The sequence below is a fragment of the Oncorhynchus gorbuscha genome, linkage group LG10 (assembly GCF_021184085.1).
Source record: "Oncorhynchus gorbuscha isolate QuinsamMale2020 ecotype Even-year linkage group LG10, OgorEven_v1.0, whole genome shotgun sequence".
Lineage (NCBI taxonomy): Eukaryota > Metazoa > Chordata > Actinopteri > Salmoniformes > Salmonidae > Oncorhynchus > Oncorhynchus gorbuscha.
The window spans coordinates 63,647,285-63,719,373 of NC_060182.1; the positions used below are offsets into that span (position 1 = coordinate 63,647,285).

The 72,089-nt window shown below is 43.2% G+C and overlaps 2 protein-coding genes across 2 annotated transcripts in view; both read left to right on the plus strand.

Moving 5' to 3' along the window:
- The first annotated feature begins 1,393 nt into the window (after positions 1–1,393).
- On the plus strand, positions 1,394–33,267 carry LOC124046339 (filamin-A-interacting protein 1-like). The gene is made up of 6 exons (XM_046366612.1): positions 1,394–1,659; positions 17,380–17,670; positions 18,066–18,236; positions 18,572–18,750; positions 29,187–32,043; positions 32,519–33,267. Exons 2-6 carry the CDS (start codon positions 17,383–17,385, stop codon positions 32,714–32,716), a joined length of 3,693 nt encoding a protein of 1,230 aa, XP_046222568.1. The 5' UTR covers positions 1,394–1,659; positions 17,380–17,382; the 3' UTR covers positions 32,717–33,267.
- Positions 33,268–63,887: 30,620 nt separating this feature from the next.
- The window catches only part of LOC124046341 (cell cycle control protein 50A-like), a 15,327-nt gene continuing 7,125 nt past the window's right edge, over positions 63,888–72,089 (plus strand). Inside the window, exons 1-2 of the mRNA XM_046366613.1 lie at positions 63,888–64,379; positions 64,544–64,663. Coding sequence (XP_046222569.1) covers positions 64,131–64,379; positions 64,544–64,663 — 369 coding nt within the window. The 5' untranslated portion in view covers positions 63,888–64,130. The remainder of the gene's footprint in view (positions 64,380–64,543; positions 64,664–72,089) is intronic.

The window sequence follows — 72,089 nt, forward strand, 5'->3', positions numbered from 1 at the left end:
CGGCTATGGAACCCTGACCTGTTCACCGGACGTGCTACCTGTCCCAGATCTGCTGTTTTCAACTCTCTAGAGTTGGAGCGGTAGAGATACTGCTAATGATCGGCTATGAAAAGTCAACTGACATTTACTCCTGAGGTGCTGACTTGCTGCACCCTCGACAACTACTGGGATTATTATTATTTGACCATGCTGGTCATTTATGAACATTTGAACATCTTGGCCATGTTCTGTTATAATCTCCACCCGGCACAGCCAGAACAGGACTGGTCACCCCTCATAGCCTGGTTCCTCTCTAGGTTTCTTCCAAGGTTTTGGCCTTTCCAGGGAGTTTTTCCTAGCAACCGTGCTTCTACACCTGCATTGCTTGCTGTTTGGGGTTTTAGGCTGGGTTTCTGTACAGCACTTTGAGATATCAGCTGATGTAAGAAGGGCTATATAAATACATTTGATTTGATGCGTCTTGCCTAAGAACAGCCCTTAGCCGTGGTATATTGGCCATATACCACACCACCCCGTGCCTTATTTCTATTTAGTCTACACATTCTCGTTCTGAACTTCTCACAAAAGTGAGACGGGTGTGACTTTGTGACAATGACCACACAAGCAGCCTATCTGATTTCACAGCTCTACCTCAGACACCACCAAAGCACCAGCTATGCGGGTGTCGGCTATCGCTGGTTAACGTGTGATCTGATCTAGGCCTTTTCTGTGCTTTTAAATGGTTGATGACAACTAAACCAAAAATCATATTTTTTTTGTTGGGATTTGTTTGTGCTTTTAGTTGTAACACATTAGGAATTGAACAAACTTCTGGCTGTCTTTTTGAGCGGGTGAATAAAAGTTGAAATGTCACTGATCAACGTCTCAACCAAATATTACCCACATTTCCATGTTGAAATGACGTGGTGTGCCCAGTGGGATAGCTCAGCTGTCAAGAGTGGAGAGGGGAGCCAGGGGGCCAGCTAACCCGGCAGCGAGCCTCCAAACAAACGGCTTCAACTGCTAACAACTCCTAGTGACTGCAGCAGAGTAGTTAAATATGCACCCATGCTTTAGCCTCCGTCTACACACTGAAAGACTGGGGACAAACGAAGAGTAGATGAAATGACCTGGACATGTGACAAAGGACATCATACTGCTGCTTCTCTATCTCCCTGCTGAGCAATGGCTCCTTTCAGACTTCCTCACCATTACTCCCTTCCATTCTCTCTCTGTCACAAGCACTCCCTCACTGACTCCTCAAAGAGTGTATTTCCTTGGCTGACTTACAGAGAAAGAGGGAGGAGAGAGAGAGAGAGAGAGAGAGAGAGAGAGAGAGAGAGAGAGAGAGAGAGAGAGAGAGAGAGAGAGGGGGAGTGTAAAGAGAATGTGTATATGAGAGAGGGGAGTAGGGAGTAGAGCGAGAGAGAGAGACCCAGATCTCTTTGCTGTAGCATTTTCTTCTTGACCTGGAATCCTAGAGGAGGAGAAATGAGAGAGCAGAGCTGGTCCGTGTGATGGTATTCACTCTGTAACAAGGCAGATGAACATGAGTAGTAGTGAGAAGAGGAATAGGAAGAGGTCGTCAGAGGACATCGACATACAGAAGGACAGACTGAGTCTCCTGTAGGATTGACTTCAGCCCCACTCCAACCTAACCCTGGGGACCAGGAAGAACAGGTAAGAAAGTACAGGTCTTCTACATAGTGCGGATTAAGTAGTGAAAGCATGCGCCTCTCCTCTCTAAACAGTTAAACCATTTGCCAGTGCCGTGGCAGGAGCTAAGCTGATCAGCTGAAATGCTCTAGTATTATGAGTTTGAAATGCAGAGAGGACTACTACTGTTGCTGGACTTTGCCAGTGCTGTTCTGATCTGATATACTGTAGGTTAGGGAGTAATGTGTGTCGGAATACCATCTATTTCAGTGGACTGTGGCTGCCTGCTTTGTGCAGTATGAATGGGTTAAAATCCATGATGTCCACGTGTATTAAAACACTTTGAGTTGATGACATGTTTTTTAAGAGAGTAAAGGTGTTTTGACTGTTCTCAGGAGGTAGAATGGTCATTAGCAAGGAGCTAGACACAAGCACTGTGACAGCACACACCGGAAAGAGAGAGTCATTAATCTAGCATTTCCTATAAGCCACTACTTGTTCTACATTTACATTTACATTTAAGTAATTTAGCAGACGCTCTTATCCAGAGCGACTTACAAATTGGTGCATTCACCTTATGACATCCAGTGGAACAGTCACTTTACAATAGTGCATCTAAATCTTAAAGGAGGGGGGGTGAGAGGGATTACTTATCCTATCCTAGGTATTCCTTAAAGAGGTGGGGTTTCAGGTGTCTCCGGAAGGTGGTGATTGACTCCGCTGTCCTGGCGTCGTGAGGGAGTTTGTTCCACCATTGGGGGGCCAGAGCAGCGAACAGTTTTGACTGGGCTGAGCGGGAGCTGTACTTCCTCAGTGGTAGGGAGGCGAGCAGGCCAGAGGTGGATGAACGCAGTGCCCTTGTTTGGGTGTAGGGCCTGATCAGAGCCTGGAGGTACTGAGGTGCCGTTCCCCTCACAGCTCCGTAGGCAAGCACCATGGTCTTGTAGCTTCAACTGGAAGCCAGTGGAGAGAACGGAGGAGCGGGGTGACGTGAGAGAACTTGGGAAGGTTGAACACCAGACGGGCTGCGGTGTTCTTCTGTCATTGTTATGTAAAAGCAGTGTGAGAAGCCCTTCTAGCGTTTAACTAGGGAGAAGACCTTTCTGAGCACAAATGATGTTCTCCTGAGATATTTAGGCTGGAAGATAAGGAACCGCTAATCCAGATTCCTCTGTTTAGACCTCTTCCCTGGACCTTGTCTAGAGGGGCTCAACTTTCTACCTGGTCATTAATTCATTTGAGTGATGTTCAATTATTTCATTTATCACCATGCCATAAATCACAGAGCATCCATGTACATTTGGTTCTCACGAACTGTAATCCATTTGTCAAGGCATACATCACACTGTCTAGCTGAGCCAAAACGAAATGTGCAACATATCTATCTTTTTAAGGGTTAAAGGGAGTGCAGTACAGGCATACTTTAGGTTAACTGTCATTCATCTCCTCAGCACCTATCTGTCTTTGTCGTGCTCCTAATCCAGACCAGCTCCGGGAGAGAGAGAGGAGAGATACTTGAGCTTTTCCCACTCTAGCTGATGTGGTCCTCCAGCGCTTAATGACATCATGGGAGATACATGGAGGAGGGGAGAGAGAGAGATATCCGCCATTAACATTTTTGGCACTTTGTCCAGGTCAGGGATAAGGAGATCCTTTCCAAATGTTTGTGTCAGTAGTTTACTCTACACACGTGAGCGTTTTGCTTCCAGGGGTTACCACAGTTCATTCACATACCTGTGTGAATCAGACACAGTATTAAAACTGGCCCGGTGTGTTACAATGTTTGAAGAGTTATTAAGTCAGACAGACCAAGCTATATCATATAAGTGCCACAGTTGCAGAGAGGGCACTTGCTTACTCAAACTGCTTCCCTTTCCACTGAGTATGCCGTTGTCACAGAGCATCTCACGTCACTACATAATTATGATATTACATCACATTCTTCTGATCATTGAGATGACAAAGGACATGGCTAAGCTGTGAGGTAATGTAGCTGTGAGGTAATGTAGCTCTATCAGCAGTGGAAGACATCACAGCACAATAGTGAATGTACATCCAGTACTGATACTGCAGGGTACATCATGCACTAGGCTTTGGAATGTGTAGATTGTTGGATAGAACGTATCCAATATTCTACTTATAGAGAGTGCATAAGAGGTGATTATATCCCCTGGGCATGTGTCCTCTGTCCAGTGCACTGCCATCAGCAAGTTACCTGGGATAACTACAGTTTTAACTACGCTTTGGGGAAAGTAACTATTCCAGGCGAATAAATAGTTACTTTGGAGGTGACTACAACTATTTGAATTCAGATCCCAAAAAGTACTACTTTTTAAAATGATTCGAATACAGATCTCAGAAAATGACTACTTTTCAAAACTATTTTAATGCAGATCTGAGAAAGCAACTAATTAAAAGCCATTTTTGAATACAGATCTCAGGAAGTGGATAATTTTCTGAAACTATAGGATTGGCCGCTTTCAACTAATGACAGGGCTGTATCTGGAACTGCATGTTGCAGATAGAAATAGAATGAATAGAGCACACACAATCTCCTGCACTATTCCAATCTATCTCACAGTCATATTTGAAGAGTTTTGTTCCAAAACGCTATATACCCTCTGTGACTTCTAGGAAGATTTTAACCCACTCATCCCCACAAATTCTCCAAGTTTACACCATCATTGTGAAGTTTGTTGCTTGATTGTTATTTCTGAAGATAATTATTTATTTCAGGTGATTAGTGATTCATTTACAGGTCAACCCTGTTATATGAACTGAACTCTCGTTTTAATGTGGTGCAACTATTCCTTAAAAAAATAAATCCAATACATCTCTGGAATGTATTTTAAGGCTTTACATGCATTTGAGCAAAGCTGCAAATGTACAGTATCTATATGTATTTGAAATAGATTTTTTGCCATTGACATTGAAAAAATATATAAATGCAACATGCAACAATTTCAAGGTTTTACTGAGTTAAAGTTCATATAAGGAAATCAGCCAATTGAAATTAATTAATTTGGCTCTGATCTATGGATTTCACATGACTGGGAAAACAGATATGCATCTGTGTATCAGAAAACCAGTCAGAATCTGGTGTTACCACCGTTTGCCTCATGCAGCGTCACACATCTCCTTCGCGTAGAGTTGATCAGGCTGTTGATGGTGAACTGTGGAATATTGTCCTACTCTTCTTCAATGGCATCAGTAAACCGTTCGCCCACACGACGCCATACACGCTGTCTGCCCGGTACAGTTGAAACCGGGATTAATCTGTGAAGAGCACACTTCTCCAGCGTACCAGTGGCCATCGAAGGTGAACATTTGACCACTGAAGTCAGTTACAACGCCGAACTGCAGTTAGGTCAAGACCCTGGTGTGGAAGAGTAGCACGCAGATGTACTTCCCTGAGATGGTTTCTGACAGTTTCTGCAGACAGTTTTTGGTTGTGCAAACCCACAGTTTCATCAGTTGTCCGGGTGGCTGGTTTCAGGTGTTCCCGCAGGTGAATAAGCCGGATGTGGAAGACCTGGGCTGGCGTGGTTATATGGCGTCTGCGGATGTGAAGCCAATTGGACGTACTGCCAAATTCTCTAAAACGATGTTGGCGGCGGCTTATGGTAGAGAAATTAACATTACATTCTCTGGCAACAGCTCTGGTGGATATTCCTGCAATCAGCATGCCACTCCGTCAAAACTTGAGACATGTGTAGCATTGTTGTGATTTTTTATTGTCCCCAGCACAAGGTGCACCTTGTTCATGCTGTTTAATCAGCTTCTTGATATGCCACACCTGTCAGATGAATAGATTATCTTGGCAAAGGAGAAATGCTCACTAACAAGGATGTAACCACATTTTGCACAACATTTGACAGAAATAAGCTTTTTGTGCATACAGAACATTTCTGGGATATTTTATTTCAGCTCATGAAACATTGGAACAACACTTTACATGTTGCATTAATATTTTTGTCCAGTGTATATTGAAATGTATTTTTTTCCTCATATGGATGGAAACAGAGGTCTGCTTCACGTGGCTAACTCAATGATCCAACTCATCACTCCTGTGACATTTAGAAGGCATGTTTCTGCCTATAGTGTGTTGTGGGTGTGGGCCAGAGGAAGAAGGGGAGGACCATCCTCCTCAGAGAATTTCATAAAAATGTCAATTTTAAAACATTTAAAAAGCAATTATTTTAGATAAAACTATACTAAATATAATCACGTCACCAAATATTTGATTAAAACACACTATTTTGCAAAGAAGGTCTACAGTAGCCTCAACAGCACTATGTAGGGTAGCACCATGGTGTAGCCGGATGACAGCTAGCTTCTGTCCTCCTCTGGGTATATTGACTTCAGTACAAAACCTAGGAGGCTCACAGATCTCACTACCCATCCATAGACTTAAACAGTGACTATGACAACTTCCGGAGGATGTCCTTCAGCCCATCAGAGCTCTTGCAGCATAAACTGACATGTTGTGCACCCAATCAAAGTATCAGAGAATTACTGAAAGCATAAGCTACAGATAGCTAGCACTGCAGTTTATAAAATGTGGCGAGTAGTTGACTCAAAGAGAGAGAAAGACAATAGTTGAACAGTTTTAAATAAATTAATTTCTTCCAAAATGAAGGAGAAGCAAGAGCGAAATAGAGAGAGAGTTTGTATTTTTTTAAACTTTCAGTTTCACTTACTTAGCTAACAAATGCAGCTAGCTAGTTTAGCCTACATAAACACTGCTCCAACAGAGGGATGCTTACTGATAGTACACTGTAACGTTACTGCATGATTGTAGCGGGTTTACTAACGCGTTAGTTCTATTAGCTTTGCTGACTATGACGTTACTTTAGCTAATATGGTGACAACGATGTAGGCTGTGTGTATAGGTTTGGCTTGGAAAGGCTTTTTCGCATGGTCACATAGAGCTGATTTGCTGTGCGTTGAAGTCCACAAGCGAAGTGAGGAAAAGGAATACAATGTGGCTGTTTTGAAAGTGAACTCTGTTCACGCATGATCAGGGTGTATTAATTTAGCCGATTCTGTTGAGAAACATTTCTTAAACAGAAGCAAACAGAACAAAACGGGGATAAACATACCTGAAATTGTCCAATAGAAATTCTCGTTTGCAACTCCATTGTGTCCTCCTCCCAGAGCGCTAAGAACCTTGGCGTGATCCTGGACCACACCCTGTCGTTCTCAACTAACATCAAGGCGGTGGCCCGTTCCTGTAGGTTCATGCTCTACAACATCCGCAGAGTACGACCCTGCCTCACACAGGAAGCGGCGCAGGTCCTAATCCAGGCACTTGTCATCTCCCGTCTGGATTACTGCAACTCGCTGTTGGCTGGGCTCCCTGCCTGTGCCATTAAACCCCTACAACTCATCCAGAACGCCGCAGCCCGTCTGGTGTTCAACCTTCCCAAGTTCTCTCACGTCACCCCGCTCCTCCGCTCTCTCCACTGGCTTCCAGTTGAAGCTCGCATCCGCTACAAGACCATGGTGCTTGCCTACGGAGCTGTGAGGGGAACGGCACCTCAGTACCTCCAGGCTCTGATCAGGCCCTACACCCAAACAAGGGCACTGCGTTCATCCACCTCTGGCCTGCTCGCCTCCCTACCACTGAGGAAGTACAGTTCCCGCTCAGCCCAGTCTAAACTGTTCGCTGCTCTGGCCCCCCAATGGTGGAACAAACTCCCTCACGACGCCAGGACAGCGGAGTCAATCACCACCTTCCGGAGACACCTGAAACCCCACCTCTTTAAGAAATACCTAGGATAGGATAAGTAATCCTTCTCAACCCCCCCTTTAAGATTTAGATGCACTATTGTAAAGTGACTGTTCCACTGGATGTCATAAGGTGAATGCACCAATTTGTAAGTCGCTCTGGATAAGAGCGTCTGCTAAATGACTTAAATGTAAATGTAAATGCAACTGTTGGACTAATGTCACCTGAAATTTGTCTCTCGACCTGTGTGCACCTAAGTTGTCAATTTTCATTTATAGGCAAGGTTGTAGCAACCTCATGATGGGTATAGGGAAAATTAGAGAATCATGTAGTACCTTAAACTTATCACGGTTACATTGAACTGGGTGAATGGATTATGAATGAGAGTCATCCAATATGCTGTAAAGGAAATAAGGCCATGCTCATAAAAAAAAGGTCCTCCCTCATCTTAAACTGCACTGACCGCCACTGGGCCAGACTGCCTATAGTGTGTATATAATATGCCTATAGTGTGTTGTGGGAGTGGCACTTTTATTTAACTAAACAAGTCAGATAACTTCGACAGGATCGGTGGGTCCCCCACAGGACTGTTGAGTTAACGTAGACTAATGTGATTAGCATGAGGTTGTAAGTAACAAGAACATTTACTAAGACATAGACGAATCTGATATTGGCAGAAAGGCTAAATTCTTATCAATCTAACTGCACTGTCCAATTTACAGTAGCTATTACAGTGAAATAATACCATGCTATTGTTTGAGGAGAGCACACTGTTATGAACTTGAAAATGTATTAATAAACCAATTAGGCACATTTTCCCAGTGTTGATACAACATTTTGAACAGAAATACAATGGTTCATTGGCTCAGTCTAAAATGTTGCACATACACTGATGTCATCTGCTGGCCAAATTCACCATCTCTTCTAGCTAGAAATAGTAGTCATGCATAGAAACTGGCTGCTGAACCTTTGAAAGGTTCATGTATTGAGACTTCGAATTCCCCTGAAGAGAGACTTACTGTAGTAATCAGTGATCTCAACCAGGCTGCTCCTCTCTTCCTCCCTCATTCAGGTTGAGGGAGTGACATCATGATGGACTTCTGGAGAGTTCCGTTTGTTTTCTGATGTCATCGATTTGGACAGTTTTGCACATTGTTGACTGCACCATGATTCTGAGGTAGAGCTGCCTTATCATTGTGGTTTCTGAGTTATCGGTGTCTGCACTGGCTGACTGCCGGAGCTCTTGAGTTGGACAGAGTCAAGTTAGACTAAATGTGTACCGCTTTCTTCCAGCAGTGTGAAACGCTCATGTAATGTCATGTAATATTATGTCATGTTATACATGGACAGATCAGTGCAGACCATTTGAACTGTATGGAATTTCATGCAGAGACCACCTGACTGGGTCTGTGGAATTCCGGAGTGGTTCAGTGGAATTCTAATTTTAGACTTCAGAGAAATAACTGACTTCATGATTTAGTGTGTAAGTCTACTGTATCTGAGTGTGCTTCACCCATGTCTAATTTGCAGACTCTATGGCCTTAAGTGCAACATCCTGAACATGACCCATGATCCACGCCTCTCAGAATCTCCTTTTAAACGTTATATCCAATCATGTCACGTTACTCAAGGAATTTGGTTCTTGATTGGTTGGTGTTCATTTACAGCTTCTGTAAACCTACTCCATGTTGCTCCCTAAATAGATCATATGAATTGGGTTGCTACCCAGCACAGTAGAGTTGTGAAGATCACATCTGCTGTGAGATGCAACACATGCAAACCTCAAATCAATCAAATCACACGTGCCAAATACAACAGGTGAAGACCTTACTGTGAAGTGCTTACTTACAAGCCCTTAACCAACAGTACAGTTCTTTGTTCAGAACATATGGAGATACTTATATGTGCACATTTAGGCCTATGTGAATTGCACATGATTTGATAGGCCTACTGCGTACAGTAATAGGGCATACTAGCTGACACATCTTCATCTACTGAAGGTCCTTCCCTGTACAACTTCTGTCACTCATGTATCCATACAGTGCATGCCTTCTTTTTGTCTTCAGACCACTTGACTTTTTCCACATTTTGTTACGTTACAGCCTTATTCTAGAATTGATTAAATTCAAATTTTCCCTCATCAATTTACACACAAGAACCTATAATGACGGTGCATGTCAGAGAAAAAACCAAGGCATGATGTCGAAGGAATTGTCCGACAGGATTTTGTCGAAGCACAGATCTGGGGAAGGGTACCAAAAAATGTCTGCAGCATTTAAGGTCCCCAAAAATACAGTGGCCTCCATTATTCTTCAATGGAAGAAGTTTGGAACCAAGACTCCTCATAGAGCTGGCTGCTCGGCCAAACTGAGAAGTCGGTGGAGAAAGGCCTTGATCAAGGAGGTGACCAAGAATCCGATGGTCACTCTGACAGAGCTCCAGAGTTCCTTTGTGGAGATGGGAGAACCTTCCATAAGGACAACCATCACTGCAGCACTCCACCAGGTCTTTGTGGTAGAGTGTCCAGACAGAAGCCACTCCTCAGTAAAAGGCACATGACAGCCCGCTTGGAGTTTGTCAAAAGGCACTTAAAGACTCTGAGACCATAAGTTAAAAGATTCTCTGGTCTGATGAAACCAAGATTGAACTTTTTGGCCTGAACGCCAATGTCGGGTCTGGAAGAAACCTGGCACCATCCCTACAGTGAAGCATGGGGGTGGCAGCATCATGCTGTGGGGTTACTTTCAGCAGCAGGGACTGGGAGACTAGTCAGGATCGAGGAAAAGATTAATGGAGCAGAGAGATCCTTGATGAAAACAGAAAGATTAGACAGAACGATCTACAGAACGATTAGACCTCAGACTGGGGCGAACGTACACCTTCCAACAGGCCAATGACCCTAAGCACACTCATGTAAATGTGATTTTCCCAGGGTTTTTAATTAAACAGGTTCTGCTTTGTCATTATAGGGTATTGTGTGTAGATTTATGAAGGGGATAAAAAATATTTAATCCATTTTAGAATAAGGCTGTAACTTAACAAAATGTGGGAGAAATCAAGGGGTCTGTATTCTTGCCAAAGGCACTGCAAATGGCACTGTCGAGACACTGTGGTCCTCATGTTGAAGAGACCGTGTTTGCTAATGGTGGAACCTCTACATTTAACCAATGCAATCAGAAGACTGTGATGAAGAAGGGGATACTATGAGTTGGAACCTGGTCGGGAAATTACATTGCTCTGGCAGGATGACATATCAGGTGTAAGAAATATTGATGCAGAGTATAAACAGAAGTAGATCACTAGATGTACCATTTCAAAATGTATGTAAAGTAGCCAACAAGACAGGGACGATGACTACAATGAACTCTATTACATGTTACATCATGTAACTCAAGCGAGCAGTCAAATCTGATTTAAAAAACATAAAACTACATGTTATGGAACAACGCGGACTGTGAAGAGACACACACACACACACACAGACACCACACACACACAGGCACACACACATACGCACACACGCTCACACACGCACTCTACACAAACATACATTGTAATGTTGCAATATTGCTGTATTGTGGTATTATACATGTTGTATTGTCGACATGTAGTGGTATAGTAGTGGTGAAATAATGCGTTCTATTATATACACATTTTTCTTGTTAATCTCCATTGGACCCCAGGAAGAGTGGCCTTGGCAGCAGCTAAGGGGGATCCTTAATAAATACAACTACAAAATGTCAGCAGGCACCATCATCTCGGAACGTTTAAGAAATTCCAAGTGAAATAAACAGAATTTCCACGTGTAATGTAATGCTATAATACATCAATCAACGAGGAATGTGTGTAATGTAAGTGTGATCGGCTGTCTCAACCGACGACAGACGTCATCGCTCTTCGGTTTAACTACATTTGTCTCTGGAATACGTCTGTTAGGACCTCAAAGGTCATTGTTTGTCTGCAAAGGAATGTGTCTGCAGAAAGCCGAGACAGACCAATTTGTACCACTACATGGGAAATAGGGAGTGGGACTTGTAAAAACTGCAACACTAATATTTGATTCTAGACCATTTCTTCCACATTCACGAGTCAAGTTTGATTGAAATATCCGTTCATTGAAATTCTGGTATTTTCTGGCGAGGTCATGTTTTCCTTGTTAAGATGGAAGAGCCTTGGGATCTCATTTTATAAGTGTCTGCAGGCGTGGCACATTGCCAAACTCCTTCGTGCTGAGGCACAGTTCCCAGCCCATATTTAGTCACGTTGGATTCATAGCGTGGATATATCAAACTCCCCAAATCAAACTATTGATTTTTCCAAAGACTTTGGAGGGTCCCTGGAATCCCAGCAGCTGTTGGCACTAGTGTCTCAGGGAGTAGGAGCTATCTATTTACCATTGCTGACATTACAGGCCTAATAAGGACCATTCGGCTATGCAGTCTGCGAAGAACCCCTGGAGGAGCGCTGGCCCTGGCACTGGCAGAGTGGCAGTATCCACGCCATGAAGACAGGCCTCACACAAACAACACCAAATGCTAGAGAGGTCTGGGAAAGAGATCATATCCACTGGCTCAATCAGGTTCTCCAACTCAGTTTATATTTCATGGCATGTCCACACACGTTGTGGTCAAAATTTGGATTGTATGTACAGTATGTGGTGGAGCTGTAGCTAAACTTTGTTACTTTTTTAATGATCATTTGACCAGTATGTTGTGTCCCAACCTAAAGTGGTGGGACTCCGCCTAAGTCTGCTGCACGCACCGCAGATAAAACACAAGTGTTAATTTGCTGATCACGGCTATAGTGATGGGGATCATTTTTGCAACATGCAGGAATGGAATGTGAGGCTTTGAGGCCAGGTGGCTTTAGAATCACTATTTGCCCGCTAAGAATCTACTTTAATCACAACAGTTGCAAACCATTGCACTGACATTTAGGGTCATCCTGTAAGAATCTGATAGAAATGTTTATAGAAAACACACTGTTGGAGGAAGTTAAGGGTATAGAGAAGGTCTTGTTATCATTACGCCTTGGTGAGGTTGGAGTAATAGATCAATATCCTGATCCTGGTCTGTTTCAATCAACAGTGTCCAGCCTGTTATCTATCTAACCTCAGTTCCTTGTGAATGTTGGGCTTTTCACGGCTCAATCAGCTCATTACTACTGAATCAAAGTAATGCATGTCCCAGCTGACAGTATTACACAATACCCACGGAAATGTGGGAATAAGAAACGGTTTAATTAAACTGTGCTGGAGGAAAAATAATAGTGTTCTTGGAGTTTGGAATCATAGGTGGAAGCCAAAGGAGCCAGAAGTTGGAGCTGAAGTGTTTATCCAAAGTTAAATGGAAGATGAACGCCAGAGAGCTAGGGAGAAGTGATACTTTACTCTAAAAAGCTGTTGCATAGTTACGTAACTGGAAGTATGCATGTACTTCAATAACAAATGCAAGTGACACATTGAATGCCCTCAAGTTCATGTCCTGAGCAAGAGTTCAAAACATTATCCAGCGTTATGTTTTGAAATTTATGGTAGAAGTATGAGCACTCAAGATATGGTCAGCATTGATTGTGTCTGATTCCCCTCTGACCTTTTACATCCTCTCTTAACTCTATTTTGTAGGCCAACTACTGGTAGCCAACTACATTTACATTTACATTTAAGTCATTTAGCAGACGCTCTTATCCAGAGCGACTTACAAATTGGTGCATTCACCTTATGACATCCAGTGGGACAGTCACTTAACAATAGTGCATCTAAAACTTAGGGGGGGTGGGGTGAGAGGGATTACTTAACCTATCCTAGGTATTCCTTAAAGAGGTGGGGTTTCAGGTGTCTCCGGAAGGTGGTGATTGACTCCGCTGTCCTGGCGTCGTGAGGGAGTTTGTTCCACCATTGGGGGGCCAGGGCAGCGAACAGTTTTGACTGGGCTGAGCGGGAGCTGTACTTCCTCAGTGGTAGGGAGGCGAGCAGGCCAGAGGTGGATGAACGCAGTGCCCTTGTTTGGGTGTAGGGCCTGATCAGAGCCTGGAGGTACTGAGGTGCCGTTCCCCTCACAGCTCCGTAGGCAAGCACCATGGTCTTGTAGCGGATGCGAGCTTCAACTGGAAGCCAGTGGAGAGAACGGAGGAGCGGGGTGACGTGAGAGAACTTGGGAAGGTTGAACACCAGACGGGCTGCGGCGTTCTGGATGAGTTGAAGGGGTTTAATGGCACAGGCAGGGAGCCCAGCCAACAGCGAGTTGCAGTAATCCAGACGGGAGATGACAAGTGCCTGGATTAGGACCTGCGCCGCTTCCTGTGTGAGGCAGGGTCGTACTCTGCGGATGTTGTAGAGCATGAACCTACAGGAACGGGCCACCGCCTTGATGTTAGTTGAGAACGACAGGGTGTTGTCCAGGATCACGCCAAGGTTCTTGGCGCTCTGGGAGGAGGACACAATGGAGTTGTCAACCGTGATGGCGAGATCATGGAACGGGCAGTCCTTCCCCGGGAGGAAGAGCAGCTCCAAGAGCAGTAGTCCAACTACTGTAGTCCAACTTCATTTTCCACTACCACTCATGTTCGCACGGCAACGCTGATCACTATTTGTGTGTGTTAGAAGTGTTGGTCAGATGCTGTGTGACTCAACAAGGCAGGGCATCTCACCCCAGTGTTTGGATAGAGAGGCTTTACTTTACAAATGATAGTCCCACTAAGACCAAACCAGATGGGATGGCGTATAGCTGCAAAATGCTGTGGTAGCCATGCTGCTTAAGTGTGCCTTGAATTCTAAATAAATCACTGACAGTGTCACCAGCAAAGCACCATCACACCATCACACCTCCTCCTTCTTTATTAGTGGTTTCTTTGCAGCAATTTGACCATGAAGGCCTGATTCACGCAGTCTCCTCTGAACAGTTGATGTTGAGATGTGTCTGTTACTTGAACTCTGTGAAGCATTTATTTGGCCTGTAATTTCTGAGGCTTGTAACTCTAATGAACTTATCCTTTGCAGCAGAGTCTTCCTTTCCTGTGGCGGTCCTCATAAGAGACAGTCCTCATCATAGCGCTTGATGGTTTTTGTGACTGCACTTGAAGAAACTTTCAAAGTTCTTGAAATGTTCCGTATTGACTGACCTTCATGTCTTAAAGTAATCATGGACAGTTGTTTCTCTTTTCTTATTCGAGATGTTCTTGCCATAATTGTCACACCCTGATCTGTTTCACCTGTCTTTGTGCTTGTCTCCACCCACCCCCCAGGCATCTCCCATCTTCCCCCATTACTCCCTGTGTATTTATACCTGTGTCTTCTGTTTCTCTGTTGCCAGTATGCCTTGTCCCGTCAAGTCCTACCAGCTTGTTCCCGTGTTTTCTGGCTCTAGTTTTTGTGTTGCCTAGTCTTCCCAGTTCTGACCTTTCTGCTTGTCCTGACCCTAATCCTGCCTGCCGTCCTGTACCTGTCTGACTCTGATTTGGATTACGACTCTTTGCCTGCTTTGACTTACCTTTTGCCTGCACCTTGTACTATAATGAACTCTGAGACTCATACTATCCACCTCCTGTGTCTGCATCTGGGTCTTAGCCTGAGCCTTGATAATGATATGGACTTGGTCTTTTACCAAATAGGGCTATCTTCTGTATACCACCCCTACCTTGTCACAACACAACTGATTGGCTCAAACGCATTAAGAAGGAAAGAAATTCCACAAATTAACTTTTAACAAGGCACACCTTTTAATTTAAATGCATTCCAGGTGACTACTTCATGAAGCTGGTTGAGAGAATACAGAGAGTGTGCAAAGCTGTCATCAAGGCAAAGGGTGGCTACTTTGAAGAATCTCAAATATAACATATATTTTGATTTAACACTTTTTTTGTCACATGGGATGACGCTGGAGAGACGAAGCGGGTACGGGGAGTCAAACATTTAATATAGAACGGACATGGACCGAGACAGGAGCAGTATCAGCAAACGAGTAACACAAACAAAATAATTATAATACAGCAGTGGGGAACAGAGCAGGGGAACTGACAAATATAGGAGAGGAAATAAACAGGTGATGAGTGAGTCCAGGTGAGTCCAATATCGCTGATGCGCGTGAAGAGGGAAGGCAGGTGTGCGTAATGGACGATAGGAGTGTGTGATGCAGGACAGCCTGGCACCCTCAAGCGCCAGGGGAGGGAAGAGCGGGAGCAGACGTGACATTTTTGGTGTCTACTTGATTCCATATGTGTTATTTCATAGTTTTGATGTCTTCACTATTCTTCTACAATGTAGAAGATAGTAAAAATAAAGAAAAACCCTTGAATGAGTAGGTGTGTCCAAACTTTTGACTGGTACTGTACAGACAGTCATTGGTGCAGGCCTGGTTTGCTCCCAGTCTCATAACTTTCCTATCGAACATCTTGTTTTCATCGAGGTTACAATGAGTTAGACTGTTCTTTCTTGATGTTCACAGTCCCACTGTTGTGCTGTTCTGGTGCCGGGTTGTGTTGTTTTAAAGGTCCCAGGGAAGTAGTTAAGGTCTGCAGTCTGAAGATGTAAGCTGGTCGCACATCTAATGGAACCTCTAACTGATCTCAGAGCAGAGACCGCAGTGGAGCGGGTGAGGGAAGAGAGAATGAGTGTCAGTTCTGTGATCTCACTCAGCTCAGGAGGGCTCAGAGCATGAGTCATGGGTCAGGGGTCGTATGACATCACCTGGGAGGTACAGGGGATTTGTTCCTTATCTGTAAATAATTAAAAGTACTGATGTCATACTGTACCAGAACTTGATTACAGAAAGAACACTATCTCAATATCAGGGGCCTGTAGTTGATCCATTAATCACAACTCCTTCAGGGGCGAGGAGAGAAGCTCTATGAAGTTTTAGGAAGTTTTAACACACACAAGTTTTAACGCACACGCATACATACACATGCACTGATTACCTATATTGTGTGCAGTGCACTTGACCCCAGTGGACACAGAGATGACTCAACAGAACATGAATGCAATGTAAATCTAAAGATGACCCTACTGGTCTTACTGCATAATATGATGCATATGCCAACATAGTTTATAGGCCTGTATTTCTTTTTGAGTTGGGATCCCAGATTTTGTTCTGATTTGCATGACAGAACAGGCCAAACACCCAGGGGTGTTGCATATTTTCCAGTGTCCTCCCATCCAAAGTGTCACCACCCAGCATGAGATACGGCCTCTGTGAAAGAACAGGGCTTGTCAGAAACACACACACCCTGTTGAGTGATTTTGCATGTTGAATATTTGTCTGAGCTCGTCTAGATTAGAGGAATGACAGATGAAGGACATGCTGCCTTGGAGTATTGTTTTGGTTGACTTTACACCTGACAATCTCATGTACAGACTACATAAACATAAATGATACCATAGATCTGTCTTTATACTATCTGCACTGATAGCTGAAGAGCAGCAATAGTTCCGGCACTTGGGTTTTTCGTCACTGGTTATATGAATAAATCCCGATTTCGCAGGTGTATAGATTTTGAAGAATTTCGGAAGGGGAGAGGACCTTCGGCCTATAGACTTTACCCATAACTTGTAAAGAGTGAGGGTGGAGTGCCTCGTTCCGGTTCCGCTCCTGGTTGCAGCATCTCTTCATCTCAGCTGCTGACCAATTAGATGAGACTTTAGCTCTGGGTTAACCGAGATATTACACCTGATAATACTGTACACTTCCTCATGTAGCTCTAATTCAGCCTGTGTGCCTCCTGTCATTGAATAGAAGTGAGGGGGAAAGGTAGAGGAAGGGGAGGAGGGGTATGAAGATGAGTTTTCAAGGCCACGGCCCTTAAACTAAAGTGATGTGGTAAGTGATGTGTCAACAATCGGAGTAGAATGTAGTCCAGGATCTCTCTCTCTCTCTCTAAGTTTGCACTGATTCTGTTGACATTAAGTTCATTGATTATTTAGTTGACATTTTCCTTCATTTGTATTCCTTGCTGCACAGGTAGAGCAAAGCGCAGGATTAAAATATGATTTCCTCTGTTATTTTTCTCTGCACGGGTAGAGGATGAGATCCAAGAGCAGTGGGGTGGAAAGCCCAGCCAATGGAGTACTGAGGGTTCCACAGGCAATGCATGACATAAACCAAGAAGAGGAAGTAAATCTGCATGCACCTATAAAGAGCCTAAAGGTCAAAGTTCAACCAAACAATGAGGAAGTGGAGGGGTTGGTGGTCTCTGACATAGAGACGTCAACTGAGGACAGCTCAGGGACTAGTGACCAAAGACTGGGAATCATCAACTTTACTAAAGAGGACCTTCTGAGGCTGCTAGGTGTCATGGAATGTGAGGTTCAGGTGAGTCTCACTCATTTTGATAAACTACCATACGCTCATATTGTACATAGATTTATAGCTACATGTGGGTTGGACCACAAATCTTGTCAGCTGGGATGTTGTTTACTTGTATTATCCACTAGGTGGAACGTATTGCCATGATTTTATTGTAAACCCTCACAATACTATAGTCCAAAATTACAATTTATTTACAATTTCACTACACTACAGCTCTCTCTAGTGGCTGATGTTGGTACTAACACAGAGAAAACCTGTCTAAATGCTGTTTTATAACATGCAATTAAGGACTTGGAAGAGTTGTCCTTTGGTGGGCTAAAGGAGTTCCTCATAAACAATTGCACATTTTTTTCCAGAGTACTAACATTGTTCGTTTTTTATTTGTGTGCAACCCCCAGGCGATGGAGGATGTTATCTGTGTGCTGAAGACTGAGAAGACACAGAAGACTCTGGAGTCCCACTATGGTTCTGCAGTTCCTACCACAGCCCTCCAGGCCTTACAGAGAGACAGCCTTCTCACCACCATCCGGACACACAATGACAATGTCTACCCGAGGCCAATGGCTGAAGTTAGTCACCTACTGACAGATACTTATTAACCTTAGGAAGTGCTTATAACATTTATTGACTGTAGTATTGTTTTTTTCTTTCTTCATACAGACAAATCTGGTTGAAGATTATTATTTATTTCATATTTTTTTGCATTATTCTAACAATTTCTTAGTTTTAAAGTTAGGATGCATAGGTCAGCAAGACTTAAGTGCAGTGGCTGACTCTCAGAGTAACAGTCTCTCAGAGTAATAGTCTCTCAGAGTAACAGTCTCGCAGAGTAACAGTCTCTCAGAGTAACAGTCTCTCAGAGTAACAGTCTCATAAGATTGTGTGTTGTGTGTGTGTGTCTCAGCTGGATCATCTACAGGAGAAACACAAGGACACGTACCGGCGCATGCTGGAACAGCTTCTATTGGTTGAGAAGTGTCACCGGCGCACCGTGCACGAGCTGGACAATGAGAAACGCAAACACACTGACTACATGAGCAAGAGTGACAACTCCACTAACCTACTGGAGCAGGAGAGAGAGAGGTGAGAGGATGAGAAAAGGGGATGGGCTCTGTAGACAGGATATTGGCTTCAATTCCCGCACCACCCGTAAGTCAAATGTATGCACGCATGATTGTAATTCGCTCTGGATAAAAGCGTCAGCCAAATGGCCTATATTATTATATATAAGTAAATTTTTGGGGGGACCCAAAACTGAAAGAATGGATGTAAGAAAAGGTTTTAGGCATAAGTGGCAGCAGGTAGCCTAGTGGTTAGAGTGTTGGCCTAGTAACCGAAAGGTTGCAAGATCGAATCCCTGAGCTGACAAGGTACTAATCTGTCGTTATGCCCCTGAATAAGGCAGTTAGCCTGCTGATCCCTAGGCTGTCATTGAAAATAAGAATTTATTCTTATCTGACTTGCCTTGTTAAATAAAGGTAAAAAACGGAGTTAGTGATGAGGCAACATTGCCCATCACCAAGGGATCAATCATGCATGATGAGAGAGAGAGCAGGCCCCATCCCTGTGAGACCTGCTAGCTGATTAAACTACTCACACAGAGGGATGAGTGAGGTCATCTGACCAGTGTGTGCTAGGCAGTACCTCACCATGACCCAACTCTGTGACTCCCATTGACACTGATCATCATGGTCTATACTGTATGACACCTATCATATGGCCAGGACCTGTAAAGACAGAGGGCCAGCTCACTTTAGCAGACTTGTTGCTTCCCAGTGCAGCTACTTGCTCAATGGACGCATGGAAAACCTCTATGCCCATAAATCCACGCAGTTCCTTTGGCTCCAGCAGCAGTATAAAGGGCCCTTGCACAGTGTTAACTGTTCTCTTGTGCTAAGGGTTACTGTGCAGTACCAGCCGCCTCTGGACACGGACCATTTACTGAGGTTTATAGATGATGTGCTAGAACTAAGCTGTGTTTTTGCGTGAGTGTGTGTGTGTGTGCAAGTGTGTACTGTATACAGTCAACCTGTGTGCGTGCACCAGTGTGTGTATATGTTCCCCACACCAAGTCATCTGCAGGCCACAGGCCAGAGTGGAGCCCCAGCTGCGTTTCATAAGCTATAAAACATCAAACAGCATCTCCCAGACCACTGTACTCTCACTGCTCCACAGCCCCTTTCACAGCCCTGTCTCCTTCGCTTCTATTGGACAACTCAGGAGACATACCGTGAAGGCTACATCACTGTCAGAAGAGCCGCCATCAGACAGTGGAAGAAGCCTCAGAGAAGGAGGGAGAAAGAGGAGAAAAGGAGATGGCGATGAAGTACTGTACATTGATTGTGTTCATTACAACGGACTTGAACCTGACATTTGCCCATGTTGTGTTTGATTGACACCTGACTGAGGTTGACCCTAAGCATGCATAACCCCAGACAACAGGTTCCATTCTCAGTTGGAGAGAGATAACAACCCCAGGATCTCCCTTTAATGAACTTTCAGACGGTCTGATGAAAGCCTTACTGTAAGGCCCTTACACATTACCCACCCTTAGGGAAGCAGATAAAGTCAGCGTGGGGGGGCTTCATCGGGTACTAGCTAGGTGCAGTTTGCACAGTATGAGTGAACAGTGACTTTCATTCTAAAAGCATGGAAGACGTATATGAACTATAACGGTTGAATGCAAACCTGAGATGGTTGTTGGAGTTCACAGGTTTACAGGTTTCACTGGGTAGGTCTACTGTACCTCCAGTTGATCTTACTGTAGGTGTTAGTGGTGGCCTCCTCTGCCTGGTTGTTTCGCTGTCCTGGTTGGCCAGTGTTCAGCCTGCCCTCCACAACCTCCTCTTAGTGCCAACAGCTGTGTGTTTTAACTCTCCTATCAGCACTGGCTGAGCCCACATTCCCCTGGCCTTGAGTCGCACACACTCCCATGCCAGGTAGAGGGTCATCACTGTTTTGATGTTTCTGTCTGTCAGTGTGAGGTGGGAGGGAATGTCCATCCATCTCACACCTGTTCATTCAGATATCTCACTAAATTGTGTGAGTGTGAAAGGAGAAAAAAGGAAAACACCTATCGGGTCATACACCAGACTACTGAAGGAATTTGGAGAGAAGGGGTTACGAACTATACTCACGACTTATAGCCAACAGCCCTAATCACTTACTCAGAGGGGAAGAGAAAATCTTTATTTGGCATAGAAAAGTATGTGCATGATTAAAGGAAGAAATATCTCCGATTCTCGAGTGTTATCTTTATATAAAACCACAGATTTTCAGTGATACAGTGCACTATATTTACACTCACTCTATTACACATATAGTATGTTGTGAATGAAGAAATAGAAGCCAGTTGCTGTGGTTGACACAAGTATTCATAAGATAGGCATTTAATACCACTAGCCGCCATTGTGATCAAAACGACACCGCCTTGTGTTCCACACATTGGGTGCTCTAAAATTAAAGTAGCTCAACCTTGCTTAGCCTCACTCCTAGTGCCCTTCGGTTAACACAATGCCAATGAGAAGTATGCCCAATCCCAAATCAATCCCTAGACCCTACGTCATATTCACCTGTGGATATCTAAGAGGTTTGATAGGTGTAAGCAATTTGCTAAGACCCATCAAGTCCTCTCCGATATCCACAAGTGCATAGGGCCTAGGGTCTAGGGGTTGATTTGGGATTGGGCCATACTGTATAGATCCTGCTGAGCACTTACTGCAATGCTTTTCCCCCTCAAGAGCAGGGATTACAGTCGAAGGCTTTGTTTTGACAGGCAGCGTCAGCTTCAATCCACAGGCCCCTGACACATACAGGCTGTTGTGCCTCCAACTACATTCCTCAGGGAAACACGGGATGATTGAAATGTTGTTCCACCGTGAAAATCTGTTTTCTTAGGGACCCACTGCTGATTGCTCCTGAAGAAGTGGTCAAGCGAGTACAGGAGTTTCTCCTGTTTAGGTTGTGAGGACAAATGCTATAGTTTAAATACACCAATTTTTCACATTTGTGTTTTTCATCAGAAATGATTGCTTATGGGTACCTTCATGTCCGAGGCTTTATATCCATTGTTTAGCTGGAATTGAATGTTCGTATCTAGCAGTTTATTTAACTGTGATATGTGGTTGTCTCTCCTACTGTAGCTATCTTTCGATGAATGCACTTACTGTCAGTCACTCTGGATAAGAGCATCTGCTAAATGACTAAAATGTCAACTGTAAATGTGTTAAATACAGATCTCATTATTTTTTGTCAATAATTTATGAACATGTTAATACAGTATGTATGAAGATCAAGTGGAGGCTGGGTGATCCTCTGTACAGTAACCAGCCATGGTGCTAATCTGACTTTGCAGCGGGTTTTGAGGGGAACAGATGCTCATAAACTCACAGCATAAACTAAGGATCTTCACTACTGTAATCTTGAATTCAACACATCCTCTGTATTGAGGTCAACTATGATCCGCTGTTTAAGGGATAGTGAATTACATTGCCCTTAATTGTGTTTCTTGTGGTGAAGATAGACGTTTGTTTGTCTGTAAGGTTTAGAGTACTAGGCCTACTGTCTATATCCCAGGGATCATCAACTAGATGCAGCCACGTTTTTTTCTTGAGCAGATGATCGGGGACCAGAACATAATTACAAATAATTTTTAGCCTGCAAATTGACCGCAAGAAGCCTAAACAGATATAATATTTGACAAAAACAATAATTTCCAACCTGGCTACATTTGCATACAATTTTTATACGATCACGTTTCTCTTTATTATGCGTGGGAATATTTGGCAACAGATTTAGAAAATTAAAATCGCTTGGGCCTGATTTCCTGGTGTTTTTACAGTATTTTATGTGCACCCCCCCAACAATCCCCAAAATAAATACAATTGCTCAGAAAATTTGGCGGCTGGAACAAAACCGCCCGTGGGCCAAATTCAGTTGGGGAACCATGCTCTGTACTGATCCACTTGGTCACCATATCGTTCAGCACCTCAGAAAAGCATTTTCAGGGTTCCTGTCTGTCTGTACTTCTGACTCGTTACAGAGTCTCCTCCAGGGAGCGGAACTGGCTCATCCCTATCTGTTTTCCCCATTATACGTCAGTTTACACCGAGCAGACCACTGATCCACTTCTCCCAAGGTGACACTACAGCAGACAGACTCACCGTCCTCTCTCCTATACCACTGAGTTTATAGCTTCCTGTCTGACCAGATCCTTTCCTGTCTATAGGGAGGGGTATTAGGAGATTGACCACAGGCTACCCACATAAAAATATTAAATACTAGAGTACTTACTCTAGATTTCTATAGAATTCTGTAGTAAACTGTAATATACTGTAGAATCCTGTATTCCACACTGTAGTATCGTTTGATCGTTTAGTGCTTACTATAGACTTTTGTAGTATACTGTAGAATTCTATACTATACACTGCAGTATCCCTCGATTGATTAGAGCTTACTAAAGAATTTTGTGGAAATACTGGAGTAAACTAGGGCCTCCCGAGTTGCACAGCAGTCTATGGCGCTACATTGCAGTGCTTGAGGTGTCACTCTAGTTTTATTATAATAATAACACTGGAGAATTCTATACTAGATACTGTAATATCCCTCGATCGTGTAGTGCTTACTATAAAATGTTGAAGTATACCGGAGAATTCTATACTAGACACTGTAATATCCCTCGATCGTGTAGTGCTTACTATAGAATGTTGTAGTATACTGGAGAATTCTATACTAGAGACTGTAATATCCCTCGACCGTGTAGTGCTTACTATAGAATGTTGAAGTATACTGGATAATTTTATACTACACACTGTAATATCCCTAGATCTTGTAATAATTACTATAATATTTTGTGCTGTAGAATACTATACACTAGTATCCTTGACCATGTAGTGCTTACATTAAAATGTTCTAGTGTACTGTGTAGAATACTATACTACAGAATTGGGTGGTCTGTGTAAACGCAGTTATGTTTGAAACAGGACCACAATGGAAATACACTGAACAAAAATATGAACACAACATGTAAAGTGTTGGTCCCATCAACATGTAAAGTGTTGGTTTCATGAGCTGAAATAAAAGATCCCAGAAATGTTCCATATGCACAAAAAGATTATTTCACAAATTGTGTTTAGATCCTTGTTAGTGAGCATTTCTCCTTTGGTGTGGTGTGACAGGTGTGACATATCAAGAAGCTGATAAAAAAAACATGATCATTACACAGGTTTACCTTGTGCTGGGGACAATAAAAGGCCACTCTTAAATGTGCAGTCTTGTCATACAATAATGCCACACGTCTCAAGTTGAGGGAGCGTACAATTGGCATGCTGACTGCAGGAATGTCCACCAGAGCTGTTGCCAGATAATTTAATGATAATTTCTCTAAGCCGCCTCCAACCGGAGTACGTCCAACCGGCCTCACAACCGCAGAACACGTGTACGGCGTTGTGTGTGCAAGCGGTTTACTGATATCAACATTGTGAACAGAGTGCCCCATGGTGGCGGTGGGGTTACAGTATGGGCAGGCATAAGCTACGGACAAAGAACACAATTGCATTTTATCAATGGCATTTTGAATGCACAGAAGTACCGTTGTCAAGCCATTCATCTGCTGCCATAACCTCATGTTTCAGCATGATAATGCACGGCCCCATGTTCCAAGAATCTGTACACAATTCCTGGAAGCTGAAAATGTCTCAGTTCGAGGGCCTCCCGAGTGGCGCAGGGTGATGTACTGCAGCGTCAGCTTGCCATCAGAGACTCTGGGTTCGCGCCCAGGCTCTGTCGTAACCAGCCGTGACCGGGAGGTCCGTGGGGCGACACACAAATGGCCTAGCGTCGTCCGGGTTAGGGAGGCTTGGCCGGGAAGGGATGTCCTTGTCTCATCACGCACCAGTGACTCCTGTGGCAGGCCGGGCGCAGTGCGCGCTAACGAAGGTTGCCAGGTGCACGGTGTTTCCTCCGACACATTGGTGCGGCTGGCTTCCAGGTTGGATGCGCCAACACATTGGTGCGGCTGGCTTCCGGGTTGGATGCGCGCTGTGTTAAGAAGCAGTGCGGCTTGGTTGGGTTCTGTATCGGAGGACGCATGACTTTCAACCTTCGTCTCTCCTGAGCCCGTACGGGAGTTGTAGCGATGAGACAAGATAGTAGCTACTAAAACAATTGGATACCATGAAATTGGGGAGAAACATTTCAAGAATAAAAAACGTCCCAGTACTTCCACTGCCTGCATACACACCAGACATGTCACTGAGCATGTTTGGGATGCTCTGGATCGACGCGTACAACAGCATGTTCCAGTTCCCACCAACATCCAGCAACTTCACACAACCATTGAAGAGGAGTGGGGCAACATTCCACACGCCACAATCAACAGCCTGATCAACTCTATGCGAAGGAGATGTGTCGCGCTACGTGAGGAAAATGGTGGTCACATCAGATACTGACTGGTTCTGTTCCACGCCCCTTCTGATCTGATTCACGCCCCCTACTTTAAAAAAACGGTATCTGTGACCAACAGATGCATATCTGTTTTACCAGTCATGTGAATTATAGATTAGGGCCTAAATTATTTATTTAAACTGTACATGGTCTTTGAAATTGTTTTATGTTGTATTTATATTTTTCTTCAGTGTACATTTTAAACTCGTTACTCACATGAAAAAATACTATGCTCTAAATAATGTTGTATTGTAGTATATTCATAGTATTCATGCCTGTAATATTTACTGTTGTGTTTTTGCAGACATACCTGTGTTATGCTGTAGTATTCACTAGTGTTTTGCAGACATAACTAGTATATTGTACCTGCCATCTAAAAGACTATGCCAGTTACCGTTTAATGAGGGGAACACCTCAACCATAAGACACAGGTTCCCGACATGCCACCTATTGAGTTAATTCAACAGTTGAGGAATGCAACGGACCAGACAGGTTCTAGGCCCATTAAAAGAGAAACAGTACGTAGGCAGGCAAAGAACAAGCAAGGTTTTTTTAAAGCTTAGAGGATGGGGTTTGCTTGTTTGACACGGAAATAACATTAACAGGAACACACCAAAATGATTTCCACTAGATAGCTTTCTGAAATGCCACAATGCTTTCACAGAGATCCAGCTGACCAAGTTCACAAGATGATTGATAACGATGACAAAGAATACTGCACTACTGATGGTAAACAATAAACCATTAACCACTGCATCAAAATACAAATTACTTTACTTAAAGACAGTCACTTAATTGGAGGGAACTGCCAATAAACTGCCTGGACCTCAAACCAGCAAAGCCACTCCAAACAAACCAACTGAAAACAAAATGGACATTATTGCAGTGGCTTTACATAATGTTGAATATTGTCACACGAATACATTCACTAATGGTCAAAACTCAACACATACTATTCAGAACAAATGACCACACGCCAACCATTTCTTCACGACAGCATGGTCACAAAATGATTGCCCACAGAAGTAACCCACCATACAACACACACACACACACACACACACACACACACACACACACACACACACACACACACACACACACACACACACACACACACACACACACACACACACACACACACACACACACACACACACACACACACACACACACACACAGCTCTCACCAGAACATGACCAAGGGGAGCTTTTATACATTTCCTTCCATAATAATGCCCAGGGAAACATGGACCAAAACTTTGTTTCCTAGCCAGTCACACAATATTCTTCAATTACAAGACTAACTGATTGAGTGGCAGGTAGACTAGTGGTTAGAGTGTTGGGCCAGTAACCAAAAGGTTGCTAGATCAAATCCCTGAGCTGACAATGTAAAAATCTGTTGTTCTACCCCTGAACAAGGCAGTGTTCCTAGGCTGTCATTGTAAATAAGAATTTGTTCTTAACTGACTTGCCTGGTTAAATTAAACAAATTGAGGTTTGAGTGAGGGTTATGGTGATGTGCATCTACTGTGGGACTCCAGTTAACCATAAAGTCAAATGATGCTCTTCAGCATCATTGAAGTCATTTTGAATAGCATCGTGTGTGTTTATGCTAGAGACTTACCGTTTCTTGTAGAGTCAGCAGCTCAATCCCCTCTTTCTACTTGCGCCCATTCCATAACATGGGGTTTGCGAAAGCTGACTTTTTCTACACATGAGGATCCGGACAAGAAAATGGACATGAAATCGGTCTGTAAAACCCAAACCAATATCGAATAATATATCACCAATATGAAAAGGGGAGACTCTCAGGAACGTGACGGAATCGGTTGTTTGACTCTATGACATCCACACGCTTTACGGCAGTCGTCTGGACTCTGTCGTGGACGTCCTGACTCCGAAGAGGTCTTCTCACAAAACCAACTGTCCAGACTGAACCGTTACAAAACAATATGTCACCAAAAACTAAAAGGGAGACTGACGAACACAAAGATGTCGGTTGATCTGCTGTACAACGCACACAGACAAGCTTCAGGGGATTCCAGGACCGGCTGTACAAATAGCAAAAAGTGAATATGGGATCAAATGAGCCAAAAATAACATGACAAAACATGGGACTAGAAAAAATAAATGTAGGGCAATTGCCCAAGGTCCCTAACCTCCACGGGGCCCCCATTGATTTTGTTATTCACTATTGCTCATATTGTATATCATTAACATTGCATAAGTCATGGTAAAATGTGTAGAACCGGAACAAAAACCTGCTTAAAACTTTCTCTGGTAGAATTATACTATAGTATACTACAGTCATGTATGCAAAAAATATTGTATACTATAGTACAGTCAAGTCTGCAAAAACACTATAGTGAATACTATAGTATTCTACAGTCATGTCCGCAAGAAGACAACAGTGAATACCACAGTAAAGTTTGCAGAAACAGTGTACTATAGTGTATAAATATAGTAATACTACAGTATTTTGACCACAGTATACTAGTATTTCTTTCATGTGGGTACTGCATTGTTTGCCATGAACATAATTTGGCTTAGCCAAAACAGCGCTGTCTCTATAGAAACCACCTTAATTAATAGAAGAAGTAACTTCAATAATGGAGACATGACTGAGTAAGATGTACTGTGTGTCTGAATGACTTTTGTGACAGCTTTTGTGACAGCCTGTGTGTAGGAGCCCTTTCCCTTGAAACAAGCTCCGCAATGCCTGTAAGTGAACACAAAAAAGGGGGAAACAAATTGAGGAGGAGTGTAGAGAACACCCTCCTCTGGCCAGGGTCCCTCCTCCCCTCTGGCCAGGGTCCCTCCCACCCTCTCACAGTCCAAACCAGAACCCCACAGAGCTCTGCCTGCTGAATATGGGCGAGGTGACTAGCTGAAGGTCCGGTGCTACACACCATTTTTATTCACCTTTCATTGTGTCCTGATGACAGGCTTGTAATGTGATGGTAGAGTTCCAGTGTAAAAGGGGGTCTATGCCAACTCTGAATTTAGAGTGGATCATCTACTATGGCAAACATGTAAGACATGGACTCTCCTGTAATGCATCAAGAATAGTGGGTAAGTTTTGAATGGTGTCTAAGTTGTTTAGAGTTCCGCTGTTTCTGCTGACATGATATGTACTGTCGTCGGAACGTGTTACTCGCTTGATATTGCAGCTCAGTGTGAGATGTACTGTATTTTTATATAAAGTGTGCACTTCAGGCAAAAGATGGAATGTTCCCAAGACAACTATGCATTCAGTGTATTTTGTATGTAACTTGTTACTGGTTTTCTCTGTCTGCTGAGATTCCTCATATGGACATGCACAGCAGAAAAAGAAGCAGAGAGAAAAAGAGATTGCTCACTCACTTAGTCAAAATCTCAGTTCTCAGTCTTAATTCCAGAAGCAAGGATGGAAAACAGTGAGGGAGTTTTTGGCAATTTCTCCTAGTGTACTACCTCTTTCAGTGTGCTGCAGTTATTTGCCAAATGAAGTGTGAGAGGCATGGTGAGCTGAACCAAAGAGAATCAGGATAAAGCAGGATACATTTAAAAAATGTTCACAGGGAACCACAATGATGGATCCGATCAGAGACTGAACAGATCAGAGACGTTATCCTGACCATCCATTATGCAGCAATAGAGCTTGATTTCCTCTGTGTTCATTTAACATCTACCAGGTTCATTCATTGGGAGCATGAGAAAAGAATGTATATCTTTCGATTGATGTACGCATGCATTCATCACAAAGAGCATGTTGCAGCAGTGAATATCAGTAGTTATATATTGCAAATAAATTGTATCTTAAACACTGTACCTTTCATGGCAACTTACTGTATGATGAGTTCAATCACTTCTGTCATGTGAATCAAATGTTCTATGGTTTGACGTTTCTGTAGAAATTCAAAACATGCTTGTGATACAAAGTATCAAGGTTGGCTAAAGTGAAACATTTAGAAATTATATGTTTCTTTGTAATACACCATATGAAACACTGCTACTTCCAGGATGTACAGTGCAGCAAAACATTACACACATCCTTACTTATCCTTCATCTATTGTTTTGTTCTCTCTTCATAGATTGAAGAGGTTGCTGGAGGATGAGAAAGCCTGCCAGGTGCGTAAAGAGAAGGAGCACGCCAAGTGTCTGGAGAAGGTAAGAGAGGAGCTGGTCAAACTGAAGTCCTTTGCCCTGATGCTGGTGGACGAGCGGCAACTCCACCTGGAGCAGATGGACCAGCAGAGCCAGAGGGTCCAGGAGCTGAACCAGCAGCTGCAGGAGAGGGAGCAGACCCTGAACGACACCAGCTGCCGAGCACAGGAGGACTGCCAGAGGGCTCTGAGCTTGGAGGGCAAGCTGAAGGAACACCAGGCCAAGTTCATCCAGGAGCAAGAGGAGATGACAGCCAAGATGGTCAGCCAGGAGTTCCAGAACCGCCAGCTGGATGCCAAGCTGTCTGGACTCACCCACAAACTGGAGGAGCTGGAGGAGAGCAACGTAGCATTGAGGAGGTCAGAAAAGGAGCTGCACGAGCTGAGGGATAAGACCAGCAAAGGGAAGTGTGGGAACTCTAACCTAATGACAGAACTGGAGAACTTCCGCAAACAGGTATTTGAGATGAAAGGGCAAGACGAGGAAATCACCAAGACAGAGGTCCAGTACAGAGAGATGAGGAAGAGGCTGCAGGAAGAGGAGAGCCAAAGGAAAGAACTCAAACTGCAGGTGGAGAAGCTCCAGAGAAGGATGGTGAAGCTGGAGAGACTAGAGGGGGAGTTCGACGCCAGCAAGGCAGTGTGCTCCCAGTTACACTCCACTCTGGAGAGAGGGAAGGGCATGTCGAAGGAGCTCACCGATGAACTGGTAGCAGTTAAGATACGCATGAAAGAGATGGAATCTTCTGAGCTGAGACTGGAAAAGACTGAGCAGAGCCTTAAAGATGACCTGGCGAAGATGAAGTCATTCACTGTGGTAATGGTTGATGAGAGGAACAATTTGATGGAGAGAATGAAGTTAGAGGACAATAATTGTGATTTGAGTAAGATGTTCAAGGCTGAGCAGGGCAAGGTTATGGAAGTGACTGAGAGATTAATAGAGGAGAGTAAAAAGCTCCTGAAGTTGAAATCAGAGATGGAAGCCAAGGTAGGGACCCTCACCAGAGAGAAAGGAGAGCTTAGTACTAGGCTTGCTTGTGAAATGGAAAAGAGCAAGGATCTTAGCTACAAAGTCAGCCAAATGAACAAGAGGTTGGATGGATTGGAGGAGGAAGGAAATATAGGCAAACATAACATAGCAAAGAGGGAACTGGGAAGATTGTCAGATGGGGGTTTGAAAGAGTACAACAGGGTGAAGGAGCTAACATTTGAAATAGAGCAATTAAAAAAACGCCTCAAGCAGCTGGAGGTTGTGGAGGGAGATTTGATAAAGACAGAGGATCAGTATGACCTGCTGGAGAAAAAGTTCCTGACAGAACAAAACAAGGCCCACATTCTCTCCCAGCAGGTGGAGGAGATGAAGAGTCAGATTGCCCTGAATAAAGGCATAGAGAAAGGAGAGGTGGAGAGCCAAGAAGTAGACCTACAACAGCGCTACAAGACAGAAGAAGCCAAAACCAGAGACTTGCAGAATGACATAGTAGCCCTCAAGGAGAAGATCCATGAGCTGATGAACAAAAAAGACCAGCTCTCTCAGCTCGAAATGAACTACTCCTTCCTCCAGCAGAGGTTCCTAGAGGAAAAGGAGAAGAAGAACAAGATTAGCATTGAGGTCCTCCACCTCACCAAAGAGCTGGAGGTGACCAAGCGCCACAGCCGCACTCTACGACCCAGCCTGAATGGGAGGAGGATGGTGGACATCGCAATGGCGTCCACTGGAGTGCAGACTGATGCACTGGCCACTGAGATGGCAGAAGAGGACACCCCAGCTGTGTTCATCAGGAAGTCTGTCCAGGAAGAGAATCACATCATGAGTAACCTTCAACAGAAGTGCCTCAAGAAACCCACAGAGAAAGCTGGTGGTCAAGAACACTTCTCACTGTCTGCTGCAACTGACCTCAGCATGAAGAAGTCTTGGATTCCCTCGATGCGGAAGAGGGAAAATATTCCTCAGGGTGGTAATGTGGACAGGTCTGTGGGTATCAACAGTGAATCCATGCATTCTGAGCTAACCATGTCCCAAAAGGAAGGGCAGCCTTTACGCATCAGAGTGACCCCAGACCACCAGAACAACATGGCTACCCTGGAGATCAGCAGTCCCACTGCTGAGGACCTTTACTCCAGCTCCACCCTACAGGTCCACCAGAAGTCTCGGATTACCATCATTCCCACCCACACCACCACCTCTTCAAGGGGCAGAGCCAGCGCCAGGCCAGGGGGACCAGAGATGGCGAAGTCCCCAGTCAGCATCACCACCATCTCCAGGGCCAAGTCACCAGAGGGCAGCAGGGCCTCCTCATCTTCCTCCTCCTCTTCCTCCTCAGGCAGGCCCATGTCACCTATATCCATCATGACGGTCAGCACATCCATGCTGTCCAACATGTCCACCTCCCCAGAGCTCCATGAGATGACTATGGCCCGGGCAACGTTCAAGGTCACCCCTGAGAAACAGATGGTCCCCACGCAGATCAGGAAGTACAACTCCAACACCAGTATCATCACCACCACAGAGGACAATAAGATCCACATCCACCTGCATGGCTCCCAGTTCCATAAGAGCCCCTCTGAGGGCCACAACTACAACGACAACACAGGCCCCAAGGTGGTGGTTAGGCCTGTCGGCATGGCAACGGAGTGTAACAGAGAAATTACGTTATCCACGGGCACAGTGTTGCGCTCCCCTCATCACAGCACTACAGCCCTCAAAACCACACCCAGTAAAGTGATGAGCAGCATCACTATCACTCCAGTCACATCCACCCCTGCCAGGTCAACACAAGCTGTGGTGAGTCTCCTGAGAACACAAATACCCCTGGGTGTTATGTTAACCTGTAACTCACTCATTCAAGCTTATACATTTTGATGTTGTATTAACCCTCTTCACCCCCAATTAAAGGAAATGTATGAGATTATTATGTTTATGAACTGGCAAAATAATCATTTTGAAAGATTGTGGACATGTACTTTCCTTTCTGTTACGTAGCTTATTGATGGGAGACATAGTGGCGTCTCACTGAGCAGTCCCGTCTTTGTTGGGCGGATGGATAGTCTGACAGAAACAGTACTCCTTCACTTGGTCTTGAAAGAAGGACTAAATATTTACAAGTCATATAGTAAATGTTCTTGAAGGGAAATGTTGTCATATATTTTCCCCCTTAGTAATTGCTAATTTTCTTCTACCCTTTTCTCTGTTGTGGCCTCCTCTCCTCTCACCCTTGCCACTTTCTATCCTCTCTCTATCCTATCCCTGTATATCCCAGCCTGGGCATGATGCCCACCCATCCCGGGCAGGGCTCACCCGTATCCCCATCTCCAAGAGCCTGAAGACAGGCAAAACCATGCTGGGAGTTCTGGGGATGTTTGGAGGAATGAGAGCAGAGAGCCAGTCCATGAGGATAGAGCTTAAGAAATCCACAGTCAGCAGCACAACAGCCTTTCAAAATGGAGGGAAAAGCTGATAGAGCCAGAGACACTAACAGGGAACATTAATCAAACAAGTTGCCAACCATGGTAGTGTTCTATGGGTCAGAAGTGCTCAGTGTAAAAGTTCAATTGAAGTACCCTGAGGCGGAAAGAGAGAGCGGGGATATTCAGACAAGAGAAAGTCATTTGGCTCCTCTCTATTGAGCAGGAGTCTGAGTTGACCATTGTGTTTTCGTCCAACTGAAACAATATACATATCTAAACATTATACGATAAAATGTTGTACTTGAAATTATGTATATATATTTTTTAAACAAAATCTATTCTGTTTTCATGTCGATGAAATCAACTTCACTGCTTTCTTAGATAACAATTGGCATGTGTGCATTTTTAAGGGAATATAGCCCATGTGGATTGTTAGGTAATGCTGCTACTAACTGCTTTATGTATTAGTTATGTACTGCTTGTTACAGCATTTAGTACTGAGGCCAAATCATTTGGTTTGCTGCAAATGAAATGTGTCCTTTTTATGTCAAGGTTTTTGTAATGACATGTCATTTAAATAAAATACTTTTTTGAAAGATGACCAACTTCAGCATATTAAACAGATAATATTGCTATGAGCAAACATGCATTGAGTTCATAATATTTCTCACACCCTGATCAGTTTCACCTGTCTTTGTGTCCACCCTCCTCCAGGTGTCGCCCATCTTCCCCATTATCCCCAGTGTACTTACGCCTGTGTTCTCTGTTTGTTTGTTGCCAGTTCATTTTGTTTCATCAAGCCTACCAGCGGTCTTCTCGTGCGTGTCTGTCGCTAGTGCCTGGTTTCTAGCTTTCCTCATTTTTGACCATTCTGCCTGCCGTTCTGTACCTTGTCTCACCACCCTGGATTACTGACCTTTGCTTGCCCTGAGCCTGTCTGCCATTCTGTACCTTTCGGACTCTGTTCTGGACTACTGACTTCTGCCTGCCCTTGACCTGTCGTTTGCCTGACCCCCCCGTTTCTGTAATTGTTACGTTCCCCCGTTTCTGTGTTGTAGTTAGTTTATTTGAGTGTGTATTTCAGGAAATGGCTTCCTGAAATCCCCCAAGCAGCTGATTAGTTGACACCATGGCTAATTGGAGAACTGACCCCGCCCCCTCGTCAGGACGCAACTGTCTTCAATTAGATTCCTTCTGAAGCTAAATAAGCTAGTGTTCTGTTGCTCAGAGGAGAGCTTGATTGTGATATCTAGAGAGAGATTATTGTGATATCTAGAGAGAGATGATTGCGATATCTAGGGAGAGATGATTGTGATATCTAGAGAGAGATGATTGTGGTATCTAGAGAGATATTATTGTGGTATCTAGAGAGAGATGATTGTGATATCTAGAGAGAGATGATTGTGGTATCTAGAGAGAGATGATTGTGATATCTAGAGAGAGATGATTGTGATATCCAGAGAGAGAGGATTGTGGTATCTAGAGAGAGATTATTATGGTATCTAGAGAGAGATGATTGTGATATCTAAAGAGATATGATTGTGATATCTAGAGAGAGATGATTGTGATATCCAGAGAGAGATGATTGTGGTATCTAGAGAGAGATGATTGTGATATCCAGAGAGAGATTATTGTTATATCTACAGAGAGATGATTGTGATATCCAGAGAGAGATTATTGTGATATCTAGAGAGAGATGATTGTGATATCTAGAGAGAGATGATTGTGATATCTAGAGAGAGATGATTGTGATATCCAGAGAGAGATGATTGTGGTATCTACAGAGAGATGATTGTGATATCTATAGAGAGATGATTGTGATACCCAGAGAGAGATGATTGTGGTATCTAGAGAGAGATGATTGTGGTATCTAGAGAGAGATGATTGTGATATCTAGAGAGAGATGATTGTGATATCTAGAGAGAGATGATTGTGATATCCAGAGAGGGATGATTGTGCTATCTAGAGAGAGATGATTGTGATATCTACAAAGAGATGATTGTGATATCCAGAGAGAGATGATTGTGGTATCTAGAGAGAGATGATTGTGATATCCAGAGAGAGATGATTGTGATATCTACAGAGAGATGATTGTGATATCCAGAGAGAGAGAGATGATTGTGATATCTAGAGAGAGATGATTGTGATATCCAGAGAGAGATGATTGTGGTATCTAGAGAGAGATGATTGTGATATCCAGAGAGAGATGATTGTGATATCTAGAGAGAGATGATTGTGATATCCAGAGAGAGAGGATTTTGGTATCTAGAGAGAGATGATTGTGATATCCAGAGAGAGATGATTGTGATATCTACAGAGAGATGATTGTGATATCCAGAGAGAGATGATAGTGATATCTACAGAGAGATGATTGTGATATCCAGAGAGAGATGATTGTGATATCTAGAGAGAGATGATTGTGATATCCAGAGAGAGATGATTGTGGTATCTACAGAGAGATGCTTGTGATATCTAGAGAGAGAGATGATTGTGATATCCAGAGAGAGATGATTGTGATATCTAGAGAGAGATGATTGTGGTATCTAGAGAGAGATTATTGTGATATCTAGAGAGAGATGATTGTGATATCCAGAGAGAGATGATTGTGGTATCTAGAGAGAGATGATTGTGATATCTAGAGAGAGATGATTGTGATATCTAGAGAGAGATGATTGTGATATCTAGAGAGAGATGATTGTGATATCCAGAGAGAGAGGATTTTGGTATCTAGAGAGAGATGATTGTGATATCCAGAGAGAGATGATTGTGATATCTACAGAGAGATGATTGTGATATCCAGAGAGAGATGATTGTGATATCTACAGAGAGATGATTGTGATATCCAGAGAGAGATTATTGTGATATCTAGAGAGAGATGATTGTGATATCTAGAGAGAGATGATTGTGATATCCAGAGAGAGATGATTGTGGTATCTAGAGAGAGATGATTGTGGTATCTAGAGTGAGATGATTGTGATATCCAGAGAGAGATGATTGTGATATCTACAAAGAGATGATTGTGATATCCAGAGAGAGAGAGGTGATTGTGATATCCAGAGAGAGAGGTGATTGTGATATCTAGAGAGAGATGATTGTGATATCCAGAGAGAGATGATTGTGGTATCTAGAGAGAGATGATTGTGCTATCTAGAGAGAGATGATTGTGATATCCAGAGAGAGATGATTGTGATATCTACAAAGAGATGATTGTGATATCCAGAGAGAGAGAGGTGATTGTGATATCCAGAGAGAGAGGTGATTGTGATATCTAGAGAGAGATGATTGTGATATCCAGAGAGAGATGATTGTGGTATCTAGAGAGAGATGATTGTGATATCCAGAGAGAGATGATTGTGATATCTACAGAGAGATGATTGTGATATCCAGAGAGAGAGATGATTGTGATATCTAGAGATAGATGATTGTGATATATAGAGAGAGATGATTGTGATATCCAGAGAGAGAGGATTTTGGTATCTAGAGAGAGATGCTTGTGATATCTAGAGAGAGATGATTGTGATATCTAGAGAGAGATGATTGTGATATCTAGAGAGAGATGATTGTGATATCTAGAGAGAGATGCTTGTGATATCTAGAGAGAGATGATTGTGATATCTACAGAGAGATGATTGTGATATCCAGAGAGAGATGATTGTGATATATAGGGAGAGATGATTGTGATATCTAGAGAGAGATGATTGTGATATCTAGAGAGAGATGATTGTGGTATCTAGAGAGAGATGATTGTGATATCTAGAGAGAGATGATTGTGATATCTAGAGAGAGATGATTGTGATATCTAGAGAGAGATGATTGTGGTATCTAGAGAGAGATGATTGTGATATCTAGAGAGAGATGATTGTGATATCTAGAGAGAGATGATTGTGTTATCTAGAGAGAGATGATTGTGATATCTAGAGAGAGATGATTGTGATATCTAGAGAGAGATGATTGCAGAGAGATGGCTGTGGGTTATTTACTGTGTTGGTTGTTCTCAGAGGGAGATGATTAGTATGTCCTATGTTTTCGTTGTTGCGCAGAGGTATAATTTGTTGCCAGTATTTTTGTAGCCGGTCCTACTAAGGTATGTCCATGACAAAAGGCCTGTGTTTTTGATTGTGAAATTGTTTGTAAAATTCTGTTTAATTTGTACCCAGGGGGGAAGGGGAAGGCACCTAGGGAGTGCTTCGGCAAGAGGCCCGCGGGCATACATATACCTGTAGTATATTCACTGTTTAGGCACACTAGGTAAGACCTGGGCGGACCACCCTCTGTATTTTGGTTAGTGCACCAGGTGGTGCTAAATTAGTTAAGTAGTGGGTAGGCAGGTTGGATGGGAGAGGGGGGGGGGCTTTGATATTTACTTTCTTTGCTTTGGTTCCGTCCAGCCCCTTTTCCCCATATTACCGTGTGACGGAATAAATTCCTTATAAACGGTACCACTCTCTGCCTTTGTCATCCTTACTCACACCTACAGTCCCATACCTCTTTCACTTCACGGGAAGTTGAGTTGTAGCAGGGTGTTGCGTTCCCTCTTCACAGAGGCGTGTGTAACAGTAATAGACATTTGTTACTTCAAAACTGTCTGTGTCTTCTCCTGAGCCTTGACATGTTAAAGTTATCTAAAATCACTTTGGATGCATTTTATGCCCATGTGCATCAGTTGATACAGACTCTGTAGCAAGTCATTCATCTCACATTCTTTTACTTAATAGTCAGTGTTTGAATTGACTTGCTGTGTTATCAAATTGAAAAAAATGAATCAAAACAAATGGCCATAAACAGCCATATTTGTGCTGTGATACACTAGAGACAAATTATCATGGTCATCTCGCAATTGTGGAGCGCTCACTTACATTGGCCTTTCAGAAGTTGAAAATCAACCGAGTTAACAAGCTGCCTGTGTCTACAATCACCAACCATGTGTCCTCTGAGTGAAAAAAATTATATTGTTTCCAATCGAGCAGATGAGTTACATTTGCTCAATCAACCAATGACAGACAATCAAACCAGTGTCATTAGATGTGTTTGTTGTGACTCAAAGGGTAGCGAGACTCCATGCGGAAAAGTACAATATTGAAATGTAGGAAGTGTCATGTTTGTCATTTATTATCATGTCTTGTCCCTGTGCTCCCCATTCTGTTCGTTTCCCTCTGCTGGTCTTATTGGGTTCTTTCCCTCTTTCTATCCCTCTCTCTCCCCCTCCCCCTCTCACTCTCTCTATCGTTCCGTTCCTGCTCCCAGCTGTTCCTATTCCCCTAATCATCATTTAGTCTTCCCACACCTGTTCCTGATCCTTTCCCCTGATTAGAGTCCCTATTTATTCCTTTGTGTTCCGTTCCTGTCCCGTCGGTTCCTTGTTTAGTATTCACCATGCTGTGATTGTGTTTCGCCCTGTCCTGTCGTGTTTTTTGCCTTCATCAGATGCTGCGTGTGAGCAGGTGTCTCTGTCTACTACGGCCTGCGCCTACCCGAAGCGACCTGCAGTCTGTGGCCGCTTCTCTTGTTATTCCCCTCTACAGACTAGAGGATTTCTGTTATTCCCTGTTTGGACTTGAATAAACTCTGTTTCTGTTAAGTCGCTTTTGGGTCCTCTATCACCTGCATGACAGAAGGAACCGACCAAGGAATGGACCCAGCGACTTCAGACGCTCGTTACACTGCCGTCGAGATCCAAGGAGCCATGCTCGGCAGACACGAGCAGGAATTGTCTGCTGCTCGCCATGCCGTGGAGAACCTGGCCGCTCAGGTTTCCGACCTCTCTGGACAGTTCCAGAGTCTACGTCTCGTGCCACCTGTTACTTCCTGGCCTGCCGAGCCTCCAGAACCTAGGGTTAATAACCCACCTTGCTACTCCGGGCAGCCCACTGAGTGCCGCTCCTTTCTCACGCAGTGTGAGATTGTGTTCTCTCTCCAACCCAACACATACTCTAGAGAGAGAGCTCGGGTTGCTTACGTCATTTCACTCCTTACTGGCCGGGCTCGAGAATGGGGCACAGCTATCTGGGAGGCAAGGGCTGATTGCTCTAACAAGTTCCAGAACTTTAAAGAGGAGATGATTCGGGTTTTTGACCGTTCAGTTTTTGGTAGGGAGGCTTCTAGGGCCCTGGCTTCCTTATGCCAAGGTGAACGGTCCATAACGGATTATTCTATTGAGTTTCGCACTCTTGCTGCCTCTAGTGAGTGGAACGAGCCGGCGCTGCTCGCTCGTTTTCTGGAGGGACTCCACGCAGTGGTTAAGGATGAGATTCTCTCCCGGGAGGTTCCATCAGATGTGGACTCTTTGATTGCTCTCGCCATCCGCATAGAACGACGGGTAGATCTTCGTCACCGGGCTCGTGGAAGAGAGCTCGCATCAACGGTGTTTCCCTGCTCCGCATCGCAACCATCTCCCTCCTCTGGCTTTGAGACTGAGCCCATGCAGCTGGGAGGGATTCGCATCTCGACTAAGGAGAGGGAACGGAGGATCACCAACCGCCTGTGCCTCTATTGCGGAGTTGCTGGACATTTTGTTAATTCATGTCCAGTAAGAGGCCAGAGCCCATCAGTAAGCGGAGGGCTACTGGTGAGCGCTACTACTCAGGTCCCTTCATCTAGATCTTGTACTACTATGTCGGTCCATCTACGCTGGACCGGTTCGGGTGCTACATGCAGTGCCTTGATTGACTCTGGGGCTGAGGGTTGTTTCATGGACGAAGCATGGGTTCGGAAACATAACATTCCTTTCAGACCGTTAGACAAGCCTACGCCCATGTTTGCCTTAGATGGTAGTCATCTTCCCAGTATCAAATTTGAGACACTACCTTTAACTCTCACAGTATCTGGTAACCACAGTGAGACTATTTCTTTTTGATTTTCCGTTCACCGTTTACACCTGTTGTTTTGGGTCATCCCTGGCTAGTATGTCATAATCCTTCTATTAATTGGTTTAGTAATTCTATCCTATCCTGGAACGTTTCTTGTCATGTGAAGTGTTTAATGTCTGCCATCCCTCCCGTTTCTTCTGTCCCTACTTCTCAGGAGGAACCTGGCGATTTGACAGGAGTGCCGGAGGAATATCATGATCTGCGCACGGTCTTCAGTCGGTCCCGAGCCAACTCCCTTCCTCCTCACCGGTCGTATGATTGTAGTATTGATCTCCTTCCGGGGACCACTCCTCCTCGAGGTAGACTATACTCTCTGTCGGCTCCCGAACGTAAGGCTCTCGAGGATTATTTGTCTGTGTCTCTTGACGCCGGTACCATAGTGCCTTCTTCTTCTCCGGCCGGGGCGGGGTTCTTTTTGTTAAGAAGAAGGACGGTACTCTGCGCCCCTGCGTGGATTATCGAGGGCTGAATGACATAACGGTTAAGAATCGTTATCCGCTTCCCCTTATGTCATCAGCCTTCGAGATTCTGCAGGGAGCCAGGTGCTTTACTAAGTTGGACCTTCGTAACGCTTACCATCTCGTGCGCATCAGAGAGGGGGACGAGTGGAAAACGGCGTTTAACACTCCGTTAGGGCATTTTGAGTACCGGGTTCTGCCGTTCGGTCTCGCCAATGCGCCAGCTGTTTTTCAGGCATTAGTTAATGATGTTCTGAGAGACATGCTGAACATCTTTGTTTTTGTCTATCTTGACGATATCCTGATTTTTTCTCCGTCACTCGAGATTCATGTTCAGCACGTTCGACGTGTTCTACAGCGCCTTTTAGAGAATTGTCTCTACGTAAAGGCTGAGAAGTGCTCTTTTCATGTCTCCTCCGTTACTTTTCTCGGTTCCGTTATTTCCGCTGAAGGCATTCAGATGGATTCCGCTAAGGTCCAAGCTGTCAGTGATTGGCCCGTTCCAAGGTCACGTGTCGAGTTGCAGCGCTTTTTAGGTTTCGCTAATTTCTATCGGCGTTTCATTCGTAATTTCGGTCAAGTTGCTGCCCCTCTCACAGCTCTTACTTCTGTCAAGACGTGTTTTAAGTGGTCCGGTTCCGCCCAGGGAGCTTTTGATCTTCTTAAAGAACGTTTTACGTCCGCTCCTATCCTCGTTACTCCTGACGTCACTAGACAATTCATTGTCGAGGTTGACGCTTCAGAGGTAGGCGTGGGAGCCATTCTATCCCAGCGCTTCCAGTCTGACGATAAGGTTCATCCTTGCGCTTATTTTTCTCATCGCCTGTCGCCATCTGAGCGCAACTATGATGTGGGTAACCGTGAACTGCTCGCCATCCGCTTAGCCCTAGGCGAATGGCGACAGTGGTTGGAGGGGGCGACCGTTCCTTTTGTCGTTTGGACAGACCATAAGAACCTTGAGTACATCCGTTCTGCCAAACGACTTAATGCCCGTCAAGCTCGTTGGGCGTTGTTTTTCGCTCGTTTCGAGTTTGTGATTTCTTACCGTCCGGGTAGCAAGAACACCAAGCCTGATGCCTTATCCCGTCTGTTTAGTTCTTCTGTGGCTTCTACTGATCCCGAGGGGATTCTTCCTTATGGGCGTGTTGTCGGGTTAACAGTCTGGGGAATTGAAAGACAGGTTAAGCAAGCACTCACGCACACTGCGTCGCCGCGCGCTTGTCCTAGTAACCTCCTTTTCGTTCCTGTTTCCACTCGTCTGGCTGTTCTTCAGTGGGCTCACTCTGCCAAGTTAGCTGGTCATCCCGGTGTTCGAGGCACTCTTGCGTCTATTCGCCAGCGCTTTTGGTGGCCGACTCAGGAGCGTGACACGCGCCGTTTCGTGGCTGCTTGTTCGGACTGCGCGCAGACTAAGTCGGGTAACTCTCCTCCTGCCGGTCGTCTCAGACCGCTCCCCATTCCTTCTCGACCATGGTCTCACATCGCCTTAGACTTCATTACCGGTCTGCCTTTGTCTGCGGGGAAGACTGTGATTCTTACGGTTGTCGATAGGTTCTCTAAGGCGGCACATTTCATTCCCCTCGCTAAACTTCCTTCCGCTAAGGAGACGGCACAAATCATTATTGAGAATGTATTCAGAATTCATGGCCTTCCGTTAGACGCCGTTTCAGACAGAGGCCCGCAATTCACGTCACAGTTTTGGAGGGAGTTCTGTCGTTTGATTGGTGCGTCCGTCAGTCTCTCTTCCGGGTTTCATCCCCAGTCTAACGGTCAAGCAGAGAGGGCCAATCAGACGATTGGTCGCATACTACGCAGCCTTTCTTTCAGAAACCCTGCGTCTTGGGCAGAACAGCTCCCCTGGGCAGAATACGCTCACAATTCGCTTCCTTCGTCTGCTACCGGGTTATCTCCGTTTCAGAGTAGTCTGGGTTACCAGCCTCCTCTGTTCTCATCCCAGCTTGCCGAGTCCAGCGTTCCCTCCGCTCAAGCGTTTGTCCAACGTTGTGAGCGCACCTGGAGGAGGGTGAGGTCTGCACTTTGCCATTACAGGGCACAGACGGTGAGAGCCGCCAATAAACGCAGGATTAAGAGTCCAAGGTATTGTTGTGGCCAGAGAGTGTGGCTTTCCACTCGCAACCTTCCTCTTACGACAGCTTCTCGTAAGTTGACTCCGCGGTTCATTGGTCCGTTCCGTGTCTCCCAGGTCGTCAATCCTGTCGCTGTGCGACTGCTTCTTCCGCGACATCTTCGTCGCGTCCATCCTGTCTTCCATGTCTCCTGTGTTAAGCCCTTTCTTCGCACCCCCGTTCGTCTTCCCTCCCCCCCTCCCGTCCTTGTCGAGAGCGCACCTATTTACAAGGTACATAAGATCATGGACATGCGTTCTCGGGGACGGGGTCACCAATACTTAGTGGATTGGGAGGGTTACGGTCCTGAGGAGAGGAGTTGGGTTCCGTCTCGGGACGTGCTGGACCGTTCACTCATCGATGATTTCCTCCGTTGCCGCCAGGATTCCTCCTCGAGTGCGCCAGGAGGCGCTCGGTGAGTGGGGGGGTACTGTCATGTTTGTCATTTATTATCATGTCTTGTCCCTGTGCTCCCCATTCTGTTCGTTTCCCTCTGCTGGTCTTATTGGGTTCTTTCCCTCTTTCTATCCCTCTCTCTCCCCCTCCCCCCTCTCACTCTCTCTATCGTTCCGTTCCTGCTCCCAGCTGTTCCTATTCCCCTAATCATCATTTAGTCTTCCCACACCTGTTCCCGATCCTTTCCCCTGATTAGAGTCCCTATTTATTCCTTTGTGTTCCGTTCCTGTCCCGTCGGTTCCTTGTTTAGTATTCACCATGCTGTGATTGTGTTTCGCCCTGTCCTGTCGTGTTTTTTGCCTTCATCAGATGCTGCGTGTGAGCAGGTGTCTCTGTCTACTACGGCCTGCGCCTACCCGAAGCGACCTGCAGTCTGTGGCCGCTTCTCTTGTTATTCCCCTCTACAGACTAGAGGATTTCTGTTATTCCCTGTTTGGACTTGAATAAACTCTGTTTCTGTTAAGTCGCTTTTGGGTCCTCTATCACCTGCATGACAGGAAGTGCACAAAAATATGTTTTGTAATGTCTAAAATATATGTGTAATATATACTTGTCTGTAATGTGACGCAATTAGCTTTGTAAGTGATGATAGAACACATCAAATTAATGTGAACATGAGGACACAAAGGAGAGAGAGAATTAGAGTATTTGAATAAAATATATTTTTTTATGCAGAAAAATCCACTTCTGGATATGGGCAAATTGACTCTGGGCAAATGGCCTGTGCGACAAAAAGAAAATAGCTAACATCCCTGCTACTTCAGCCATATGCTATGTTAAAGAAAAAACTCACTTAATGATTTGATTAAGTTTGGAAGGATTTTCCAGAGTCATACAGCACCTCAATAGGATAGAGTGTCAAGTGGCACAACCATTGGTGCCATGAGGTCAAAATGTGAGGGAGAGGGCAGGCCAGAGAGCTGTCGAGGGAGTGGTCCAGGCCCCTGGCTTGGAGACTTTGAGTTGGTCCCATCAGTGTAATGCATTGTAGGGTATCTGCTGCCCCATAGACCTGCTGTTAGTGGGAAATATGTTAGCAGGAGATCACCAGAGAAAGCTATGATTGACTGACACAGTCTTGGAGTTAAACCTCATTTAGTCAAAAACAATATTCACCTGCTTTCATGGAGAAAGAATTCCCTCCTTTGGGGCAACAGATATCTGTTACAGGTTCCAGTTTTGGGAATGGTGCAGCAGATAATAGTTCCTTTAACACAGGATAAATTATGAAACAGGAGAACGTGGCTTCACTTTCAAAGGTTCTCTGCATTATTTTATTCAACTTTCTCTCAAGTGCAAATCATCTTTTTCTGTCTTTTCATTGAGTTTCAAAGTTTTTTTTATTTTTTTTTATTTAAAGTGTATTTAATGCCTCATAAATCCTTGACATATTACTTCATAAACATATATAAAAATACATATATTTACACATTAAAATGATTAAATTCCAATCTAATTTACATTTTAAAATGCATTACATTTATTCCCCAAACACATTTACTCTTAACTTGAAATAATTATAATTATGTAGTTGACTGTAGCCCACTGTAGCCCTATAGGAGACTCTAAGACATGAAAGCCTTCAAAGACTGGTATAACTCATTAGAAGGTACTTTATACTCCTGCTCAAAATACATTCACCCAGTATAAGAAGGACTAATAGAAAGATAAATATCAAAGTCCCCTCTCCCATCTAACCTGCCTACCCACTACTTACCTAATTTAGCACCACCTGGTGCACTAACCAAAATACAGGGGGTGGTCCGCCCAGGTCTTACCTAGTGTGCCTAGACAGTGAGTATACTTTGGGTATATGTATGCCTGCGGGCCTCTTGCCTAAGCACTCCCTAGGTGCCTTCCCCTTCCCCCCTGGGAACAAATTAAACAGAATTTTACAAAAAATTTCACAATCAAAAACACAGGCCTTTTGTCATAGACATACCTTAGTAGGACCGGCTACAAAAATACTGGCAACAAATTATACCTCTGCGCAACAACGAAAACATAGGACTTATGACATTAATGCTAATTATTGGAAAATGACTGAAGCTAGCAACCAACTGACTAGAGCTAGCAAACAGCTAACCCGAGCTAGACACTTTTCTAAAGCTTACCACTTTCCTAACATTTACAGTGCATAAATTACAGAGTTCTTAAAAATCACAGTTACAACATAAAATCTCTAATCCCTGAGGATATTGTCAGAAGTGTCTTTTTTCAAAAATACAAATGTTCAGGAGTTAATCATTTGTTTTTTTCTAGATCAATGGAATGCACCGCCATCATTTCATTTCACACTCGACATGCATTTTCTGTCTAGTACAAAGTTACACAAATTAGTATGTTGTTCAAAACCATTACATTCACTTCAGCAGACAAGTTACAAAACTACATTGTGGTATTCAGTGTATCTTTGCACTTTTCTGACTTGTAACACAGGATACATGATAAAATAGGAGAAAGTGGTTTGTCTTTCAAAGGTTTTCTCAATTATGAGAACACACAGGTGCAGGATCGCATATGGTCCCAGTGTGAAGCGAACACGTCTCACTGCCCCCTACTGGCCAACAGTAGTATAAATGCATCTCAATGGCAAAACCTTGGAGGACTGACCTTTCAGTAAAAGCATTCTTCCAAAATAAAAATAAACAATACATAAACACAAATGCAACCATACATTTTGTGTGCATCACATTTCCATACACCCCCATCGGTGGAGGTGGTGGTACAAGCTTGTTCTTTAAAACACCTCAACACATTTTCAAAATTGTTAGAAACATTATCACAGTTTAAATACATTGGTCATTCACTCATTTAGATTTAATTGAAAATCTCAGCCTTGGGCTCAGTTTTGTCAACCCACTTGTGCAAAGTTGGATCCCAGACAATCTTTTTTTTGTTTTGTATTTCTTTTACCCCTTTTCCTCCCCAATTGGTAGTCACAGTCTTGTCCCATCACTGCAACTCCCCTACAGACTTGGGAGAGGCGAAGGTCGAGAGCCATTTGTCCTTCAAAACATGACCCTGCCAAGACGCACTGCTTCTTTACACACTGCTCGGTTAACCCGGAAGGCAGCTGCACCAATGTGTCGGAAGAAACACCGTCCAGCTGGCGACCAGAGTCAGCTTGCAGGCACCCGGCCCGCCACAAGGAGTCGCGAGAGCGAAACAATTGCATGGCATGCTTTCGCTGTAAAGCCTATTGTAAATCGGACAACGCAGTTAGATGAACAAGACTTTAAGCTTTTAACCGATAAGACACTCGTATGTACCTGAATGTTTAATATCCATAATTTTTATGATTATTTATATGAATTGCGCGCCATCCAATTTCACCGGAAGTTGAAGTTGTAGCCCTAGTTCAATCTTGGTTTCATCAGATCAGAAAATCTTGTTTCTCATGGTTCGAAGTCTTCAGGTGACTTTTGGCAAACTCCAAGCGGGCTGTCATGTGCCTTTTACTGAGGAGTGACTTCCATCTGGCCACTCTAGTATAAAGCCTGATTAGTGGAGTGCTGCAGAGATGGTTGTCCTTTTGGAAGGTTCTCCCATCTCCACAGAGGAACTCTGGAGCTTTATTAGAGTGACCATCAGGTTCTTGGTCACCTCCCTTAACCAAGGCCCTTCTCCCCGATTGCTCAATTTGGCCAGGAGGCCAGCTCTAGGAAGAGTCTTGATGGTTTCAAGGTTCTTCCATTTAAGAATGATGGAGGCCACTATGTTCTCTGCCTCGACACAATACTGTCTCGGACCACTACAGACAATTCCTTCGATCTCATGGCTTGGTTTTTTCTCTAACTGATAGAGGAATTCTAAATTCCTTTAGGTTTTAATTGCCAAAACCAATTTCGCACTCGTTTCTAATTCATTAATGAGGTGTAAGTTCATTAATTATGCATGAAGTAGGTCGAGACCAGTCTTAAAAGCCAGGTAAGAGCGTTTAATTCCAGAGAGTACTAAATGCTTACACACATTTCCACAGGTTATAAACTGAACATGACATCATCAGTTTCCCACCCTCTCTCCGATTCTCACAAGAACCCATTGTTTTAGGAATGGAACCTTTCCCAGACATTTCTTATCTGTCTGAAAAGCCATATAGCATCACTCCCCTTTTGACTTCCCAAGACACAGACAATTAATTCGTTCTGCTTACATTTTCAGTAACAGCTTAACCAATAACTTTTACTTTTCATACCATAACATAATAGTATTAGAATAAATGGTTCTAATCAATAATGTATACATAATTAATCATCTTAACTACAATTTCCTCTAACAATCCTCCCTTTGATCAAATATTATACATTCAAATCTACATCTAGTTTTATTTAATCATATAAAATATAAGTATAAACGAACTTAACTAACCTTTTTATAGGTTAGGGGTTTATCAGATTATCATATGAATAGACACACACATAATCAACAAATTAACATTATTAAAAATGTTTATCCAACTCTCCAAATATCATTAATCAAATCTAACCTTAACTCCAACTGTTTTTAAACCTACATCAGAATCATAACTCTTCCTTCCGGATTTTCGTCACGACCTTCATTAAAAAACAGTTTAATCATGGAAACAAATTACAATCTAATTCCCCTTCATCTCAACACTAGCCTCATCAAACATAAATTCCCCACAAATGACAGATCCAGATTCGTCCACTTCCTCTGTAGACATGCCTTCAGTCCTCCACAGGTCAGAACCTGGAATCGGCCCATAACGCACCATCTGGAGTGTCATTGATCTCTCCAGAGTCCTGGAAACAAGGCCTCGCACACAGGGAATTAGACAACAGCCGCATAAAATTAAAACAGTCATGCAGGTGGCTACAGCCCATAACACCACATTTTCCATAAATACTGTCAACCCAATTTAGTTCAGAGAAGTATCCACCCCAGAGTTTCTGCCAACCCGTGAGCCAGGGTGGTCAAACCAGCTGAGGCTTCGGGCACTGAATCGTCCGGAGCTGTGCTACCCGGGATGTAAGACATGGTCCTGATTACCACGGCCACTTCCCCCTTGTGAGAGTAGAACCCCAGAAATGCTTAACTCTAATGCTGCTAGGATCCGATTTCTTGCCTTGACTCATCTGGCACCTCTCCTGGAACCCCAATGTTATCAATGTATACCTTGTCATCAAATGACCCAGATGGAGCTTCTCTTCTCTCTCGTTTGTCTAACTTCATGTCTTGGTGTTGTATGAGTGTAAAAGGCATTCCTAACCAGTCCAATCAGTCGGCAATACTGGCCACAAACTCATTCCCCCGCACAACCACCAGATGTCGCCCTGGCCCACTTCAACATATTGAAATCCCCAGAGTTCAACCAGCCTGTCAAATCAGACATGGTCTCGTCAGTGGTAATATTCCTTTACCCTGGATGATTACACTAGGAATAGCCGTTGTTTTAGAGGGATTGGTTGAACTTCGGCCAATCATATTCTCCTTATTGACTCTAACTTCTGCCACCTGGAACGGTACCATAGTATCAGTTGAAAACTGGTCGAAGCCCACATACCATAACCCGAGGTCCTGAGTATTGACCACCTTAATGTTAATTCACACCTTTATACAATACTTCCTTTGCTCGGGAACACAGTCCAAAACGCCAACCCTTACTATACTCCACCTGGTCCCAAATTGAGTGTATGGGTTTACGTAGCCATCCCTTTCAGTGTGAGTTATGACCTGGCTCCACGACTTACACGGTGATTTACACAAATACTTCCCATAGAGTCCCATGGTTCTAGACTGCCAAGGAGTGAATGACCCCAATTGGTCTACACACAATTCTACTGAGAGATCCTTGCCCAATTTCTACTCTAACTTCCTGTCTACCCAAATCTAGGGATCTCTTATGCTTATTCTGCAACAAAATCCTCATCGTCCAAACCATGGGTCAAATTACCACTCTCCGCATACTCGAGTAGGACGTGCTGTATCAGGAATATGTCACCCATGATAAGACAGCTCAGACGAACAGCTTCCATTTGAAGCCCCACCCTTTCCCCAAGAACACATCACTTAGCAAGAGCCAGACACATCTTCACTTCTATGAACAAAAACAGGGGTGACAGGACAGGGAGGGTTTCTTCATTCGAGAGATGGCCCCCGGAATTCTGTTAATTCCAGTTCTCCTCCCGAACACTGTTTTATTGTTCGACAGTGATACGTGTCTTACCCTCCCGCCGTGCGATATGAATCTGGGTAGCTCTTTCAGCTAGCTGTCACCAGGAGGCCTTGGTATGGGACTGGATTGAGTGACTTCACCTGTAGTTCTCCTGTAGTGTATAAAATCTTGGACATACAGATTTGGTTAATAAAACAGTTTCTTATTCGTTCTGTTTATTAGCTAAAAAATGTTTTTATTTATTTATTTTTATCCTATTCTAGAACACCATTTACCCATCCCCCTTTTGTTACCTGGCTCTGCCCAGGTAACAACCTTACCTACTCTAAATAATGACTTAGGTAAGATTAGTATATTGTCACAATGTCTGACGTTTTCATTTAGGAGTGTCCCTTTCATTTTCCACATGTCCAATTCTCGCGTTTGTCTCCACTCAGTAACTTATCTACACACTATGTTATCTTTGCTCGTCCTGTCTCCCCTCCTGAAACTTCTCTGCTCTCCAACCTTCAAGGTCTCTGCAGTGCGGGGGAGGGCTCCTCTGTCTGCCTGTTCCCCTATCTGTCTATAGCTATGTTTCTCATGTTTTCCAAATTTGAACTACATGTCTCACTGTTTGGCTCCATCCAAACCCATGGACCCTCTTTTAGAAAAAAAAACGTCTATGAGCGGCTTTTCTCCAAATTCCCCACATTTCCTCAATCAATCTATATTAATCCTAACAATAATCCTAAATCATCACAGATGTCCTACATTCCTGCTAAATGCAACACCATTCAAAAACTCATAATAATCAATCAAGGTCTAATAAATGCCAACCATATTAAAAATCCTTCCTACACTAACAAGCCCTCTCCTTGGGGACCCTCAGTATTCTATCTGACAATAACATGGGTTTAATATGTGTTGCAAAGTGTGGAATAAAACTTTGGTCATGGAAAACAGAGTAAAGCAAAACAAAGCATTCTTATAACCCATCTGGTCCTCTCAGCTATTCCTATCCTGCACCAGGTGGGCACCATGCCACCCTTCACGACAGGGAGAACAAACATCCATGGGTCATCCTCCCCTGAAAGCATGCTTCACCTCAGCCTCTCCAACTGGAGCATCAAGCAAAGGCATCATGCCTGAAGCCTTCACCACATCTGTAACAGACTTCTTAAAACACGGTATGATGCAAGCAGCACATCACATCAATAACAAATAATACAAGAATTAGGGTCAGAAATCCAGTAACCACCATACCAGTATACTTACCAAACCAGGCTCCCAACCAAGAGGACAGTCAGACTCCTCTACCCCCGCCATGGTCCTCATCTCAGCAGATAGTGCATCAAGCCCATTAAGGCCCTTAGATATACTACCATCTGGACTGGTGTTATTAGGGATATATGTACACAGTTGTTCACCGAACATCTTGCAAACGCCCCCCTGACTAGCAAGAAGCATATCCTAAGCAAGTCTATTCTGTATAAGACAGCCACAAATTGTCCCTACCATCAAAACCAGTCTCAGTGCCTAATTGATCAATAGCTGAATAGTCTCTAACATTAATTACCTGAATGGTATTTTTAACACAGTGGTGGTAGGTGGCAGGTTTGGTCCAGGGGTGGTAGAGGAGTGTGTCTGGCTCTGGTTCGTCCGGTTTTGGCAGCACTTTAATATAAAACACACCCATCATGTCTGTCCTCGTCCTTTGTAGTCCGAGGGTGTAAGTGCCTGCATCAGAGAGCTTAATAGTTTTGATGGTTAGTAGGATTTCATCACCTTTACAAAGTTCAACAGTGCTCCCAGGTTTTCCCCATATCATGGAAAACCTATCCACCTTTGTGGGAACCCCTATGCTATAAGGATACCCTCTTCTCCAATCCTAGAACTGTCCGAAGTCGGTTATCATGTAATCTCCCTATTTATTCTCAATGATAAATATGACTTTCTCTCTGTTTCAATACCAAATCCCTAATAGCCCATTCAAAAAAACTTCACAGCTAATGTTATAAGACAGAATCCTGAACCACTTTCTCATTTGCGGTTCAAACAGTAATTCTAAACCCTCAACCAAAACTGCTTCATTTCTAATGAATTTACCTTAAAACTAGTAACTCAATATGACCCCATTCGTTATACAAATGACTCTCCCCTGAGGCTGATCAGACCTCAGAAGCCAGTCATGATAAGGTCAAAAGGCCATACCATATTAGACATAAAGATCCCTTTATCCTTACAATAGAAATAGTCACCTGTATAATTCAAACCCATAAAAAAACATCTCATAAGGTTCCATATGTGAGCGTGCCTCTTTAAAATCTCCTTGCACTAAAACAAATCGTTCTAACAGTTGTTTTATATATATATATATAATTTGCAGACCTTTTTCAATTTGGTCGTTTAAAGCTGCTCTCTCTGTTATGCAGGTGAGTGAGGACCCAAAAGCGACTTAACAGAAACAGCGTTTATTCAAGTCCAAACAGAAAATAACAAATCCTGAATCCTTAACAGGAACTGTCCAAACGGGGAATAACAGAAATCCTCTAGTCTGTAGAGGGGAATAACAGGATAAGCGGCCACAGATTGCAGGTCGCTTCGAGTAGGCGCAGGCCGTAGCTGACAGAGACACCTGCTCACACGCAGCATCTGATGAAGGCAAAAACACGACAGAACGGAACAAGTACACAGCGAACAGCAAACATCAAACAAGGATCCGACAAGGACAGAAGCAGAAACAGAGAGAGAAATAGGGACTTAATCAGAGGGCAAAATAGGGGACAGGTGTGAAAGAGTAAACGAGGTAGTTAGGAGAATGAGGAACAGCTGGGAGCAGGAACGAAACGATAGAGAGAGAGAGGGATAGAGAGAGAGGGCTAGAGAGAGAGGGAAAGAAACCTAATAAGACCAGCAGGGGGAAACGAATAGAAGAGAAAGCACAGGGACAAGACATGACAATATATGACAAAACATGACAGTACCCCCCCCCACTCACCGAGCGCCTCCTGGTGCACTCGAGGAGGAACCCTGGCGGCAACGGAGGAAATCATTGATCAACGAACGGTCCAGCACGTCCCGAGAAAGAACCCAACTCCTCTCCTCAGGACCGTAACGGGAAACGATGAAGAGGGAATCTAGTGCAATTACTATTATAAAAATGAGACACGGGTAGAGAACTGTAAGAGTTAGAGCAATCAGGACCAAACAGGCCAGGAGAGTAACAACTAGGGACAGACTGAGACACAGCAAGGCTAAGACCAGGAACAGGAGAGAGGCGGTGGCTGTGGACAGACTGAGACACAGCAAGTGCAGGAACAGGACCAGGAGAGATGCGGTGGCTGGGGACAGACTGAGACACAGCAAGGGCAGGAGCAGAAGCAGGAAGAGAGTTACCGGACTTAGTCTGCGTGCAGTCCGAACAAGCAGCCACGAAACGGCGCGTGTCACGCTCCTGAGTAGGCCACCAAAAAACGCTGGCGAATAGCAGCAAGCGTACCCCGAACGCCGGGGTGGCCAGCTAACTGGGCAGAGTGAGCCCACTGAAGAACGGCCAGACGAGTAGAAACGGGAACGAAAAGAAGGTTCCTAGGACAAGCGCGCGGTGACGGAGTGTGAGTGAGTGCTTGCTTTACCTGTCTCTCAATTCCCCAGACATTCAACCCGACAACACGCCCCTCAGGGAGAATTCCCTCGGGGTCGGTAGAGGCTACAGAAGAACTGAAGAGACGGGATAAAGCATCAGGCTTGGTGTTCTTAGTGCCCGGACGATAAGAAATAACAAACTCGAAATGAGCGAAATACAGCGCCCAACGAGCCTGACGCGCATTAAGTCGTTTGGCAGAACGGATGTACTCAAGGTTCTTATGGTCAGTCCAAACGACAAAAGGAACGGTCGCCCCCTCCAACCACTGTCGCCATTCGCCTAGGGCTAAACGGATGGCGAGCAGTTCCCGGTTAGCCACATCATAGTTACGTTCCGACGGCGACAGGCGATGAGAAAAATACGCGCAAGGGTGGACCTTATCGTCAGTATGGGAGCGCTGGGACAGAATGGCTCCCACGCCCACCTCTGACGCGTCTACCTCGACAATGAACTGTTTAGTGACGTCAGGTGTAACAAGGATAGGAGCGGATGTAAAACGCTTCTTGAGGAGATCAGTACAACAATCATACGACCGGTGAGGAGGAAGGGAGGTGGCTCTGGACCGACTGAAGATCGTGCGCAGATCATGATATTCCTCCGGCACTCCTGTCAAATCACCAGGCTCCTCCTGTGAAGAGGGAGCAGAAGAAACAGGAGGAATAGCAGACATTAAACATTTCACATGACAAGAAACGTTCCAGGAAAGGATAGAATTACTAGACCAATCAAAAGAAGGATTATGACACACTAGCCAGGGATGACCCAAAACAACAGGTGTAAAAGGTGAACGAAAAATCAAAAAAGAAATGGTCTCACTATGGTTACCAGATACTGTGAGGGTTAAAGGTAGTGTTTCACATAATATACTGGGGAGAGGACTACCATCCAAGGCGAACATGGCCGTGGGCTCCCCTAACTGTCTGAGAGGAATGTCATGTTCCCGAGCCCAGGCTTCGTCCATAAAACAGCCCTCCGCCCCAGAGTCTATTAATGCACTGCAGGAAGCTGCCGAACTGGTCCAGCGTAGATGGACCGGCAAGGTAGTACAGGAACTTGACGGAGAGGACAGAGTAGTAGCGCTTATCAGTAGCCCTCCGCTTACTGATGAGCTCTGGCCTTTAACTGGACATGAAATGACAAAATGACCAGCGGAACCGCAATAGAGACAGAGGCGGTTGGTGATTCTCCGTTCCCTCTCCTTAGTTGAGATGCGAATACCCCCCAGCTGCATGGGCTCAACACCTGAGTCAGTGGGGAAAGATGGTAGTGTCGGGGAGAGGGGGGACACAGTTAACGCGAGCTCTCTTCCATGAGCTCGGTGACGAAGATCTACCCGTCGTTCTATGCGAATAGCGAGTTCAATCAAAGAATCCACGCTGGATGGAACCTCCCGGGAGAGAATCTCATCCTTAACCTTAGCGTGGAGTCCCTCCAGAAAACGAGCGAGCAACGCCTGCTCGTTCCAGTTACTGGAGGCAGCAAGAGTGCGAAACTCTATAGAGTAATCCGTTATGGATCGATTACCTTGACATAGGGAAGACAGGGACCAGGAAGCTTCTTTCCCAAAAACAGAACGATCAAAAACCCGTATCATCTCCTCCTTAAAGTTCTGATACTGGTTAGTACACTCAGCCCTTGCCTCCCAGATAGCCGTGCCCCACTCCCGAGCCCGTCCAGTAAGGAGAGATATGACGTAGGCGATACGAGCAATACCCCTGGAGTACGTGTGGGGCTGGAGAGAGAACACTATATCACACTGGGTAAGGAACGAGCGACATTCAGTGGGCTCCCCAGAGTAGCACGGTGGGTTATTAATTCTGGGCTCCGGAGACCCGGAAGCCCAGGAGGTAACCGGTGGATCGAGGCGGAGATTGTGAATCTCCTCCGAGAGGCCGGAGACTTGGGCGGCCAGGGTCTCAACGGCATGTCGAGCAGCAGACAATTCCTGTTCGTGTCTGCCTAGCATCGCTCCCTGGAACTCGACAGCAGAGTAGAGAGAATCCGTAGTCGCTGGGTCCATTCTTGGTCGGATCCTTCTGTTATGCAGGTGAGTGAGGACCCAAAAGCGACTTAACAGAAACAGCGTTTATTCAAGTCCAAACAGAAAATAACAAATCCTGAATCCTTAACAGGAACTGTCCAAACGGGGAATAACAGAAATCCTCTAGTCTGTAGAGGGGAATAACAGGATAAGCGGCCACAGATTGCAGGTCGCTTCGAGTAGGCGCAGGCCGTAGCTGACAGAGACACCTGCTCACACGCAGCATCTGATGAAGGCAAAAACACGACAGAACGGAACAAGTACACAGCGAACAGCAAACATCAAACAAGGATCCGACAAGGACAGAAGCAGAAACAGAGAGAGAAATAGGGACTTAATCAGAGGGCAAAATAGGGGACAGGTGTGAAAGAGTAAACGAGGTAGTTAGGAGAATGAGGAACAGCTGGGAGCAGGAACGAAACGATAGAGAGAGAGAGGGATAGAGAGAGAGAGGGATAGAGAGAGAGGGAAAGAAACCTAATAAGACCAGCAGGGGGAAATGAATAGAAGAGAAAGCACAGGGACAAGACATGACAATATATGACAAAACATGACACTCTCCCCCACTCTCCCCAAAATTATGATCCCAGGAGGCTTCTAAAAGTGAGACACCACACCCCTAACTATCATTCACTAATGCTACCTCGAATCAGAAACTCAACAAGTGAACTATAACTAAAACCTAATGATAATTCCCCTTTGACTCAAATCGTTAATCATAAATTTTAAACACCGTCTACGGATATGTTTACTTAAATGACCATGCTACCTTTAGATACAATTAACCCGATAACATTATTATCCAATGCATTACTTTTTCTCTCTGCCGCAAATGTCGTACATTTCACAGTGTAAGGAATCCGTAATTTAATCCCCGATATTTAATAAATATGCATTCGCATTCTCTCATGGCTACTTACTTTTGGGTAACTCTCATCCGTTCCGGAACAAAGAGTTCTATCTAAAACCGCCAGAACACACTGTTCAAGTTTAATCAACCCCTAAAATTGACCATAACCAGTAAAACAAACAACCAAAACATTTTTATATCACTTCTGGAAAGATACTCGAAACCTAGATACACACACTAACAGCCATACGATTTGCTCCGTTATCCCAGTCCCTGGTGACAAAAGTGACTCGCTAGTGACGTCATCATCAAGCGCTCAACCTGCCAATTCGTAGCGACTTCAAATGAATTGTAAATAATTCTTGTTCGATTAACCAAACCTAATTTATCACATCTGTTCAAATCCTGAATTATAATTTACCACCCCAACCAACATCTCTAAATTCGCCAATTTTATAAAAGCTTTTCGATGGGCATAAATCATAATTGTCTCTTTGTTATCATTTAGAATCCATTTTGCTCTAAATACCTGTCTCGTCTTTGACTTAGTATCTTAATTACAACTCTATTCCCAATACGTTATTCACTTGTCTAATTACAAACTCAGACCAGCATTAGTGAGTGTACGCCTTTAAAATGCCTTGTCTCTGGGAACGTGGAAATCCCCTTAACCCAAACTTTCACTCCTACAACGACACCCAATAATTCCGATGATCCCTTCACATCGTTTGTTTTAAATCTCTTGAGGTATCATGTAACTTATTTTTCTATCTTCGAATTGTCGTCCCACAATACTTTTTCCACTGTCATACACTCAAACCACTATGATTATCGTGCACTGTCCCTTTAAGATAAGACATTGTATTTGTTCTCCGCAATGAGGACGGAAAGCAGATCGTTTTTAGAATACCTTACTTTTTGTTCAAATTTACTGGCCTTACCTTAACCAAAAATCGATAATCAGAAAAACAATCACAACTTTTTACGATTAAACTATTCTTACCTAATTTATAGTCCAAAGCGTTGCACTATATAGCACCATTGAGTGTCTAGCAATTCCGTTGCTGGCTATAGCCACAAATCTGCCCGCCTTTGTAAAATATATATTCCCTATTCAGATTGAGTTCAGTTTTAAATTCTAATCATCAGAGTAAACCCAACCGAACTTCTCAATTTAATTTACCCTAACATTTAACGTACCATGCTATAACGTCCAGATAGCCAGAAATTGTATCGTATCTCTCCGTTATTCCCTACATTTAAATTACAACCTGTTGACGATTTTTTCGTGGAGTGTTACACTCCCGGGCGAAATGTCCAATTTTGTTACAATTAAAACATCTTGTATTTTTCTTTTGACCCACCTTATTCATTTTTCTCGACTTTATTTCCTTCTCTAACTTCATTATACCTCTCTTAGTTTCCGCGGGATCCACATACTTGGGTGGTAATTTCACCGGTTGCTCCAGCACCCGTATTCTTATAATCACAAATTCGTCAACTGGATTATCTCTGCATTGTTGGTATAATCGAGGAAGATATAGTTTGTTACCCTCACGCCCACCCAATTGGTTAACTTCTCTATCTGCGGGAACAGTGGGTAGTGTCTCTCGAACCTTGTTATATTTAATCTCTTTTTCGGCGCGTCCCATTCTCTTTTTTGCTTCCGAAAGCCAAACTCCGCTGTGTATAACCCCTGTTTATTCTGCTTTTTCACATTATTACCACATTCCTTATGTATCTGTTTTATAAGGGATTCCAGCTTTTCTACATTTAGACGGCCATCAAAATCGTATTTCTTTTTCCATCTTAGACAGAAATCGATGTTTCTCTTGTCTTTCTGTGCCATGTAACGCTCGTCTCCCGTTAGTTTTGGGGCTTCTTTCGAGGCATTTCTCCCCATTCTTAATCCTTACCGTTACTAGTAGCAATGTCTTTAAACACTTATCTATGCCTTTCTATATAATTTTAAATTCTATGTGCGTGCAGTTCTATAAATTTGTAATTTACCGTTACTTAGTTACTTCTAGTTACTATCCTGTCTGCCTATGTGTGTGTTCCTTTAAAAATAATCAGTATGTATTTTCCATCCTGTGAACCGCGTCCATAGAAGACTTTTGATCGGACATAACATTTCACCCATAGGATATTCCTTTTGGGACATTCAACGTAAAATGTCTCAAATCTCACTACTCTAGACTAAGTTGACCTCTCCTGTGAACCACGTCTATAGAAGACTTTTGATCGGACATAACATTTCACCCATAGGATATTCCTTTTGGGACTTTCAATCGTTAATGTCTCGAATCTCACTAATCTAGACTAATCACTTATCATTTGATATTAATTTCTTTCAGCATTGTACAGGTTCATTTATTCTGTTCGCCTAGAATTACCCTGCCTTCTCACCAAGCCTAATTTATCCTCACCTGTTTTAACATATCTATCTGCTACTTTCCGCAGTCAGCTTCCCATATACAGATAGACTATTAGGTAAAAACTTTATTTAGGTATGTTTATTGAATTATTGGCCATCCTATTTGTACGGAACAAACGTCCTAATTCTCCAATGCGTACTATATCACTCCTTAATAATCCTTGGCTTGCAAAACCAGGCTTTATTAAGCTCTAGTTTATTTGATGGTAGCGCACCTTACCTCAGGTCAATTTCGGGCCTGCTTCCTTTTTATCGATATCCTGGTTAATACCCCCGGTAGAAACCCATTTTATTTGTTCGGAATATTCAAGCACCTATTATTGATCAAATTCAACTCCTTCATAACATTTTAATCAATAAATATCCTAAATAATCCCTCCCAAATTCGAGAATAAAGGCTACTTTACCTGCTGCCGACTGGGATAAGCATTGTTCATTTGAATCTAGTCACCCTCTCTGTCCTCTGTGATAATACGCAGGCCTGTTTCAATTTTAACCTCAATTCAGAGGTCAGGTCTTTAGTAAAACGAGTCAAAACGATTTTCAGCGTATTACCTTCAGATAACAGGTAAAGATATTTAGATCCGGCTCCTCGAAGGACCAAATTGATAGAGGAATTCTAAATTCCTTTATGTTTTAATTGCCAAAACCAATTTCGCACTCGTTTCTAATTCATTAATGAGGTGTAAGTTCATTAATTATGCATGAAGTAGGTCGAGACCAGTCTTAAAAGCCAGGTAAGAGCGTTTAATTCCAGAGAGTACTAAATGCTTACACACATTTCCACAGGTTATAAACTGAACATGACATCATCAGTTTCCCACCCTCTCGCCGATTCTCACAAGAACCCATTGTTTTAGGAATGGAACCTTTCCCAGACATTTCTTATCTGTCCGAAAAGCCATATAGCATCACTCCCCTTTTGACTTCCCAAGACACAGACAATTAATTCGTTCTGCTTACATTTTCAGTAACAGCTTAACCAATATCTTTTACTTTTCATACCATAACATAATAGTATTAGAATAAATGGTTCTAATCAATAATGTATACATAATTAATCATCTTAACTACAATTTCCTCTAACACTAACATGCACTGTCAACTGTGGGACCTTATGTAGACAGGTGTGTGCCTTTCCAAATCATGTCCAATCATTATAATTTACCCCAGGTGGACTCCAATCAAGTTGTAGAAACATCTCAAGGATGATCAATGTGTCAGGACCCGGTTACGAACCCGGGTCTCCGGAGTGAGAAACAGTCACTTAACCAACTGAGCCACGAATAGTCGGCAGAACCCAGAAGATGAGGCAGACACAGCAGTACTTGAGGCGGTGTATTTAATGTAGTAAAAAGTGAAGTCCTTCAGGAAAACATGTAACTCCACAACCTCAAAAGGAATTTCACAAGAACAAAGGTAATCCTCCAAGACAAAAAAGGTAAATCCACAAAGTGGTAGGTATAGCATAAAAAGCCTCAAAAGATACTCAAAAAATAAATAAACAAGAACAAAAACCAGAATACCACAAGAGAGTCCACCGGTATCAACAAGCGTTCACAGAATACTAGGGCTGGGTGCTAACATACAAACACAGAGCAAAGAACTCAGGAAAACTAAGGGTTTAAATACAATCAGGGGAAACGAGGCACAGGTGCAAATAATAATGGGGATCAAGGGAAAACAAAAGGTCAAAAAGCACAATGGGGGCATCTAGTGACCAAAAACCGGAACAACCCTGGCCAAATCCTGACACAATGGAAACAGGATGCACCTGATCTGAATTTCGAGTCTCATAGCAAAGGGTCTGAATACTGATGTAAATAAGGTATTTCTAAAATCCTGTTTTTACTTTGTCATTATGGGGTATTGTGTGTAGGTTGATTTAATATTTCATCCATTTTAGAATAAGGCTATAACGTAATTTTTTTGGGGAAAAGTCAAGGGGTCTGAATACCTTTTAAATGTATTTGCATATGTTGTGGTCTTGTGAAGGCTGGAGGAATTCTGGCAAAGAGTATTTTCTTTAATCTCATTATGTCTACGGATTCTCCATTCTCCCTGTTTTTGTTTGCTTGGAAATGTTGATACTGGTGACTGTTATCAGAAGAAACTGTGTAACCTAGCATTTATAGTAGCTAATAAATGCATTGCCATTAATTGGAAGGATGGCTATCCTCCCACAATGTATGGAAGAAATGTCAAGTTATGTACAGTATCACTAGATTTGTTATAAGAATAAGGCTATACTCTGCATCTTTCATAAGGTCTGGATGACTTATGTGGAATTCTGTATGACAAAAGGAGTCTGTATTGAAAACATGCCGACGTCAGGGGAGATACCTATTTAGACAATCCCTAGCTGCTGGGCTTCTCAGTCCTGGCCTTGGGGGTCTGCTGTAGTCTTGTCACTCTGGCCTTGGTCTAACACACCTGAAACCAATAATGAATGTTTCACTAAGATCCTAAAGATGAGTTGGGTTGTCTTGGGTTGTGTCGCTACAGGGCCGTGAGCCCATAAGGGCAAGACGGGGCGACCCAGCTATATTGTGTGCAAATTAAAAGAGGTCTACAGTACTATTAGGCCTATGATATGAATTATATGGAGGGTGTACTGTTCCTGTGTGTTAATGTGTAGTATTTTCATTCAACTTTTGTTTTCCAAACCTTTCCATTGAGACTGAGACATAAAAGAAAATGGTAAGGATGTTGGTGAGAGAGTTCAGTTATTGACTAGACTGGTGGGGGTTGGCGTGAAGGCAGCTCTGGTTGGCTGGGTGGTCTGGCTGAAATTTGATATAGAGGATGTCTTAAAAACCATCAAAAGTTAAGTATTTTTACTTTATTTGTAAGAGTTGTTCATTTGTTAGGCTATTGTTAGGATATTGTTAGGCTATTGTTAGGCTATTGGTTAAAGGTTAAAGGTCGCTTACCTAGCTTGATGACTGTGGGCATATTTGCTTACTTTTTGCTGTTCTAAATAAAGGTGGCTAGAAGGGCCATGGGTCATATTAAATTGTGTAGAAATGCAGGAAATGTGCTTTAGATGCCCCCAAAAATGGGAGGAACCCCAGACCCTCTTCTTGTTATGTACACCTTTGCAAATGATGTACACCTTTGCAAATAACACTGCTGGGTGATTTAAAAAGTTATAGTCAATCGATCAATAATATAATAATACTCTGAGATAATTTTTCAAATTTAAATTTACAATATGTAGAATCTATGAGAATAGAAAGGTTTAGAACTTCTGTGAAACATCACAGCGCATTTGAAAAATATATAGCAAATAGAAATCAAAACTGGATGGTGTTCAGAGAAAGATGGGAGGGGTTGAGTGGAGCTGGGACTAAAAACAAACAAAAGATAACTATTGTAAAATATACTGTGGCTGTAAAATGTATATAGTATGTATAAACTGTAAATAGAGGCTTAAGTGTTGTTAGTTTACTCCAATTAGGGGAGAGATGGTATTAGGGGAAAAGGAAAATATATATTTTTAAATATATTTACAAATAAATATATAGGGGATTGGAAGTGATGCAGACAATTACATTGATTGAAGCCACCATCTATCTGCAATATTGCCCCCTAAAAAATTCAAATAAATATTAATAATAATTCTGTCCCCATCACTTCTAAAACCAAAGTTATGCCCCTGGGACAAGGTACCTTTATGACAGAAATCCATGCCTTGGTTTTGTTGTCCACTGTTTCAAATGCTAACTTTTTAGCATTTGCTGCACAAATCCAATGTAAATCAATGATACCTATATTAGCATTTCCGTGCTTCATATCCATATTCATATAAGTAATATCATTGAGTTACAAAATACATTTTTATCAGTGGAGGCTGCTGAGGGAAGTACTGCACATAATAATGGCTGGAACGAAGCAAATGGAATGGCTTCAAACACATGGAAACGCTGTTTGATGTACTGTATTTGACACCATTCCACGTATTCCGCTTTGTGCCTCAAATGCTAAAAAGATTTCATTTGAAACAGTGGACAAAAAAAACAACGCCTGGATTTCTCTAATACCTTTTCCATAGATTAAATCACATGGAACAGCGCCATCTAGTGGTAATATCAGGATGTAGAATGGGACATAAACCCAACAACTTCAATTACTAATTTATCTGAACAGGGGGAAAAAATCATCACGAAATTCACTGAGAATAAATTGCATAGGTTGAAGAAACACACACCCTGAGCCATAGCTCCATACTACTTTTCAGACGTATAAAACTGATACTATATAGTTGTTGGGGTGTGATTGGCGTGGAGTCTGAAGGGTCCGTGGGGGGCTTTTGAACATTTATTTGGATTCCTCATGTCTAACTCACTGTTCGAAAAAAAAAGACTGATCCAAATCAGATGTTAGGTACTATATTTATTGAATATTATATGAATCCCATAAATTAAAATGGCCACATTTGGGTGCAATCAAATAGCTTAATTTCTCAGTGATCAAATTATATTTCAACAAAAGAATGCTGCAGGGATGCTAATCTTAGCCGTTTCTAACAGCAGACATTTCATAACAATTTATCTGAGATGGTGGGTGTCATAATCCTCTTTCTGGTCCCTTTTGAGTTCTTACCGCCATGAAAATATTGTCCCCTGTTATTTTGAACAACATTGTCCCACGTTTGCCCAATAGTTTCTGATTGTGATGCGCTGGCCTTAATGAAACAGTCAGGTAAATATTTCAGAGAAAGAACAATAACAATTGAACATGAGGCAGTGCTTCCAGATATTCCAGAGTCAATCTCAGGGGTCCTTCTGAGGTAAGTAAATAATCTGCTGACTGACTAAATACAGGAAAGGTATCCATGATTCCAGATTAAGCTAATCCTTTATGTGATGCCCATCCTATCTGGGTCAGCAATGTAATGACTGCTACATCAGAAAAGACACGTCTCCAGCCTACAATATGTTTTGGGTCTGGAAAACATAGAAAAATAATAACTATTGTGATGTATTATTGCCATGGTCAATGGCCAAAGCTGATTTTGGACTATGATACCCTGGTCTATTTTAGAATGAGCCAGTAATAGGCATAGATATCATTAGGCTATGTATAATGCATGAGTCAGTGTCTGGGTAAATGTACCTGTCCAATGTACCTGTCCAGGTCGGCATGTAAAGTTGCAATTATGTTAAACTCAAGTAACTCAAGTCAAGTGATTGCAAAAGTTTGTTGTTTTGACTGAGCCTTTTGAACTAAAACATTAAAAGTAGTAATTATAGCTTAACCCATATGCCTACCTTGCACATGCTTATACAAAAGGCCTGTCCAATCCTGAATGAAGATACCGTTGGGCAGATAAAAGCACAGGGCCATTTACCTCAGACACTCTGTAAAGTGAATCATACTGATGATATCAAAACAAACCCTTATTTATAATGTAAACTCTAAAATGCCTTTTAAGCCAATTAGAATCAAGTATTTAACAATACCGTGGCCACTTTACTTCACAAATTACAATCAGTGAACATGGGTAAATAGAATGGAATGTAATAAAATATAATATAATATTGTAATTTCTCCCAGATGGACTTCAGGGAAGTCTGATTAGGCTACATGTATATGCACATCATATACATTTAATTTAGATTACATGTAATTCGGGGGCAGACTGACCATCTTGGCTGGTCCATTTTTTTGCCAAGTGGGCCTGTCTAATTTGTTTATTTTTTGCTAAATTATAATTATCTGGATACTAATGGGGGCTTCAAGGAATAAAATGGGCCTCAGGGGAATTTTTGTTTGTTAGATATGCCAGAGGCGATTTCTGGTCCCAGTCAGCCCCTGCATGTACTGCATCACTGAAATCATATGAGGATAATCATAACAATAGTAATGTATACATCATCATGAGTAGCCTAGCTAGGTTAGGTTAAAAAATAGAGGCCAAGTCTTTGAGTGCATGTATCCTTCAAAGATGGCGAGGGACAGTTCATATGATATGATGACATGTCCTGAAACACGGAGAGACACATTGAAGTGATCAATTCAAAATTATTGATTACACTGTTGTATAGGATTTATACAATCCTTGAACATTTTCTGTTCGAATGACTTCATAGTTTCGAACCTCTGCCTCAGGAAAAAAAATTCGGATGAATTTAGCCTCATTGGCTAGTGAGTGTCTTTTTAAATTTTTTTTGCATAAAACGGACGTGCTACTCAACTGATCACGTGCAACACCATTGGTTTAGGAGCTTCCTGATTCCATCTCATCCTTAGCTGCCTACTTTCGCAGTAGATCGAAATCCTCTCCAAAGCGGATCCAAAATGTTTGTATGTTTTAAGTGATTACATTTAATGTTACGTAACATTATAGAGAAGATAACTTTCGTTTCTTAGGGAATCAATCAATCCGCTTTCTCGCGACATAGCCAGCTGTCACTATTGTTGACAGTGTGGATTATTTTGCTCGACGAGAACTGCAGCCATGATGGCGTCTAACTACAACGCTAAGGAAGAGGACGGGCACCAGCCTGCTGCTATTGGCCATGGAGGAGCAGGAACTGTCAAAAATAAAAAGCCGGACAACACTGCGTTCAAACAACAAAGACTGCCCGCTTGGCAACCGATTTTGACAGCCGGCACGGTTCTTCCTGCTTTCTTTGTCATTGGTCTCATCTTTATCCCAATCGGCATTGGCCTATTCGTGACATCAAACAACATCAAAGAGTTAGAGGTAACGTTAACCAAATAGCAAGCCAACACAACAGGAAGTAGCCAATTGATTGTGTATGTATGTGTTAGCTCTGTTTGGCTAGCTATCTTTCAGTTCTTGTCTGTATTTAGTGTATAACACTTATTTATATACGCATACGTGTCATTGCTCATTTTACTTTACAGATCGATTACACTGGTGTTGACATGTCAAGTCCGTGCTATAATTGCTCTCAAAGCTACAGTTGGAACAGCACAAAGCCATGTACCTGCTCTGTTCCCTTCTCTCTGGATCAACCATTTGAGGTAAGCTGAGCAGAACCTGCAACCTTTACGGTCCCCAAACTACTGTATAATCACAGTTAAAAGTGTAGGCTAATCATTCAATAATTGATGTTAGTGTTTGCAGAGCAAATCAAAGTTTATTTGTCCCATGCGCTGAATACAACTGGTGTAGACCTTACAGTGAAATGCTTACTTACAGGCCCTAACCAACAGTGTGATTTTAAAGTAAGAAATGGGTATTAGTTGAACAATAGATAAGTAAAGAAATAAAAACAACAGCAAAAAGACAGTGAAACACAACAGTAGCAATGCTATATACAGGCACCGGTTAGTTGGGCTAATTTAGGTAGTATGTACATGTAGGTATGGTTAAAGTGACTATGCATATATGATAGACAGAGTAGCAGCAGTGTAAAAGAGGGGGGTTGGGGGTGGGACAATGCAAATATTCCAGGCAGCCATTTGATTACTTGTTCAGGAGTCTTATGTTTTCGGGGTAAAAACTGTCTAAGACTTTTGGTACTAGACTTGGCGCTCCGGTACCGCTTGCCATGTGGTAGTAGAGAGAACATTCTATAGGCTGTCTTGTCGGTGGTCAGGCCTACCACTGTTGTGTCTTTTGCAAACTTAATGATGGTGTTGGAGTTGTGCCTGACCATGCAGCTGTGGGTTAACAGGGAGTACAGGAGGGGAATGAGCACGCACCCCTGAGGGGCTCCAGTGATGAGGATCAAAGTGGCAGATGTTTTGCTCCCTACCCTCACCACCTGGGGGCAGCCTGTCAGGAAGTCCAGGATCAAGTTGCAGAGGGAGGTGTTTAGTCCCAGGATCCTTAGCTTAGTGATGAGCTTTGAGGGTCCTATGGTGTTAAACACTGAGCTGTAGTCAATGAATAGCATTCTCACGTAGGTGTTCCTTTTGTCCAGGTGGGAAAGGGCAGTGTGGATTCAATAGATTGCATCATCTGGATCTGTTTGGGCGGTATGCAAATTGGAGTGGGTCTAGAGTTTCTGGGGTAATGGTGTTAATGTGAGCCATTACCAGACTTTCAAAGCACTTCATGGCTGTGCACTTTAGTGCTGTAGTCATTTAGGCAGGTTGCGTTAGTGTTTTTGGGCACAGGGGACTATGGTGGTCTGCTTGAAACATGTTGGTATTACAGACTCAATCAGGGACATGTTGAAAATGTCAGTGAGGACACCTGCCAGTTGGTCAGCATATGGCCGGAGCACACGTCCTGGTAATCCGTCTGGCCCCATGGCCTTGTGAATGTTGACCTGTTTAAAGGTCTTACTCGCGTCGGCTACGGAGAGCGTGATCCAGAACAGCTGATGCTCTCATGCATGCCTCAGTATTGCTTGCCTCAAAGCGAGCATAGAAGGGATTTAGCTCGTCTGGTAGGCTCGTTTCACTGGGCAGCTCGCGGCTGCGCTTCCCTTTGTAGTTTGCAAGCCCTGCCACCAATGTCCAGCCATTGTTGTTCCAAACACTCACTACCCATTGGGCACAAGACATGATGAAGTCTTCTTTACTGGTTGAAAACTGGTCAGGATGTCTTATAACCAGATCCCGTTGTTGCAGATTTCAAAGTGCTATGTGTTCTCTTATGCAAAATTCTCTATAGGGCAGAATTGGAAAACCTTACTGATCACACACAAATAAGGGGGGAGGAGGACTGATTTCCCCCAGTCCACAACAATGCATAAACCACATCAGGGAACCATTTGAGAGAATCTGAGAAATGTAGTTTTTTTATTTTTATAGTTATTCTTTAATTCAGGTGTGTACCAGCCACACAGTGCACTAGTGATGATGTTCTCAAAACAAATGGCTACTGGATTTCTGCAAATAATTATGAATCTGTCAGGTAGGCAAATCTACTTTTAATTGCCATTCCATCTACCTGAAAATGCTAAGGCCATCATTAGCATTGGTAACGACTACACAGTGGTAGACGTATAGGCCTTACGCGCACCTTACACAGCAGGGTTCGATATTCAGGTATATTTGCCAGTGCCAACTGAAAGCTACTGGCCCGAAAGGAAAAAACTAAATATATATTCTTGATCCATCCTGCCATGGGTCAAGATCTGACAGGAAAGCAAATGATATGTGCACCATTTCAATAGCAGGTGATTTATATTTAATTTGCGGGCTGATCAAGTAGCCTATACAGGGCTACCTTTTTGTATTTTATTTTATATACATTTTATATTTGTTTTAATAGCAAATACTGTTGACGAACCACATTCCGTACAAATTTGCGCAACCGCGGCATTCAAACGAGGCTGCAATGAAAACTAATGGGACTCTATCAACTGTGTTGGCATCAAAATATGGGGTGTGAACTACATTTCTATTCAAGCATTAATCGACATGGTAATGGCCCGATAGTATTGTAGAAAAACTGACCCCTCCGACGCTGTACATTAAATTGTGGCGTGTCATGACATAACGTGTAACTCATTCTGTGTCGTACAGCCTCCCTCCACCAGGTGTAGCACTTCTCTCACTGAATGCAGTCATTTTTTGCGTCATCACTGCAAGCCATCATGACTCTCAAAAAGCTGCAACAGCCGCCGTTTACTTCTGAAAACTTTAGCGCCGCCCCAAAAATATGACTCAAATTTGACACAACTTCAAATAGGTATGTAATGACACATTATATTTTTTACAATTGTATTTCACCTTTATTTAACCAGGTAGGCAAGTTGAGAACAAGTTCTCATTTACAATTGTGACCTGGCCAAGATGAAGCAAAGCAGTTCGACACAGAGTTACACATGGCGTAAAACAAACATGCAGTCAATAATACAGTATAAACAAGTCTACATACAATGTGAGCAAATGAGGTGAGAAGGGAGGTAAAGGCAAACAAGGCCATGGTGGCAAAGTAAATACAATATAGCAAGTAAAACACTGGAATGGTAGTTTTGCAATGGAAGAATGTGCAAAGTAGAAATAAAAATAATGGGGAGCAAAATTAATTAAATACAGTTGGGAAAGAGGTAGTTGTTTGGGCTAAATTATAGGTGGGCTATGTACAGGTGCAGTAATCTGTAAGATGCTCTGACAGTTGGTGCTTAAAGCTAGTGAGGGAGATAAGTGTTTCCAGTTTCAGAGATTTTTGTAGTTCGTTCCAGTCACTGGCAGCAGAACTGGAAGGAGAGGCGGCCAAAGAAAGAATTGGTTTTGGGGGTGACGAGAGATATACCTGAATATATATCAACTCTTTATAGTGTTTTATTTACTTTTTAGACGTGAAATAGTTGGACGGATCGGGATCCCCACACGGCTGATCTCCCTCTTTCTCTATCACGCAGTAGGTTTCGCTTCCCCACCCGCCATTTTGAAAAAGACCCTACGGAGCGCATTGCCTTCAATTATGCAGAGGCGGGCAGCGTCAAGGTCTCGTCATTGATTTTGCTGGAAAGGGGAGAAATTGTGCTTTACAATGGTAATCATATTACAGTTGGCCTGAAAGCATTACATTTTCTTGGGCGCTAAAACAGCGCAATGTACAGAAATAAGTTAGCTCACAGTAGAAGGAACCCCCCCCAAATGTATGGGAACAAAAAAGTATGCGTTACCACTTTAAGAGTAATGTATCTTTTAATAAGCCTACACAATGGCATTTATGTATTGACATTATTTTACATTCTAAACATTATTTTTACATTACAAAAATGTGGGCAATGCCGGACTACATGCTCCCGACACACATCATCAATCAAATGTATTTATAATGCCCTTTTTACATCAGCAGATGTCAAAGTGAAAAACACACTAATAAAGTCTGTCCTTGTGGTAGCGAATCAGTCTCCCTAATTTTAGATGTTGAGTTTAGGGCTGTCCCCGATCAACAAAAAAAACCTTGGTCGATCGAAAAGAAGCCACCAACCCTTGACGTCAATGTCAGATTTTTCTTTTCACTGAATATCCTTCAGGATATTGGTTAGGCTACAATGAGGCTGTGGAATAATGTAGCCAAAAAAAATAAGGAGTAAGCCTACTTTGCTCAATTGCGTACAGTATAGGCAGCAACTCCAAACACCCGCAGAGGTTGTGAAATACAGTATGAACAGAACACTCACATGTTGCGGTTCATTTATTGTTTAATTATTCAAGGGCCCCCTTCATTTATTTTTAATGTTATAAGTGAAATGCTTGAACTAATTTAATTATTTAGAGAGATCGATATAGAAGTAGCAATTGAAGAGAACTCTTTGGAGATTATGGGGCAATTATCAGACCAAATGTGGACACAACAGTTCACCTGATACAAGACTAAAGTTGGAAATGTATCAATATCACAGGCCTGCGCTTTGCACTAATAAAAAAAATACATCAAATGTATTATAATCCACATTATAGGTAATGATTTACAGTGGAGCAAAAAAGTATGTAGTCAGCCACCAATTGTGCAAGTTCTCCCACTTAAGAAGATGAGGCCTGTTATTTTCATCATAGGTACACTTCAACTATGACAGACAAAATTAGACAAAAAAATCACACTGTAGGATTTTTAATGAATTTATTAGCAAATTATGGTGGAAAATAAGTATTTGGTCACCTACAAACAAGCAAGATTTCTGGCTCTTACAGACCTGTAACTTCTTCTTTTAGAGGCTCCTCTGTCCTCCACTCGTTACCTGTATTGATGGCATCTGTTTGAACTTGTTATCAGTATAAAAGACACCTGTCCACAACCTCAAACAGTCACACTCCAAACTCTACTATGGCCAAGACCAAAGAGCTGTCAAAGGACACCAGAAACAAAATTGTAGACCTGCACCAGGCTGGGAAGACTGAATCTGCAATAGGTAAGCAGCTTGGTTTGAAGAAATCAACTGTGGGAGCAATTATTAGGAAATGGAAGACATACAAGACCACTGATAATCTCCCTCGATCTGGGGCTCCACGCAAGATCTCACCCCGTGGGGTCAAAATGATCGCAAGAACGGTGAGCAAAAATCCCAGAACCACATGGGGAGACCTAGTGAATGACCTACAGAGAGCTGGGACCAAAGTAACAAAGCCTACCATCAGTAACACACTACGCCGCCAGGGACTCAAATCCTGCAGTGCCAGACGTGTCCCCCTGCTTTAGCCAGTACATGTCCAGGCCTGTCTGATGTTTGCTAGAGAGCATTTGGATGTTCCAGAAGAAGATTGGGAGAATGTCATATGGTCAGATGAAACCAAAATATAACTTTTTGGTAAAAATTCAACTCGTCGGGTTTGGAGGACAAAGAATGCTGAGTTGCATCCAAAGAACACCATACCTACTGTGAAGCATGGGGGTGGAAACATCATGCTTTGGGGCTGTTTTTCTGCAAAGGGACCAGGACGACTGATCCATGGAAAGGAAAGAATGAATGGGGCCATGTATCGTGAGATTTTGAGTGAAAACCTCTTTCCATCAGCAAGGACATTGAAGATGAAACGTGGCTCGGTCTTTCAGCATGACAATGATCCCAAACACACCGCCCGGGCAACGAAGGAGTGGCTTCGTAAGAAGCATTTCAAGGTCCTGGAGTGGCCTAGCCAGTCTCCAGATCTCAATCCCATAGAAAATATTTGGAGGGAGTTGAAAGTCTGTGTTGCCCAGCAACAGCCCCAAAACATCACTGCTCTAGAGGGGATCTGCATGGAGTGGGCCAAAATACCAGCAACAGTGTGTGAAAACCTTGTGAAGACTTACAGAAAACGTTTGAGATCTGTCATTGCCAACAAAGGGTATATAATAAAGTATTGAGAAACTTTTTTATTGACCAAATACTTCTTTTCCACCATAATTTGCAAATAAATTCATTAAAAATCATACTGTGATTTTCTGGGGTTTTTTTTCTCATTTTGTCTGTCATAGTTGAAGTGTACCTATGATAACCACAGGCCTCATCTTTTTAAGTGGGGGAACTTGCACAATTGGTGGCTGACTAAATACTTTTTTGCCCCACTGTATATACAGTTGAAGTCGGAAGTTTACATACACCTTAGCCAAATACATTTAAACTCAGTTTTTCACAATTCCTGACATTTAATCCTAGTAAAAAAATCCCTGTTTTAGGTCAGTTAGGATCACCACTTTTATTTTAAGAATGTGAAATGTCAGAATTATAGTGTGATTTCTTTCATCACATTCCCAGTGGGTCAGAAGTTTACGTACACTCAACTAGTATTTGCTCGCATTGCCTTTAAATTGTTTGACTTGGGTCAAATGTTTCTGGTAGCCTTCCACAAGCTTCCCACAATAAGTTGGGTGAATTTTGACCCAGTCCTCCTGACAGAGCTGGTGTAACTGAGTCAGGTTTGTAGGCCTTGCTCGCACAAGCTTTTTCAGTTCTGCTCACAAATGTTCTATAGGATTGAGGTCAGGGCTTTGTGATGGCCACTCCAATTCCTTGACTTTGTTGTCCTTAAACCATTTTGCCACAACTTTGGAAGTATGCTTAGAGTCATTGTCCATTTGAAAGATCCATTTGCAACCGAGCTGTAACTTCCTGATTGATGTCTTGAGATGTTGCTTCAATATATCCACATAATTGTATTTCCTCATGATGCCATCTATTTTGTGAAGTGCACCCGTCCCTCCTGCAGCAAAGCACCCTCACAACATGTGTGCTTCACAGTTGGGATGGTGTTCTTCAGCTTGTAAGCATCCCCCTTTTCTCTCCAAATATAACGATGGTCATTATGGCCAAACAGTTATATTATTGTTTCATCAGACCAGAGGATATTTCTCCAAAAAGTACGATTTTTGACCCCATGTGCAGTTGCAAACCGTAGTCTGGCTTTTTAATGCCGCTTTTGGAGCAGTGGCTTCTTCCTTGCTGAGCGGCCTTTCAGGTTATGTTGATATAAGACACGTTTTACTGTGGATATAGATACTTTTGTGCCTGTTTTCTCCAGCATCTTCACAAGGTCCTTTGCTGTTGTTCTGGGATTGATTTGCACCAAAGTATGTTCATCTCCAGGAGACAGAATTTGTCTCCTTCCTGAGTGGTATGACGGCTGCGTGGGCCCATGGTGTTTATACTTGCATATTATTGTTTGTACAAATGAACGTGGTACCTTCAGGCGTTTGAAAATTGCTCGCAAGGATGAACCAGACAGGTCATGGCTGATTTTTATTTCTTTTTATTTTCCCATGATGTCAAGCAAAGAGGCACTGAGTTTGAAGGTAGTCCTTGAAGTGCATCATACAGGTACACCTCCAATTGACTCAAATGATGTCATGGCTTTAGAAGCTTCTGATAGGCTAATTGACATCATTTTCTGGAATTTTCCAAGCTGTTTAAGGGCACAGTCAACTTAGTGTATGTAAACATCTGACCCACTGGAATTGTGATGCAATGAATTGTACCGTAATTTTTGGACTATTAAGCGCACCTGAATATAAACCGCACCCACTGAATTATTAAAAAATATGTATTTTGTACATAAA

What these genes read in the sequence shown, in the direction of transcription:
- LOC124046339 (XM_046366612.1), top strand. Translation starts at nt 17,383, where the DNA reads ATGAGATCCAAGAGCAGTGGGGTGGAAAGCCCAGCCAATGGAGTACTG. An exon ending in TCATGGAATGTGAGGTTCAG is followed by an intron (nt 17,671 to 18,065) that starts GTGAGTCTCACT and finishes TGCAACCCCCAG; the next exon opens with GCGATGGAGGATGTTATCTG. An exon ending in CTGGAGCAGGAGAGAGAGAG is followed by an intron (nt 18,751 to 29,186) that starts GTGAGAGGATGA and finishes CTCTCTTCATAG; the next exon opens with ATTGAAGAGGTTGCTGGAGG.